General features: G+C 49.1%; 20 protein-coding genes across 20 annotated transcripts; 7 read left to right on the top strand and 13 right to left on the bottom strand.

The window, feature by feature from the left end:
- Positions 1 to 411: 411 nt before the first annotated feature.
- FTJAE_1179 (phosducin) lies at positions 412 to 1335 on the bottom strand (the record flags this gene model as incomplete). Its single annotated transcript, XM_037344769.1, has 2 exons — positions 412 to 660; positions 712 to 1335. 2 exons carry the CDS (start codon positions 1333 to 1335, stop codon positions 412 to 414), a joined length of 873 nt encoding a protein of 290 aa, XP_037211651.1.
- A 4876-nt stretch (positions 1336 to 6211) lies between these two features.
- On the bottom strand, positions 6212 to 7627 carry FTJAE_1178 (guanine nucleotide-binding subunit beta; the record flags this gene model as incomplete). The annotated part of the gene is made up of 5 exons (XM_037344758.1): positions 6212 to 6232; positions 6292 to 6411; positions 6482 to 6571; positions 6627 to 7345; positions 7498 to 7627. 5 exons carry the CDS (start codon positions 7625 to 7627, stop codon positions 6212 to 6214), a joined length of 1080 nt encoding a protein of 359 aa, XP_037211650.1.
- Positions 7628 to 13104: 5477 nt separating this feature from the next.
- On the top strand, positions 13105 to 16317 carry FTJAE_1177 (dimethylaniline monooxygenase; the record flags this gene model as incomplete). Its single annotated transcript, XM_037344747.1, has 5 exons — positions 13105 to 13138; positions 13216 to 13821; positions 13872 to 15018; positions 15365 to 15442; positions 15504 to 16317. 5 exons carry the CDS (start codon positions 13105 to 13107, stop codon positions 16315 to 16317), a joined length of 2679 nt encoding a protein of 892 aa, XP_037211649.1.
- Positions 16318 to 17473: 1156 nt separating this feature from the next.
- FTJAE_1176 (MAP kinase pathway-interacting Ubc2) lies at positions 17474 to 19116 on the bottom strand (the record flags this gene model as incomplete). The annotated part of the gene is made up of 3 exons (XM_037344736.1): positions 17474 to 18519; positions 18583 to 18744; positions 18843 to 19116. The coding sequence occupies 3 exons, from the start codon at positions 19114 to 19116 to the stop codon at positions 17474 to 17476; spliced, it is 1482 nt and encodes a 493-aa protein (XP_037211648.1).
- A 2017-nt stretch (positions 19117 to 21133) lies between these two features.
- On the bottom strand, positions 21134 to 23086 carry FTJAE_1175 (serine palmytoyltransferase subunit 2; the record flags this gene model as incomplete). Its single annotated transcript, XM_037344725.1, has 1 exon — positions 21134 to 23086. One exon carries the CDS (start codon positions 23084 to 23086, stop codon positions 21134 to 21136), a length of 1953 nt encoding a protein of 650 aa, XP_037211647.1.
- Positions 23087 to 27007: 3921 nt separating this feature from the next.
- FTJAE_1174 (acetoacetate ligase) lies at positions 27008 to 29251 on the top strand (the record flags this gene model as incomplete). The annotated part of the gene is made up of 3 exons (XM_037344714.1): positions 27008 to 27250; positions 27349 to 29084; positions 29140 to 29251. 3 exons carry the CDS (start codon positions 27008 to 27010, stop codon positions 29249 to 29251), a joined length of 2091 nt encoding a protein of 696 aa, XP_037211646.1.
- A 382-nt stretch (positions 29252 to 29633) lies between these two features.
- Positions 29634 to 31082, bottom strand: FTJAE_1173 (uncharacterized protein; the record flags this gene model as incomplete). The annotated part of the gene is made up of 1 exon (XM_037344703.1): positions 29634 to 31082. One exon carries the CDS (start codon positions 31080 to 31082, stop codon positions 29634 to 29636), a length of 1449 nt encoding a protein of 482 aa, XP_037211645.1.
- A 1548-nt stretch (positions 31083 to 32630) lies between these two features.
- FTJAE_1172 (uncharacterized protein) lies at positions 32631 to 32993 on the bottom strand (the record flags this gene model as incomplete). Its single annotated transcript, XM_037344692.1, has 1 exon — positions 32631 to 32993. One exon carries the CDS (start codon positions 32991 to 32993, stop codon positions 32631 to 32633), a length of 363 nt encoding a protein of 120 aa, XP_037211644.1.
- A 3951-nt stretch (positions 32994 to 36944) lies between these two features.
- Positions 36945 to 38584, top strand: FTJAE_1171 (carboxypeptidase D; the record flags this gene model as incomplete). Its single annotated transcript, XM_037344681.1, has 5 exons — positions 36945 to 37167; positions 37221 to 38099; positions 38151 to 38228; positions 38283 to 38471; positions 38520 to 38584. 5 exons carry the CDS (start codon positions 36945 to 36947, stop codon positions 38582 to 38584), a joined length of 1434 nt encoding a protein of 477 aa, XP_037211643.1.
- Positions 38585 to 38895: 311 nt separating this feature from the next.
- On the bottom strand, positions 38896 to 39926 carry FTJAE_1170 (n-acetylglucosaminyl-phosphatidylinositol de-n-acetylase; the record flags this gene model as incomplete). Its single annotated transcript, XM_037344670.1, has 3 exons — positions 38896 to 39433; positions 39505 to 39607; positions 39713 to 39926. 3 exons carry the CDS (start codon positions 39924 to 39926, stop codon positions 38896 to 38898), a joined length of 855 nt encoding a protein of 284 aa, XP_037211642.1.
- Positions 39927 to 40564: 638 nt separating this feature from the next.
- On the top strand, positions 40565 to 41235 carry FTJAE_1169 (uncharacterized protein; the record flags this gene model as incomplete). The annotated part of the gene is made up of 2 exons (XM_037344658.1): positions 40565 to 40880; positions 40934 to 41235. The coding sequence occupies 2 exons, from the start codon at positions 40565 to 40567 to the stop codon at positions 41233 to 41235; spliced, it is 618 nt and encodes a 205-aa protein (XP_037211641.1).
- A 7-nt stretch (positions 41236 to 41242) lies between these two features.
- On the bottom strand, positions 41243 to 42037 carry FTJAE_1168 (uncharacterized protein; the record flags this gene model as incomplete). Its single annotated transcript, XM_037344647.1, has 1 exon — positions 41243 to 42037. The coding sequence occupies one exon, from the start codon at positions 42035 to 42037 to the stop codon at positions 41243 to 41245; it is 795 nt and encodes a 264-aa protein (XP_037211640.1).
- Positions 42038 to 42514: 477 nt separating this feature from the next.
- Positions 42515 to 45401, bottom strand: FTJAE_1167 (CPA1 family monovalent cation:H+ antiporter; the record flags this gene model as incomplete). The annotated part of the gene is made up of 2 exons (XM_037344636.1): positions 42515 to 43264; positions 43314 to 45401. 2 exons carry the CDS (start codon positions 45399 to 45401, stop codon positions 42515 to 42517), a joined length of 2838 nt encoding a protein of 945 aa, XP_037211639.1.
- Positions 45402 to 48377: 2976 nt separating this feature from the next.
- Positions 48378 to 49184, bottom strand: FTJAE_1166 (uncharacterized protein; the record flags this gene model as incomplete). Its single annotated transcript, XM_037344625.1, has 1 exon — positions 48378 to 49184. The coding sequence occupies one exon, from the start codon at positions 49182 to 49184 to the stop codon at positions 48378 to 48380; it is 807 nt and encodes a 268-aa protein (XP_037211638.1).
- A 4333-nt stretch (positions 49185 to 53517) lies between these two features.
- FTJAE_1165 (uncharacterized protein) lies at positions 53518 to 54653 on the bottom strand (the record flags this gene model as incomplete). Its single annotated transcript, XM_037344614.1, has 4 exons — positions 53518 to 53583; positions 53640 to 54282; positions 54394 to 54550; positions 54602 to 54653. The coding sequence occupies 4 exons, from the start codon at positions 54651 to 54653 to the stop codon at positions 53518 to 53520; spliced, it is 918 nt and encodes a 305-aa protein (XP_037211637.1).
- Positions 54654 to 55368: 715 nt separating this feature from the next.
- On the top strand, positions 55369 to 56552 carry FTJAE_1164 (cytochrome family 51 (sterol 14-demethylase); the record flags this gene model as incomplete). Its single annotated transcript, XM_037344603.1, has 4 exons — positions 55369 to 55376; positions 55440 to 55752; positions 55804 to 56268; positions 56325 to 56552. 4 exons carry the CDS (start codon positions 55369 to 55371, stop codon positions 56550 to 56552), a joined length of 1014 nt encoding a protein of 337 aa, XP_037211636.1.
- An 840-nt stretch (positions 56553 to 57392) lies between these two features.
- FTJAE_1163 (cytochrome P450 monooxygenase family 51 (sterol 14-demethylase)) lies at positions 57393 to 58957 on the top strand (the record flags this gene model as incomplete). The annotated part of the gene is made up of 2 exons (XM_037344592.1): positions 57393 to 57587; positions 57641 to 58957. The coding sequence occupies 2 exons, from the start codon at positions 57393 to 57395 to the stop codon at positions 58955 to 58957; spliced, it is 1512 nt and encodes a 503-aa protein (XP_037211635.1).
- A 219-nt stretch (positions 58958 to 59176) lies between these two features.
- Positions 59177 to 62709, bottom strand: FTJAE_1162 (RING finger domain protein; the record flags this gene model as incomplete). The annotated part of the gene is made up of 5 exons (XM_037344581.1): positions 59177 to 59279; positions 59334 to 60316; positions 60867 to 60892; positions 61149 to 62073; positions 62122 to 62709. The coding sequence occupies 5 exons, from the start codon at positions 62707 to 62709 to the stop codon at positions 59177 to 59179; spliced, it is 2625 nt and encodes an 874-aa protein (XP_037211634.1).
- Positions 62710 to 64213: 1504 nt separating this feature from the next.
- On the top strand, positions 64214 to 65031 carry FTJAE_1161 (uncharacterized protein; the record flags this gene model as incomplete). Its single annotated transcript, XM_037344570.1, has 2 exons — positions 64214 to 64434; positions 64503 to 65031. The coding sequence occupies 2 exons, from the start codon at positions 64214 to 64216 to the stop codon at positions 65029 to 65031; spliced, it is 750 nt and encodes a 249-aa protein (XP_037211633.1).
- A 1677-nt stretch (positions 65032 to 66708) lies between these two features.
- FTJAE_1160 (YPC1-alkaline Ceramidase) lies at positions 66709 to 67626 on the bottom strand (the record flags this gene model as incomplete). The annotated part of the gene is made up of 3 exons (XM_037344559.1): positions 66709 to 67355; positions 67415 to 67488; positions 67547 to 67626. 3 exons carry the CDS (start codon positions 67624 to 67626, stop codon positions 66709 to 66711), a joined length of 801 nt encoding a protein of 266 aa, XP_037211632.1.
- Positions 67627 to 67955: the final 329 nt, after the last annotated feature.

The raw sequence follows: 67955 nt of genomic DNA, 5'->3' as shown, positions 1-67955 counted from the left end.
CTTTCTCCCATAAGGATTAACCTATCCCAAGTACCCCAATGTCTACATGTCCACATAAAGGTAGGAGGGTATCTCTATCTGTGTTGCAAAAGCCCAAATTCTATCCAAAAGCTCCAATATCATTGCATTATGCTCGTGCACTCTTCTCTCAGCTAAGTCAGCTAGGTCCAGTATTCTAGCTCATCCTCCTGCTGCATTCATATTCCTACGAAGAAACGTGATGCCAGTATAACATAAGAAATTTTGAGCGTGTCTTCCTCTCCGAGGTAGACCTGACGCCGTGGTTGGGTATCGTAATCAGAGACATCAACTTGGAGTTGTGTCCATGGGAATAATATAATGATTGTGTGTCGTAGACGTGGCCGCATTAAGGTGGTAAAGGTAATAATAAAGATGACATGACCCAGCACATTATAGAATAGTGTGTTTTTGTAGTAGTTGCTTTAACGATGAGGTACCAAAAGTCTCATCGTCAGGGATCATCTCAATTAGGCCTGTCAAGTTGGCGAACAGATCACCTTGGTTTCGATATCCGAGCATAGCGGGCACGGCAGCGTTGTCAAATTCGATCTCCTCGTAGTGGACCTTGACGAAGTGCACCTCGGGGTTGGTCTTGACAATGGGCATGAGTGCTGACTCGATAGTAGCAGAGACCTCACACTGGACGAGTTAGCAAGATGTTGGTTTAAGGACCGGTGGATCAAAGCATACCTCATGATCATACACAAACACGACAACAGTTGTTTCCCTTCCAACCTTCTCAATGGCGTCGAGGTATCCGAGGGCATCGACCTCATCTAGTCGGCCATAGATGCGTACACTGGGACTTGTTCGTCGATTTCTGACAGATCGGCTGGCCTCGCTCTCAAGCTCACGTCGTCGGCTCTCGCGCCACTCAGCAAGGAAGGCCTCCTCGTCGGCATCACTTGCGCTCTTCGCATCGTCATCGCTGCTCTCGGTATCGCTCTTGACGGGAGTGGGAGCTTCAATGCCGAAGATGCTGTTGCGGGCAGTGCGGACTCGGTGTCGCCACTTGTTCTTACGGGCAGCCTCGTAGTTCCGCGCATCGGCAATGACTCCCTTGACGCCAGTAGCGCGGCCGCTGTCGAAAGAGACAGGAGGGAGCTTAATCTCAGAGGCGCCAGCGCCGGTGAGGCGATCAACAGTAGGCATGCGCATTGCGTTATCGATCTGGGCGTTACGGAAAACGTCTTCTTCGGAAAGATCTTGGTGGTTCTTGAGATCGGGATCGTCACGGTCCTCAGGGTGGAGAGTTTCGCGATACGTATTCTTGGCGACCAGGTCGTTAAACTCTTCTTGAGCGGCAGTTGACATGACGGGCAGATTTGGAGGGAGGGGGGCAGGTTTAATATGTATGTGTCTCGCAAAAAAGTGTAGAGGTGAAGATGGTCAATGCCAGAGCAGCCAGGGCCGAACTTGGAAACACAAGTGTTGTATCGTTCTGGAAGATGTGGAGAAGGGGTTAAGGCACACAAAGGCGAAATCCGAGTTAGAGAAGACCACGCAAACAGGGAGTTTATCGATACAGGCAAGGATATCGCCAGGAACAGGGCGGTGAGATGAGCGAAAAGCTTGGATCCAAGGGTCAAATTGTCAAAAGGTGACGAGGCAATCCAAGTCCAAGGGGATGGGATCCTCTTTTTCCGAGCTTGGTTTGTTTCAGAATTCGAGTCTTTGGTGAAGGAATGTTTAAGGAGACATGCAATCGACAAGAAACAATAGAGGGACGCGGTCGAGCCACCTGATGATCTGTCCTGGAAACGGTGCAGAGGGCGCAAGACTCGGGCGGAGCAGGGATTGAGCGCTCGTTGCAGCCCGCCGAAATAGAAACGCCTTCACTCAGTTCGAATGGATATGGAAATGAGTATGACATTTCGGGCAGTTGGTGGATCGCGCACCAATCAGATTGTGGAATAGTAAGCTGAGTCTGGTGATGCTAATACCGACCATAACCTTAAGATATGCCTTAGAGCAGCCTCTAGAATTATATTAATGCAGATCTCTTGATAGCCACCTCCTCGATCAAGATAGACTCGGTAGAGCACATTCCCCAATGGGTTCTCTGAACGCCCATCAAGATTTCCTTTCATCATTGGGTCTCGAGGTCTTCTGATGCGACGACAATAAGACACAATGGCCACAGAATGGCTCTTCAAATGCAAGCCACGCAAGTAGTCAGGGGTGGGATAGCTCCAGATTAAGCAAGGGTCCAGGGTTCACAACGGCTTTTTCTTCACTTGGGGCAAAAGGCTACGTCCTCTGTGTTATTAATCGGCATGGCCGGATATGGATGCTACAGATGGATGGCAAATTGTCGATGATGTTGCATTCCGTTCCGGGACGGGTCACCTGGCCCGAGGAGTTAATGGGACTAAATTGCTGAAGAAGTTGCTGAAATGAGATTTGATGCGGCAAAGTCGCACCAGTGAGTGCCAGCAGTCAGATGGATGGGCTGTTCAGTTGCATTCAGGGGCAAATGCGACGAAAGGTAACGTACCAGTCAGTTTATGGCATGTGGGAGAGGAATGCGTGCGTTGCTTTGGTTGTTTTGACAATACGGTCTGATGGTAAATCAAGACGTGAAGAGACCACTCATGGTTGAGTCACCAGATCATGATCGTATCAAAACTTGACCTCATCTGATCTGAGCTTGAAGCGCATCAAACAAAGCGCCCAAGGCAACGGAACATCCATCCACATCCACGCTCAGTCACATCAAGCTCTGCGACAGTCCAGAAACGGACTCGGCAATGCCACGGGTTCCTGACATGAAGTTACAGGGTCCAACACCCAATCAATCTTAGATCTTCAGCCAATCATAAGCAGATACTGTAATCCACTCTGCCAGGTACGACATGGGTTTCATCTCCAGGCTGAGCAAAAGCCAACGCCAACATCAAAGATACTCGGAGAATTCCTTTCATCACAACATCATTCGCAAGCATTATCGAAATCAAGTCAAGCTCATCACGAGTTCCTGCCTCTTAGAGATCCGTGCACTGCCTCTCTTGTTACCTATGTACTCACTCCCCAACGTCGTAGCATAAGCATGACCCGGCTTCTTCATCTCCAGGTCCAATTGAGGCTATAGGGCCGCTAGCGTATTCCGCAGTTGTTTCACGATCTCGTTTCAAGCCAGGACATGGATCCAATTGGATAACTACGGTCAAGGAAATAACAGAAGCCGAGGATGGCGGCACGCGACTCTTGCTTCGACATGACGACTACGATCGTGGCGTCAACACGGAACGTCAAGGCAGGCGGTGACAAAGCTTGGACTTGTAAATAACGGTCAGGCTCTTTGTCTGCTTCAGTTGTGAATCACAACCTGAAGATGAATGAATGCATTGTTGTTTGTGTTGCCAAAACAATGCAAAGAGTCATAGCAACCAACAGCGGTGATTCCTCGCCTGATACTTTATGCCAAAGCATTGTTTACATCTCGAAGTGACTTTCGAATCTTGAAAGTCATTCATGCCTCGATCTTCGACAGTACGAATCTTGTGCTTGGACGCGTTGGTCTGACAGCTCAGATCGGTCAACCTCACTGACCCAGGCGTTGCAAGTCGCTGTTGTAAAATAAGCAAAAGTATTGATCCAGGTCCCCTTCTCTCAGCTCCTGATGGTCTTCTAGCGCGTTTCCAATCCTTCTAATGCACATCATCACAAGCAATGACCATACTACTCTTATTTCCCCAGACCCAGCCTCGTCAATAACATCATGGCATGGCCAAGGCTGACTGACTCATGCGAGGCACAATCAATGGCAGTTTGCTATCAGAACCTTATGCCATCGCTAGTTTATTCATATTATAGCTCGGCATTGGCTGCAGCTGTCACGAGAACTTCATATGTCATAAATTACAAGGTGTGTGCTGGCGGAGTCCTCTACACGGTCAAAGCCGTTGGATAATCTATGCTTCGGCTTCCCCGAAGCCTTCTAGAACGATAACCGTCTTACTCAGGGCCCTGTTTCTGATTGCACTTTGATCAATAGGTTTTAGCATTGATCAGTTCCTGACACATGTCACAACTATTATGCCCCGAATTGCAACAGTTCAGCTTCACTATACTGTTAGTCTCGCCCGTACCGCCAACAAGCCATGGCATAGTGTCGAATGCATTCATGGCATGCCTTCTTCCAAGTTCACCAACAGTGTATCACGGCGACCACGAGAACCCTCGGGCCATTGTAAGACACGGGCTTTGTGATACCATCCTTTGACAACACATCTCGTCTATATCCCGTGACGCATCGTCCTACGTGAAGTATCTATCTTGGTTGTCGTGTTCTTTTTCCTGGTTCTGAGTACGTCATGGCTGATTTCATCGTCTACTTGACCTTGTTTGTGCTCTCGTCAAGCATTGTGCTGGGATGGTCCCAGTCCTACTTGACTAAGGTATCGTAACTGGTGAAAGAGAAACAAGTGGCTCCTTCATTGCCGTGGATTTCGACAGACTGGCTATACTATCTGATCAATGTCCGCAAGTTTTTTCAGCTCCGTTATTCGTGTTCTTCGGTAGGTATATATGACAAGATTTGTGAAAGTCCATGTGTGTGTCTCCAACTTGGTTCTGTTATCTGAGAATAGCATCATCTTTCCACATGCGGGAACCATTTTCGCAGTCTTCCCTGAATTCCTAAGACTTTCCCAGTTTTATACCTGAAACGGTGGAAGTACTGATAGTCAACGAGTGCGCACCGTCCTTCACGTTATCTCAACCCTCACCAAACTGGATTGTCAAGGCACTTGGAGGAGACAGTAACACAATGACAAGAGCCATTCTCTGTGATATACTAAGTATTCTTTAACCTAATTCCCCGAGACGGACTTAACATGTGCTACCGGTCACCGAGACGAGCACCAAGCATCATTCGTTAGTAACAATGTGCCTATGACAGACAACGGGACCCTAGTTGCATCATTCATCCAATATCTTATGGAGTTCATTTAACGGGAGTCATCATCTAATGCCACAAACTCGTAGATCCCCAGTCTCGCTGTATCATCAGAAACCTGTAGGTAAAGCTCACTTGTCCCTTATATCATAAATCAATTTCCACACATTATGTCAAGCCTCCGGACAAGAAAAACGGGATAAGTGTGGAACGTTGACGTGCAACTTTATTGGAATGCCTATTTCGTCCCTTCTACAGCACCTATGTATCATCTATAGTAGCCGCATTACTTAACACACACGTCCGACAGCAAATACACCATGCGACTGGGGACACTTGTCTACTTTTTTAGTGATCGTGTTCACTAAGCTCTCTTAGCCAAAGCCTGCCCATTGGTTATGACTGTCGGAAACAACAGTGACGAGACAGCAATAGCGATACCGGCAGGTGTGCCATCAATATACCGTTGTCAGAACTTGCCATAACCCCGCTGGAAACCCTTTGCCATACAGATTCGATAAACAGTTTATTTGAATGTTCCTTGCTCGTCGAGACCAGTGATCCAGTCGGAGCTTTCAAGTTCGTGCTCAGCACCGAGACTCAGGCCTGAAATTGGCACGGCAATGGGAACATTGGCAAAGATTCGCGGTGGCAGGAGAAAAGGCGTATAGTTTTGGAACATCATGATGTATTATCTCGAGGTCTGAAATTTTTGCTCGGTATAGCCGTCAACTCCCATGGATTCCCCTCATATAAAATCGTCCCCCACGGCATTGCAGATCTTGGCTCCTTGAATTATTCGTTTGCAGTAGAAACGGCCCGGAACCGAAAGACATGTGCCGTCGAGTCGATACGCATACAAAGGGCAACTGAACAGAGGAAACCCATCCAATAATACAACCACCCATTACTAACAGCCCGCGTTGTGTCAGAAAAGGGGAACTATGGTGCAGAGAATTTTGCAGGTGCGAGAAAAAACAGGAAACGGGGAAAACAATAAATAGGGAATAATGAAAAGGAGGTATCGCATCAGCCAGTGTATTTTCTTCCCCAAGTCCACCACGAATAATCGAGTCCGGCTGGGGAAAGTCGTCGGTAGGGGTATGTGTTAAAGGTAAGGTGCGGTTCATCACGTCGTCCTGCATTCGCTAGTAGTCGCGATCAAGGTAGGCGTCCTTGGATTTCGGATTCGATGGGCAATATAATCGTTCGAACACAGATGGTATAGTCGCCGCGGCACGTACTGGCATTTGTGTATCCAGACAAAAGGTTCATAGTCGCAAAGAACAATTAGTAGGCCCAGATTTTAAGCTATTGTTGTTAGTCAATATGCTCTTGGTGTACGATCTTATTCGTTGACAGAAACTTACCAGAGAATCCCAAGATCCTGTGCACAAGCTTGTGCCATCGTTGCTTACACCCAAGCAGCTGACACGGTTCTCGTGGCCAACGAGAGAGCCAACCTTCTCGCCTCGAGTAATATCCCAAACCTAATAGATTTGTTAGCTCACGAGTTCCAGAGAAGATGAGCTTGTAATCACAAGCACAAGTATGCCTTACCTTGCACTCAAAGTCATCGTAACCAGCGAAAAGAAGGCGACCCGATACAGATGTAGCCACCGAGGTGATACCACAGAGAATGGACTCGGACTGCCAATTGCGTTAGTCGAAGTCAAAGAACCAATCTGCAAAAATCCACACTTACTCCGTAGAGGTTAAGTTCGCGATCAGCGCGGATATCGAAGAGACGGCAAGTAGCATCATCAGATCCGGTCACGAAAGAGTGTCCGTCAGGGAAGAATTGGATGGCGTTGATATCGGACTCATGGCCAGCAAAGGTCTGGACGGCCTTTCCAGCGCGAATATCCCAAAGCTTGGCGAAAGCATCACAAGCACCAGAGATGAAGGTGTTTTGGTTGGTAGGGTTAAGGCTGATGCTCATCACATCACCAAGATGGTCAGCAAACTCAGTAACCTTCTGGCCCGTCTCAATATCCCACTTCATACAGGTCATGTCACCAGAAGATGTTAGGATGCTGCGGTCATTGATGAATCGACAGCAAGAAAGATAACCAGCGTGACCAGAGAGCTCACGGGCAACACGGGTAGGGCCATCGCGTTGCTGGTTCAAGTTGTAAATGGAGCAGATGTTATCGAGACCACCGCAAGCCACGAAGTTACCACTGGGAGCATAGGCGCAAGTCATAACCCAGGAGGAGCGCAGGGGAATGGCGTGGACCTTGTTGGTGGTATAGGCGTCCCAAATGATGAGCTTGCCATCTTGAGAAGCAGAAACCAGGTGCCTCCTGTCGGTCGACCAGTGCATGGCGTAAATCTTAGCCAAGTGACCCTTCAGTGTTCGCTTGGCTTTCATAAGCTGGTTCTTAGGAATAGGCTCATGAGCCTGTTGTGCGACAGCGCGAACTAAACAATTGAGAGGGACCAAGTTAGCATTGATTCATAGATAAGAATGATATGCCGGCAAGACGCGTGTCGATAAATATCATTGTTGATAGTCATCGTTGTTTCGTTTCCCAGCGGATTTCGGGACCACTAGGCAATCGGGAAGCACGTACGAGTTGTGTCGGCGAGATCATCCTTCTTCCTCTTAATTCGGTCCTTCAGAGTTTCGGCTTCGCGACGAGCCTGCTGAATTCGCGACTGCATAGCCTCGGGGGAGACATCGTTGTTGCCTTGGGAGTTCATCGTGATCGACCAGTCAACTTTTGTTGTCGGATGGTTTTACGCGCGACGGGAGGTGAGATTGGACGATCACCGAGGGCCAAGGGGCGGTATCGATAGATGAATCGAGGTAAGCGGCGACGATACTCAGATTGAAGTCGAGCTCAGGTCGAGCAGCAGAAAAGAGCGACTTTCGAGGGGAGAAATTGACGATGGGCGAAAACAGGAGCTCGGCCGGCTGAGGTTGGTGGATGGATGGAAATGGGCGAAATGCAATGCAAATGCAAGTGGAGAGGGAAAAGGCCGGATGAGAGAGAGGAGCTGGAGGAGAGAGGAGTGAGGAGGATTCTTAGTGGTAGGGGCCTTTAGGGGGGAGGGAATGTGAGCTACAGACCCGACTACAGATGGGACTACCTGCAAGTAGGTACATACAGTACAAGCAGGTCCGGGCAGGGGGGCGTGTGCTTCCATTTGAGTGGGTAATCCCAACCTGGGTGAGAGTGGACGAGTGAGTGGGCGCGGGCTCGACTTGGCCAGTGGCAGCGGCAGAGGCAGCGGTAACAATAATAATGTCCGCAGGCAGATTAATGACCTAGGTAGGTACTTCAAGCAAGCTTCAATTGGCAAGGTAAATCGAACGTACCTTATTAAGGCACGGTTCGGTACGGATACAGATTACGGCAGAATGCTACCTTGAGATACTAACGTAGGTACTAACTAACTGCTAGAGTCAGCCCCAAGTAACCACTGAAGTATAGAAGGATGAAGGATAGCCCTCAACTGGGGCAACATCCAACTTGCTCCTCGTCTTGTTCTCAAGGTAGAGAGAGACATAGAAATTCGACCATGATCAGTTTGACTCAATCGTAACCGTCATCATCTTCACTACCCGCAATCCAATTCTTGACTACCTCATAGAGTTTACCAGCTGACCACAATACCAGTAGCTTTTCAGTATGTCTCAGTCGACTCCAGTTCATCCGTTTTCAGGTACACAAGATTCTGGGGATTTATCCACCAAACATCAAGTACCCCCGAGCCTACCAAAAAAAAGCCCAGCCATCAATTTACAGTGGGCGCTTTCTGCTGCACGAACCTGCAGCTAGAAAGAACCCTGCGGCCGTCGCCGTCGCCCCGACCCTTTTTGTCCACTCCATCCAATCCGACCTCCCTCTCCAGCTCAAGCTCAATTCATCCACTCACCCAAACACCATCAACTTTATGTACCGCACCACAGCTTCCACTATCTACATCATCATATTAACCAGATATTTTGATCAATCGACCGAACATACTCCCATAAAGAATTGCTCAGTCGGTGACCCTGCCACAGCAATGCTCCTATCTGGCCACACAACAATGAGACCCATTGGTCGTTTCCGTTGCCCTACAAGTTGCAAGCACAACGGCGATTCGAGATAAACCAGCCCCTGACCTCGTCCTCGTCCTAGCCATCGCCAACTGAGCCCACCTAAGCTTCCAACAGAAGCTCACCCCGTCCACTGAGCGGCCGAGACAGGTCGTCCTGGCAGCGAACAGGGCTAGAGCCTCGCCCCAGAGCGGAGGGTCTTAACCCGAGCTGGGTAGGTGGAGGACTCGAAGGCGCACCACCCAAGCCAGATTACTACCCAGAATGCGCCCACTGCATGCGTCCGCTTGCTAAAACTGCATCCACCAGAGCCACTGAGGTGATCTCCCGCCAAATTTGACCATCTTCGATAACCCAATGTTATCAATCCAAGTAACGAGGACCAGCAGTTATCATATTATTATCAGAAACAGACTGTATAATCTCTCAAGACACTCGGGCAAACTTGGACTCCAGGTCTCTTCCTCTTTCCCAAACCCTCAGCAAAGGCCCTGGCTTGCCGTCAATCTCTTGGCTAATGGACGATTTCTTGGATTCTGGAACTGTACCCTTCAGGGGAAGCAGCTCGTGTCTGCTTTCATTTTCATGGATGATTAGCAAATCACAGTTCATCTTGAGTACATAGTTACTAGCTACTGGTAGCTCGGGCCCATCTAAGACAAACCCAGAGCCCGCGCTACTTGTTGCCATCCAAGAGATGATCTTTCGCTTCGCTTCATAAGAAGCAGAAGCTAGTCCAAGAGTGCCAACTCCGTCCATGGCCATTTCCATACCTGTCCTGAGCTGGTTTCTGACCCACGAAATTTGGGCCTTGTCGACTCCACCAAGATAATTTAAATCCTCGTTGGCTAGTTTGCTCTCAGGCTCTATACCGAAGGACCTCCCCGGAAAGGAGTTTCAGTGCCTCTGTTGCTGGGGTTATAGTAAGCCACTACGCGAAAGGTCCTTGCATCGCACCTCAGGCTCCCATCTTACATACACACGGCTATCACGATTCACGATCCCACGTAACGGGAATGGGAAGAAACGATTTTTTGCCCTGTTGGGTTTTGCTAGGTGGCCAATGCCCTCCCCCCTTGGATGCTCCAAATCTTCGAATAGGCTTCCATTTTCTCACAGGGCTCTCAGGCATGTAAGTTGGGACCAGAATTCTGACATATGTCAGGTAAGTCCCCAATTGTTGAATATTTTCGGTGACGATCTCATTTGAGACAACATTGAGACAAGATACATTAGGACCCAAACTTCATCGATTCAAAGGAGATGGTTCCATGCTATCTTAATGCCTTGTGCACTTCTCATGTTGCTGTGTCTTCTCTATTCTGCAAATCAATACAAGTCATCCAATATTTCACCCAACTTGGAGCACTTTGCGTCGTTTTCGTGAGAAGGGAATTCCGTTGATTCAATATCCTGCATGGATCAAACAATGCTACGAGCAAACCGGGGAACCGATGGATCCGGAGCACCTTGTGGGCCCGAGCCTCTATTCGAGCTCAGATGAACCCTGGCTTCTCGCAGAACGCAAAGCAGGCCTGTCCAGCAGTGAACTGAAATTCGGACCCTGTTGGTATCAGAACAGTTGGTGTCACTTTTGGTCGCGTCCTGGCTGTCGATCAACCTTCTACTGAAGACGCTCAGATAAAAGAATGTCGCTGTTCACAGACAGTATTTATGTCTGGCGCTACTCAGGATCGAATTGTTGATAGAGCTACTCCTTTAGCCTGTGACACCAACGCCCACCCGCTCCTATATCCGTCGACTGCTCGTACGACTGCCATTCTGTGGCTCAAACTGGAGGTAAATGCAGGCAGCCGGCATCTGTCCAACATTCAAGTCCTAACACGGAGTTTACGCTCTTTCTTGTACATATCTCAGCCAAGTGTGTATGGGTGGTACAGTACCTGCAGCAAAGCAAACACATTTTCGACTGGGACTTTATGCATAGCGTAAGCCCATTAAAATATCGGAGCAAATGCGGATGCCAAAGTTTCACATACAATCCTATATGACATACGCATATACGGCAAGGCATCCAGACTCCAGTGCAACCAGATTCTGGGTTCATTCTCGAACGGCAGTTGCCCACCATCACAGTGACATTCTGTTTCTTATTACCGGAAATGTCTCTGGCGAAGTACAGTATGTATGCACTCGTGCCTTGTTCTGTCACTATTCGTCAAGCATGTTGGCACATCACCTCATGTATGTACCCTGTGGCTTGAGGATTCACATGGCTCTTAGCCTCTTGTCTAGTTTTTGCTGCTCGATCTGCTTGTTGCAGCGATCAGTGCAAAATATCAACGGCTTCAAGAGGCTCCAGCGCAATTTACTACGACCCCGAGATATCCACTTGCGTCCGTTACCGCGCTTGACAAGCCCCTGTAAGCCTGCATCTATGTACATATAAAGTGAGGTTAACCCCCCGTCCCTACCCATTCCTAGTCCGGCCAAGGATAATGAACGATGATGCCCCTTGATCAACTTTGCTCAGGGGTTTATTCGTTATTTAACTTTGGGATCTCTGTATCGAATGGGTCTGGTCCATCGATTTGCAGCAGTATTCTTCCGGTTAACATCCAGGCCCCATGTCTACTATGGTTAACATCATCACTAGCAATTTCGGCTCCATGTCCACGTACGGCCCAGAGCAGGGTTCCTGTTATGAGGTGCTGCCAGATGTCAGGCCAAGATTCGCAAAGACAGGCAACACCAATAATAAGTGAAGTCTTATATACCTGCTCCCTTCATCCATTTAGCCATCCCATTCGCGTCATTACAACCAGCCACTTTGGTAGTTCTCACCCAAGGTGGTTTGCCGCGACTTCAGCAGTCCTCTATCATCCTGTACTCGGCCATGAGTCGAGTAATTATCTGGAGCCAGCCGGCTTGGCATCCCTTACTATGACCAGCTACGGTGTACTCATCGGCAGGACATCTCTTACCGAAGCCACATTTGACGAGTTGGAGCTGGAGAGCTTCGAGCGTTGACCTCCCTACCTCCGTATCCTCCCCGGCGCACGACTCATGTCATACCTCCGCTTATTTCCTATTCAGACTCTCGTGCAGTGCAGCCATGGGTGGTGATTTTGATTGTCAATAATAGGCTCTGTTCTCTATGCAACATATGCTTTGTAGCTACCCAGAGATATATCATAATGCTACTCTCAATGAAACAACTACATACATCTGTATCAATAGACTATCTGTGATATAGCGTGGTCAAGTTGGATGTGTTGTTTTGCTCTCGCAGTCGCCAATTCTTTCTGTTGAGCTGGTGATATTGTGGCCATGACTCAAGAACCATGAACCCTGCAGCAACACCCTCAACTGGGTGAATATGTATGTGCTTTGACGCAGCCATAGGTGCAATGCAACACCAGCTATGGTTCTAGTTACTAAGCCAATACGGTTCGATTGAATATACATAGGGAACTCTGAGTTTGAGCTAGAATGTGTAGTCTTAGATGACTGACGGACAGCAGATCTGGTTTCAGTACGCGGCTCATCAGCAGCACGTACCAGTATTACTGAAGGCACTACCCTATACCAACGGATATTATCCATCATTAAGCAACAAGACTTACATGACGAGGAATCTCGTGAAAGAATAGGCGCGACTGATGATATCTTTCCTTGTTTTAATTACAGTGTACCATAGTATTTTAATACTTTGGAATCACTGTTTGTATTCTTTTGTGTTGGCGGATACTTATACCTAGCAGTGTGGGAAATTACCTATAGTGATTGAAAGTATGATCTTCTGATCCAACGCTAATACGCCGAATAATACAGCCAAACGAGTGTATAAAACAGTTCTCCGACTCTTTGCAGCGTTAGACGCCTAGAGTCCTTGAAATTATGACAGTTAAGAAATGCTTACCTCTGGTAATTTGGACGCCACGAACCTGCAGCATCTTGCATATCTGGCTGTGTATGTAATACGAACAACCATGCAATGCAACAAATGGCACAGCGGCGTAAGCTGACTCACATATCTTGCCATGTCTCGGACTTGAGAACGAGCTGAGCATATGAAAAAGAGCCTCGACCCCAAAAGGTAACGATATTTCCCTGATCTGACTGCCTCGTTCTTATATAATAGCCCTGAATCGACCAGAGCATGTTGAACATGGAGATCCTTGACGTGGTAGTTGTTGGAGCAGGTAAGAGAGCGGCATTCATATCGATTGAGATATCAAAGGATCAGCAAAAAAACAGCAAGCAAGCTTACTTATATCAGGTTGGGCTGGGCTGGCTGCGGCCAAGACTCGCCATCAGTTACACCCTGAAGAATCTTTGGCGGTCTTCGACTCAGCTGCTACACTTGGTGGAACCTGGGCGAAACATCGCCTCTATACAGGCCTGAAAACCAACAACATGCTGGGTACTTACCAGTACCCTGATTTTCCCATGGACACGGAAACTTATGGTGTCAAGCCTGGTCAGCACATTCCTGGCCAGATAGTACACAGATACCTGGAGACCTATGCTCGACACTTTGATGTATATGACAAGATCCGATTTGAGCACAAAGTAGAGACAGCAGAACACCAAGATAACGGCGGTTGGATCCTAACGGTAAAGGACATCAAAGCTGGTGATAGTATCAAGATCCAAGCCAGAAGACTGGTTCTCGCGACAGGTCTCACTTCAGAACCCTTTCTACCAATCTTCCAGGGCCAAGAGGACTTTGGAGCTCCCATATTTCATGCAAAAGAGCTGCGCAACCATGAGGATACATACGGAACGGCCAAATCAGTGACAGTATTTGGAGGGACAAAGTCGGCTTGGGATATGGTATATTTACATGCCACCAAAGGTATTCGAGTGAACTGGGTTATTCGAGGTTGGTAATCCTCAGAGGTCACAGTGGAGTGACTTTACTGACTCCTACAGAATCTGGCCATGGCCCTTCTTGGAATGCTCCTCCTTATGTCACGCCTCTCAAGAAGTGGCTCGAGAAACTCGCCCATGTAAGAATGTTGACATGGTTCAGTCCGTGCAGCTGGGGTGCAGCAGATGGTTACGTGAAGACTCGCAACTTCTACCACGGAACATTCATTGGAAGAGCTATTGTCGACAAGTTCTGGAGTATCCTTGGCAACGACGTTATCACGCTCAACAAATACGACTCTCACTCTGAGACGGCCAAGCTCAAACCCTGGTCCAATGCCATGTTTGTGGCGACGAGTATAGGCATTCTCAACTACGAGAAGGACTTTTTCGAGGTTATCAAGGAAGGGTTGGTCAAGATACATATTGCTGATGTTGAACGGTTGAGTAAGCAGATAGTGCACTTGTCTGATGGCACGGCATTGCATACGGATGTGCTGTGCTGTGCAACGGGCTGGAAACATGTTCCTCCTATCAGATTCCTCCCCGAAGGTATCACTGAGGATATTGGGATGCCTCATACGCCGTCACCGAATTCGTTCCCTTACGCTTCAATACTCGATCAGGTCGATAAGGAGATCTTCGACAAGTTTCCTCGTCTCAAGGACCAGCCCATACAGAAAGTGCAAAATAGCAAGTATCATGCACTACTAGAGGACAAAGGTCTCTCTAGTAATGACGATATCACGCCATCGACAGAGCTGACACCCTACACGCTATATCACTTCATTATCCCTCCTTCAAGTCAGTTCCTCAAGACCCGAGATATTGCTTTCGTGGGAATGGTAGTCAACTTCAGCCACCCCATGGTTTCCCATGTCCAATCGCTCTGGATGAATGCTTTCTTCGATGAAATGATTCCATCTCTGCCTCGAAATCCCTCACCAGAGTTTGTGTCTCGATTCCAGCATAAGGCAGTGCTTCATAGTCGGTTCGGAAAATGGAGATACCCAAGTGGTTTTGGCCACAGCTTTCCAGACTTTGTGTTTGATGCTGTTCCGTATCTGGACCTGCTGCTCAAGGATTTGGGTTTACCGATATACAGGAAGAATGGTGCATTTTCTGAGATGACGGATCCATATGGGCCAGAGGATTACACGACAGTCGTCGATGAGTGGAAGGCAAAGCAAGTTGAGCCAGAAGCTCCATGGTATCAATGGATACACGCGCTCGCTTATTGAAGGATGCCACAACAATACTAGATTAGTCTAGCTTCTGGGATGGTAGGGATGGCTGACTTGAACCTGTAGAGTTATTTCTGTGAATGGAATTCATTGCTTGATTATGCTGACTCCTTGATGCTTCCTGTGATTAGGCAGCAGCACGTTCTTAGTTAGTCACTCACTCGACTTGTATGGCTAAGGCAAGGTAGAGTCGTCCATTTCCTCATCATAGAAAGTCCAACCTCTTGCTCAGTATCTTGACTCAAACCGTGAATCTTCTATAGGAGATCAGAGCCTTGACAGAAAACATGCCTGACACTATTGATTTGACAGGCTCATCACCATCTATGCCACGTCTAATAAGAAGTTCAACTCGAGCACTCTCTTCAACTACAGCATCTCCAAGAAAATGTCAGACAGCAGAAGCTTCCTCTCGCACACCAAAGATAGAGCCTATATCATCTTTATCAAGCCTTGGCCTCTCAGAAGAAGAACACGATGCCCTCGTCTCTAAACGCAACTGGCTGACCTCTCACTCCATTCCTATTCCCCAAGATGCGTTCGAAACTCAGATCTCAATTCCAAAGGGATATTATACATTATTAGCAACATTTGTCTTTGCTCAGTCAGAGGCTGGGACTGCAGTCTGCATCTCGCCCGATGGCGTCCTCCTCACCTGTGCACACTGCGTTGCAGAAGAGCCCTCTGAGCTCACAGCATATACGTCGTACATCCTCCTATCATCACATGGGAACGTTGTTTCAGCGAAAGTGGTAGCTTGGGATCTAATACGTGATCTCGCTTTACTTCAGATCGACAAAGCCGAGCGTTTACGCCGACCGTTTCCCTGTGCCCGTCTCGCGACCTCGCCTCCAAAGTTCAACACTGAGCTACTATGCATCGGCCATCCGGGCTCCGAAGACCTCGAGGCTGAGCATAGTGGTGTAAAGACAGACTACGACACGCTCGTTCTCACCGAGGGGACTTTCCGTGGTCTAGATAAGAATCAGGATCCGCAGGACAACAGCGACATCGGCGCTCTTAAGCATAGCTGCTGGACGTACTGGGGACACAGCGGTGCAGGATTATTTGATCGGAAGACGGGGGCGTTAGTAGGTGTCCATTCGAGCTGGGACGACAAGACAGGCATGAGGAGGGGAGTGCCATTAGAAGCAGTGGTTGCCTTCGTCAAAGAGGTTGAAGCGAGCAAGAGGGAAGACTTTGCAGAGAATTGGCGACGGTATGTGTGGCGGGAGCCAGAGCCCACCACTATGCTCAGAGATTGATATTGGAATAAGAAATGCGCTTAGAAGAGGTAGACTACCATGAAAGAAAGACATGCTCGTTGTCTATCAACTTCAACTTTAACTTGGGAAAGATTACTCTGTGTCTACTCCACACAAGAGTCTGTCTGTTGTCACAAAGCTCTAACATCATGTCCAACTCTCATCAACCGCCAGCATATGCTCTTATGCAAGGCAATGTCCACAAGATCCGACTCTCAGAGATCCTGGCTCCTTTAGCCCTAACACTGTTTGTACATTGACCTGACCTGAACTTAACATGACCCGATCCAACCCGTGCTTCTCGCACATCATTATCAACCCTTCCTCCATGTTCTGTTCTGTACCGCGCTGTGCTGTGCTGTGTTGCGCTGAAATTAAGATGCAAGCCCCAAAAATAGAACGACGATGGACATTCCCGCCGCTTGTTGCAGTATAACACCAACGTTAGTCGACTTTTCAAACGCCGTAACCCGCAATGTCCCCATGATGAATTTGATGAAAAACAAATGCTGCATGCGCATGGATGCCCGTGGCTTGATCGATCACTCCCACAGCAACGTACGTCCTGCCTCAATGAGCAAGTATCCCTTTGACAAAAGCAAATATGTAGGTAGCTTCGAGTGGAACCGGCCGAGGAACCGAGTTGCTCTAAGCTCTCCTCTCCCTCCGGTCGGAAATCTTGAGTTGCCCAGCCCTGCAACTCTCTGAACCCTGGTCTTCAAACAAGCCTCCCCTCTTAGTGTCCGAATCTGTCAATAATGTGATTCAGCCCAAGACAAACGCGGGAAGGCCAGAGCAGTGTCTGGCGTTTTGCCCCATAATGGCCCATGGCTGGTGTTTCAGGTTCACCACCTCAGCTCAGAAACGCTGACCCACTGAAACAAACATCACCAAACGTCATGCAGACACCTCTATCCGTACAGGTTTGACTTTGCCGACTCTTGCCTTGTCCCACTTCCAAGAAACGCATCTAGACCTTGGTCCAGCATCGTACGGCCTTGTAGGTGGTGGTTTGTGCCGCCCCTGCATATCTGACGTACAGTATGCGTCTCGTGCTCACCACTCCGATGGGCTCGGGTTTCGGTAGGCGCCGTCCGATGCTCTGTGTTTGAATCGTTAAGAAACTCCACCACGAAGCACCGATCCCGAGTAGAGTTTAGATGATGCCTCCTGGGGGATCGTAGCCTGTTGGAGCTCCTCTTGAGGTGCTGCCCAGCCCTGCGCTTCCTGGCTCTCCATCTAAAGGTGCTGTTGTTGTCTTTCGTAGCATAAACATGGGTTTCTTGCCTTCCTTGTCCAGTTGCTTAAACAGAATCAATGGCTTCTCCTCAAGACCCAGACAACGTTCCTGATCGCCGTACACAATATAGAGGGCATACTGGTCCCATGGAGCGTTGATCTGGTACTTTTTTAGTGCAGCAGGAAGAACCTTGTAGCAAGGATCTTCCATACTGACACGGAAAGACTTGAAGATCTCGACTGAAGCATTGCTCTGACTGGGTGTATCAGGTACAGGTGTTTCTCGTCGGCGGGGCGGCCCTTGTGGTGCCTTTTCGCGGGAGGCATAGACTGCGTTGGCGTGACCTTCGTCGTTGAAGGTGGTTCGTGTGGAGGGTGTCGGTGCTTCACTGCGGTAGGATCGAGAGGCGAGGGTCGTAGCGGACATGTGGGTCTGAGGAGATGTCGGGGAGGGTATGTTGGGTGAGGGATACGAAGGGGAGGACGAGCCCTGGCCACCTCCGTTCATAGCTGCAAGATGGGAAGACGATAGGACAGCTCGTTCTGCAGCACTTGCGGGGTCTAATGCAGTCTCCGCTATTGACCTTTCGTGCGTAGATTGAGTGGGTGATGCATTCTTTGGTGTAGCTCCGATAAGAATCTTGCGGGTAGAATATTGTCGCTTGACTGAGCTTCCAGATTGACTCGAGCCTGGAGGTGGTGTTGGTGCGGGGGGCGATATGGTTGTTTCGTAGCCGTAGGCCTGCTGGCTGTTACCACTCAGGTTGGGCAATGGTTGCTGCGCATCCTTGACCAAGCGCAAGGCCGGGAGCATATCCTCTCGCAATCGCCTGAAATCTTCTGTCATTCGTCGCAGATCCTGTTCGAGTAGGTTCATGCGTTCATCGCGGAGACGGAATTGTTCGACGAGATGTTTGATGTCCTTGATAGTTGCGGTAGCATATTGCGCTTCGGCGTCGGCGGCTGCAGGGGTTACAGGTTAGAATCAGGCCAGTCCACCCAAGAGGGGAAACGGAGGCAACGTACATAGGGGTAGGTAATGGTCGCTCTCAATAGGGACATCTTGAGCCTTTTTGACATCATATACGCTTTTGAGGATCGTTAGGCGATGTCCCACGCTAGCAATGCCCATGCTCTTGAGATCGTCATGTTGTAACGCCACTAGAGCCTCGCCAACAATCTCGTTTTCTGCAGGTAATCAAATGTTAGCTATCCCAAAATCCCTCCAATGTCTGCGGCACCATCCGTCGAGGAGATGAGATGGCATGCTTTGGGTCAAGACGCACCTATGAAGCGATCGGCATACTGTTGAAGACCAATGGTGCCAATAAAATCAGCACATTCCTCAACAGTCCATTCGGTAATGATGGTTTCTGGGAGACGGTCGGCGCTGCTGCGGTGGCCGTATGTAGTAGGAGTATGCTCTGCGGAGGTCGAGAGCTCGGAGTCTATGGGGGAATGCTCAGAGTTGGTGATAGGAGAGTGGTCGCCCATGCTTCGCTCGTATTCGTCGTCGGCGTCGGACTCGGCGTAAGCTGTGCCACCATCGAAGCTCATCATCCTGAAGACTATGAAAGAACAGTCGCCAACAACGGAGGCGGGGGCTGAGACGAAAGACTATTTCGGGCGACCGTGATGGTGGTGGTGATGCCGCAAACAGACAGATGCGCTTGATCGGGCACCGTCGGATAGAAAGAAAGAAGACGAGCGTTGGCGAAGGACAGTCGGTCGAATGCTTCCAAGTCTTTCATTCAAATCGTAGTCGGAGCGTCGTAAAAAGCGAAGCAATGCTCAGGAGTAGGAGGTGACAGACGTCAGGGTCGAGGAAGTGGGCGCAGCCTGGAGGACGATTGGATTGGATTGGAGTGGATTGAATGCAAGAACAAATCGAGTAGACGAATAGACTAGAAGATAGAATGGGCTGAGGAAAGGCAATGTCGAAGTGGGAAAAAAACGAGCCGATCCCAAGAGAATAAGTAGACACAAGCCGAGACGCCTCGAGGAGGACAAATGCCGTAGAAACGTTAATAGAAAAGAGCCTAGAAAATAAAAAGAGTCGGAGGTAGCCAGAGGAGAAGAAGGCGGCTGGTGGTGATGATGATGACGGGGTGTTTGTGTCTTGGTCTAAGGTCTTGTCTTGTCTTGCTCGGTCTTGGTCCTGGCCCAGTCCCAGTCCCAGCAGGTCTTGCTTGTGCTCTCGCTCGCTCGTGGAAGCGCTTGGGGGTGGAAAAGGGAAGAGGAGGTCCTCCACTCCGAGTCACCTACGGCCTATTGAAATGGCAGCTGTCTCAAGGTACCTAGTACCTGAGCTAGCAGGCCGTGGTAGGCCCTTCCGAGCCCTATACGGATGTACTCCGTACCTATCTCATGACTTGGCCGTTCGCTTGGTGGACCTCGCTGTCGGCCTGGGAGGGACTTTGAATACTGGCCCTCCACTGAGAACACGGCTTGACTCCCGTCCCGCTCCACTGACAGCATCCCCCGGTAGGTACCCCGGCCAGAGCCCCTCACCACTAAATAAGTATCAAGCCTGGCCTGGCTGCCGCTGCTGCAGCCCGTTAACCAGCCCAACCATTCTAATATTCGACCCTCCTCATGCACGTCTCGAAGCAGCCATTGGATGGTTTCTATACCATTTCAGTAAACAAACAATCCAGAGTCAATGCCGCTCTTGGACAACTTCTCTGTCTTGAGTTGCAGTGCGCGTTTAGGAAAGTCTTGGGCGTTGACACAAAACATAATCTAAACCCTGGCAAGTCACTCATTGAAATGTATTGAGCTCCTGGTCCACTCAATTAACCTCAGTTTGTCTCTCCTTCAAACACCATTGGACCTTCAACACCAGGGAAACCATTCAACATGGAAGTTTACGGATGCGAGGCTCACTCAAGCCACATCTCGAGTGACAGTCCGAGGTATTCCAAGGAAACGTCGTGCGTTTGAGACCGAGCCTCCAGCATTCCCGTTCAACAGTGAGGGAATTGACCTTGTAATGATGCTATAGACCCCTTGGAGATTAGCAAACTTCCGAAGCAAGGCATTTGATAACGAATATAGCTTTCATAAAAGTTGAGAAAACATGCCATGGCTGCCCATGAGTATATGCAACGGTTTATCAATGTTCACCGAGGAATGCGAATTGAGATCTTCATGTATACGTTTCTTTGATTAGTAGAAGCAAATCTATGCTGCTTCAGATCTATATCTGTCGACTAACAATTACTCTATATGCTATACACCATCCAAGCCTTGAGACTTAGGTTAGTAGAGTGAGTCTTGCTCATGATTCCCATTCCCAACATGGCCCATTACCTCAACACGCCTTCAACTCCATTATTCCGTTCCAAAAAAAGAAAAAAAGGCCCCCCTCTTGCATGAGAATTTGGGGGCAAAATGGCAACAGCCGCATGGCTAGCCGCCAAGAAGAACAGGGCATTAAACGTCGTGCAACGTCGCGTTCCTTCACAGGACGTATCTATGAAAAGCGTCAAACACCACTCAGACAACCTCCGAGTACATGAGTGATTATAAGGATATATCAAACACCAGAAACAAATTTGATTAAGAGGCCGGGATATTAGCGTAGGGGAATCTTTGAATCCTGGACACCGTGTTGTACAACATCTTCCAGGTTCCAACGGGGGGCCTGAAGGGGGATCCTGTTTTCCTTTCTCCATTCCTTTTCGTTCTTGGGGTTGACGCCCTCGGGAAGATGTTCCAGTCCGCCTGCCACACCGGTCGAGAACTTGATCTGCAGGATGTCACCGACTTCGTCGCAGGCAGCCAACAGACGGTCAAGATCCTCCTTGTTGTGGGCAGCAGAAACACAGAAACGGGCGCGAGAGCTGATGAGTGGGGTTGCAGGATATCCAACAACGACGACGGAAATCTTTCGTCGAAGCATCTCGTGACTGAATGCAGGGAGCTTGGCGGGGTGGTAGAGCATGACAGGAATGATAGGAGAGTCATCGTGACCATAGACAATGAGGCCAAGACGCTTAAGTCCGAGACGAAGGTAACGAGAGTTGAAGGCAATGCGCTGAAGACGCTCCTCACCCTGGCCAGGACACAGCTCTCCAGTAATGAGTTTCAGGGAAGCCAAAATTTGCATGAGCACACAAGGAGCAGGAGTTTCGCCAAATTGAGTAGCAGCGTTGGAGCTCTTGAGCTTGTCGATGATATGTTTCTCGGCTGCGATGTAACCACCGTTGGCACCAAAAGATTTTGTCAGAGTTCCCATGAGAATATCAACTTCGGAGGGGTCAATGCCGAAGTAGTCGCAAACACCACGACCGCGGGGGCCAAGAGCACCGACAGAGTGAGCCTCATCAACGAAAAGATAGAACTTGTACTTGTTCTTCAGAGCAAGAATACCGGGAAGATCACACATGGTACCCTCCATAGAGTAGAGACCTTCGACGACGACCAGAATCTTCTTCCAAGGACGGTGGGTGCGGGGTTGACCTTGGGAAATAGCTTCGCGAACAACACGTTCCAGATCAGCCATATCATTGTGCTTGAAGCTCTGAATAACGGCACCAGACAGACGAGCACCAACACGGATGGAGGCGTGGTTGAGTTCATCGGAAATGATCAGACAACCCTTGGAGACAAGGGCGGGGAAAGAGCTTGAGTTTGTGACGTAACCCATAGAGAAAACCATAGAAGCGGGCTTGCCAACAAATTCGGCAACCTCACGCTCCACCTCAAGAGCAAGATCGGAAGTACCGGCAGCACCACGGGGACTGCAGAAGCTGATTCCGTATTGCTTGACGCAGGCCTCCACAGCATCGGCACAAGGACCTTCAGACTGGGCAAAACCAAGATAGTTGTACGAACTCATGTTGAGAGTCTCAGTGTAGGTGCCGGTATATTGATAGGTACGGTTGAAGTCGTCGGACTTGCGGTCCATCAGTGTGATGAAGCGTCCGGGGACGCCAGTGGTAGGGCGAGCGAAGCAATCATCCAGGCGCATCTTGAGACGTCGGACATAGAAATTGTCGAAATCGCTGTTGAGAGCTGCATAGCCGTTGCTGGCCTTGAGGGCGCGATAGTGCTTGGGGTTTCCGAAACGCTTGCCAAAGAAGTCGCGAATATGACCAAGAACGATCAGGATGAGGTAGCTGATGTAAGTGGTAAGAATGAAATAGTAAGGAGGCTCATCCTCGACAGGGGCCTGGAGAGGCTCTCCATGAGACTGGCTGGTGTATCGATGACTTGAGTGGAGGAGAGGGCCAAACTGAGCATCGGCACGCTTCTGACGGTCGATCTCCTCGGCCGACTTAGGCTGGAAGAGAGTGGTCGTTGAGGCATCGATGCTGTTGGGATCGCCAGGGCTCGCGGTTGAGAGAGAGATGGTAGGCAGACCGGGAGAAGGAGAGAATCCATTAGCAGCGGCTTGGTTCTGCTGCACAGCGGCGAGGGCTTGCTGGGCACCAGTGGACTTGGGGCTGCTGGAGAAGAAGTTGGTGATACGGTTGCCTTTTGAGGTAGAGGGGCGCCTCTCACCCGACTTGACGGGTTGAGACATGGAGGGTGAGGATGAGAAAGGATTAAGCCGACGGGGCATGTCTCCTGGCACAGGTGCGTTGGATTGTTGAAGGCGCGAACGTAAGGGAGGCTAGATCGCGAATCGTCGAAGGAGGGTAGAGCACCCAATTGTAATCAGGACAGAAGGCCGAGAGTCTAAGAGCCAGGAGCGAGTGTCAGTGGATGTGGTAAACCTAACAATCGAATTGAGACAGTTCGCTGTAAAGCATATTCTGCCAGATAGGAGGTTTGTTGTGATGAACCCAATTGCCGTTCAGGGCGAATGAGGATATGCGAAGCAGGAAAGAAAATAAGACCAACGTGCACCGCGATCGAGAACAAGCTGCAACACAAGCAATGGAGACAAAGATGTTGAGTTGAGCTGGGGCTGATACACGGTACAACAGATGTTGATGAGGAAGAATTATGAAATTGATAAAAAGAGGTGACCATTGGGTTTAAAGTTGAATTGGAGCGCTGTGTAGCAGGTAGACTAGACTACTGCGCGGAGGTAGTGGTGCGTGGTCCAGGAGGCCAGGGGGGCGCAGGAGGTGGCGTCGAATCAAACTTGGAAAGTGAAGATCCGCCGACTGCAAATTGCCTGTGGGCCTTGACACTCGAGTAGCGGGGCCAGCCGTGGTCCAGCCAAGAATCGCTTAAGAAACACCAGGTACAGATGATTATGGGACGAACCGATGAATGATTTTGATGATGATTGATGAAGAGAGAATGATACCGATTCTTCAGTAATGTAAAAATATCACTTACCCAATCACTGTCCATCAACAGAGAAATTGCTATGCCGCTGTTCCAATTTCAATTACCGGGACAAGCGTGGCCGTTCCAAGGAAGAAGAGAGAGAGAGATCGATCCAAGCTCAAATCGATCAGGCGGCAACGCAAGGGCGTATGATCGAGCACTGGTCGTCGATGACTTGATACGGCGGTCAAGCGGGATCGATACTGCTAAAGAGTACCGATTGAGAACAACAGGTCGAATTGATCAAATTGATGCTCGAGAGGTTATTAATCAGCCTTGGGTTTCGCTGATGGATGAATGCTTGCGTATTGAAATAAATAGTGTTGTTAGTCGGCGGACTCTCTCGATCACTCGGCCGAAGCCTGTCTGCCAGTGGACGACAAAGCACAACAACGAACTGACAAGCAGCAAGAGTGATAATGAAAGAGAAGAGAGAGCTGACAGATGCCGGGAGTAACTGGTTATTATTCGACCCGATCTACAGCACACCACGAGAACAGAAGCGAGAATAAAACTGAACAGCGGAGTCAGCGGCATTGAAAAACAATGAAAAGTCCAGGTTTTCCGCTCCACGGGAAACAGCGGGTACCAGCACCAACTAGTTAGTACTGGGTACCTGAGTTTGAGGTGATGGTTCTAAGCGACGGGTGATACCATTTACCTACCTACCTAGGTACTTGACGGAATGTAGTCAGAGCCGAGAACAAGTTTAAACTTGCATCTCTTGACATGTACCTGAGCCGCTGACTGTGTCACTGCATGCGATGTACGATGTACGAGAAACGCACACTGAACAGTCTCCGTAGATCACAGCACAGCACAGCACAGCACAGCACAGCAAGCAAGCACCCGCGGAATGGACCGGACACAAGGATAATAGGGAATTCAAGGGGTCAGCCGGCGGGGACTTGCATTGTATTGCCTTGTCTTCTCGTCTCGTCTCGTTGTTCGCCTTTTTGTTTCCAGGCCTCGCTTCCTTGACAGGCGTTGATGACAAGGTCTTCAAAAGGCCTGAGAGTTCAAAAGCGAGGCGTGTATTCTCTATGACGACGCCGTGTTCCCCTCAAAGGCTGACCATGCCTGTTCAACTGAGCTCCTGACCTCGAATCCTATCCAGATGCAGACACAAAACTAATATCAGAACATATCTCTGGCTGCCTCTCCTTAATCGAAGTCCCTGTAAAAAGGATCCAATGGTTCTGTTTTCAAGACGAACCCCTGGGCTCCGACGTCTCCGGCCTGCGAATGGGAAGACACGGGAGACTTTAAGAGAAAAACGCCACTTTTTCCCTTCTAGCTCGGCTCGCACCAAATCTCTGTCGCTTGCCTTCTGTAGCGAATGGTAGACTTTCAAAAGCCTGAAGGGTGGCCCCGGGAAGAAAGAAAACTTCTAAAGGTGGATCTAGATGTCAGAAATATAGAATCCAAGGTCTGCTAGATATATACGTAGACCGATCCAAGCCTTTTTGTCACCTACGATAGAGGTCTTTAGTTTTCTTACCCCCTCTTGGGTGCCGCGGCTCACCACCATCAGATCGTGCTGGTCTTACACAGCATTGGTCATGATGAAACCCAAAGGAAGTTGGATGCCATCATCCAGGGGCATGATGTACACAAGCTCTCAAAATCTCCGCCGCACCCGGCGACGATGATGACATTATTCTTCAAGCTCCCTCGTTTGGGAAGAGTCGCGTGGCATACTCCGTATCAAGTCTTTGAATGGGTTTCTAACTTTCAGACCGGTCGCCTCGATAGTCGACTTGTATCCGTATTTCATCCTTGATAACTGTTCGTGAATCATATGGAGACCTGGGCTAGGATTTCTCCCCCAGGACAAGCTACTGCAGCCGAGTGCACACACTTGCAGCCAACGATGCTGTGCTTAGCTGTGTATGTACGGATGACATGAGTCTCGATGGGTTGCATTACTTTTTAGCGCTTGTTGTTGCACACCGACATCAATGGCCAGATAAAAGATGCTGCAAAGCCCTGCATACCATCCATCTAAGTTGACAAAGATGAACAAGGATCCTCCAATGCCAAAAGACCTTCACCGCCAGCTGTTTTTCAGCCCAAAGCTGCAACTAATGCACACGGTCCGTGGGGATCATTTCGTAATATTCGGATTGTCTTGTCGCATTCTCGAGTTGAAGAGACTCGAGATATCAAGTATCGTACTGCGGCTTCCCATCTTTTCATGGTCTGCTGCCTTCTGGTTACTCAGCCGTTGAGCTTCAGGCATACCATGCGAAGTCAACATTCTTGAAACAGAAGCTGAGTAGACTGTCGAGGCCTGATCATCTCGGATTCAAGGCGGTTCGGGACGATCGACTATGCCGAGTTCTCCCTACTACTGTCTGTTAGCTACAGTCCGGCAGCTAAGCTTAGACCGTACCGAGGCAACCAACAATGCAATACACTAATCTCGCCAAACTGCTATACAACGTGATTTTGATTCAGCTTTGCCTTGTGCTTTGACAATCACGTTATGTTGCGTATCCGTTAATTACTTTTGAGTCACCGTTGACTCTTCTTCTGACTTCTGAAGAGACCGCAATGTGCTCTCCTTTTATTTGAAGGGATGGCATCTCGTTTAGCTCGACATGACAGTGGTCATTTACGAACAAAAAGTGACAACTCACAGCTCATGACATACTAGGTAATTTCGCAAGTCTCCTGAGCAACCACAATACCATTCAAAGTTATCAGAGCCCATCAATGCTTGTCATGATGGAAAAACCCCTTGGATCCTCAACTTGAGACAAGCCACACATCATGACCTCAGCCTCCCCCACCACAGCCACTTCGGGGTAGGGTAAGAGACGGGACTCGATATGGCGGGGAGCCGAGAACGGGAGGGGACGGCTTTCAGCGGTTGGGCCATTAGAGAAAGATTCCGAGCTGTGCTGGAAACACGGAATCCCAAGTCCGTAGCGTTGGGATAAGAATACAGTCTTCTCAACAATTGAACAGCATCTCTCTTGCTTCATCTTGGCTCCCATAAACCACTCAATCTCTTTCTTGACTGTGTCTGTTGCTTCTTATACGCCCTCGTCTCATTGGCATCTCAACTCCTCGGAATCGTCACTATTCCTCAACAATCGTCTTTCCGAGGACTTGATCGACCTTTCATCCTCCCTTCTTTTTCGTTCCAATGCCCGTCATGTCAATTGACAAGCTTACACCTTCTGCCGCGGCACCTCCTTCTGATGACAATGTCCTCTGGAGGCATTCAGATCCAAAGTCCACTCACATGTGGAAGTTTCTCGAGCACGTGAACAAGAAGCATGGTTTGAGTCTTGATGGTTATCCAGCACTATACAAGTGGTCTATCGACGAAGTTGCTCAGTTCTGGGAGGAAGTTTGGCATTTTGCTGGGGTTACGGCTTCAAAGCCCTTTGAAGAGGTATGAAGCCAAGTTATGAGAAGGGCGTCTCAAGTGAGAGGCTCACCAGGCTCAAGATGAGCTCAACAACTCCAGAACTCAACTAAACACCTCTGCAGGTCCTTCCTAAAAATGCTTCCATGTATCCACGACCAGACTTCTTCTCGGGCTCACGTCTCAACTTCGCCGAGAACCTCCTCTTTCCCGCAACATCTCCACTTCCCGAGCCCACTGCTCCAGCCGTTATCACTGTTACCGAGTTGCCAAACTCCACAGTGACTACTTCATGGGCTGAGTTGCGTGAGGCAGTCCGTCGTTGTTCTAATGCCTTGCGTGCAGCTGGTGTTAAGTCTAATGATGTTGTTGCGGGCTTCGTCTCAAACCATGTTGAAGCGCTGGTTGCTATGCTTGCCGCCGCCTCAGTCGGCGCCATTTGGACTGGTATAAGTCCTGATAACGGTGTCTCAGCTGTGCTGGACCGTCTGAACCAGATTGCGCCCAAGGTGTTGTTTGCCGATAATGGTACAGTCTACAACGGCAAGGAGTGGTCTAGCGTAGCGAAGACGACCGAGATTGTTGCTGCGCTGAAGGACAAGGGGCTCGAGAGAGTAGTTGTGATTAACAACATTAGCTCTGGTGGACTTGGTCTCGAGGAGCTTGAGAAGCATGGCGTGTTGGCTGTTGATTACGCCAAGATGCTCGAGTCTGCTTCTGAAGACCCCCTGAAGTTCGAGCAGCTTCCTCCAGCTCACCCCCTCTACGTTCTCTACTCCAGTGGTACAACTGGCCTCCCCAAGGCCATTGTTCATACAGCTTTAGGCACGCTTCTGCAGCACAAGAAGGAGCATCTTCTTCACTGCTCACTCGACTCCTCATCTCGAATGCTCTACTATACAACTACCTCCTGGATGATGTGGCACTGGAGCATCGGAGCTCTTGCCGTTGGCTCTACCATCGTTGTCTACTCTGGCTCCCCTTTCCGCCCCCATGGTCACCTGTCGCTCCCACGTCTCCTCTCTGACCTCAAGGTCACTCACTTCGGTACCTCTGCTGCCTATCTGACTGCATTGGAGGCCAATAACGTCTACCCTGTCCGTGACGAGTCAATTGATCTTTCAAATCTGCAGGCTATTTACTCCACTGCTTCACCTCTCCCTCCATCGACCTTCAAGTTTGTCTATGAAGCCTTCCCCAAGCATATCAACCTCGGCTCGATTACCGGCGGAACAGACATCATCTCACTATTCGGAGCACCTTGCCCACTACTCCCTGTTCGCGTTGGAGAGATCCAGTGCGCTGGCCTTGGTATGGCTATCCGCGCTGTGGACTCTGTCACAGGCGAGCCCATCAAGGCCGACGAGCCAGGTGATCTTGTCTGCATCAAGCCCTTCCTTTGTCAACCCCTGACCTTTTTCGGTCCTAGCGGTGAGGCCAAGTATCAATCGGCTTACTTTGAGAGGTTCGAAAACATCTGCGGCGTTGAGGGAGCAGTATGGCACCATGGAGATTTTGTCAAGATTCCTGACCCTGCAACCGGCAGTCTCGTCATGCTTGGACGATCAGATGGTGTGCTAAAGCCATCAGGAGTGAGATTCGGCTCAGCCGAGATCTACAATATTCTCACACGCTTCTTCGCCTCTGAAGTCGAGGATGCAGTTTGCGTTGGACGTAGACGGGAGACAGACTCTGACGAGACTGTATGTCTCTTTGTGGTGATGGTACCTGGACATGAATTCAGCGATGACCTGCGCCTAAGGATCAAGTCCAAGATCAAGTCTGAGCTGAGCCCTAGACATGTGCCTGGCGTCGTGGAGGAGTGCGGAGGCGGCGTCCCCAAGACTGGAAATGGAAAGAAGTAAGCCTACCCCTTATGAACATCCGTAGGATGTGTTATGTTAATATCCACGCAGGATTGAGGTCGCAGTGAAACAGATCCTTTCTGGTATGAATGTCAAGACCAATGCCAGTGTTGCAAACCCTGAAGCACTAGATTGGTTCAAGAAGTGGGCAGAGACTCACTAGAGAAGTCCAAATAGTTTGGGGAGTTATGTCTTCGGCCGGAACTAGATAAAACATTGTCTATGGGATATAGGAAGGCTACATGGGTTAGATACGATGGCGTCGATAACAAAGTGACTGGCTGATTTCTGGTTTCGCAAGTCCACCTCCCTACTGCTTAATCTCGTGAAAAGTCGGAGCTCAACAACATGTGAATATTGCTGGGCGGTCTAAAAAACATTGTAGTATCTAAGCACAACGACAGAGCCAAGTTGACAAGAAATCGTTTCTCATTACTAATGCTATTTCCAGATCTATGGTATATCCCCCATGCATTGCGCGCATATCCCTTAAAACTCCGCCCATGACGCATAAAGACACTACGTAGTTTCTTCTGACCTCAAATTCAAAAGTGCACGCTTCGCTTCTTCTGAACCTTCTTCCGCTTCTCTTCGTCCTTTCGACTGCTGAAGAAGCCACTGACACTTGCTGCCGCCGGTCCAGCGTAGGGACCCTGCAGTAGACCACTCAGACCATGACGTTTCTTTCCATTCTCACTGGGGCCTGGCTGAGGTTGTGAAGGAGGAGGAGCAAAGCTTGGCTGAGGAGCGCCATAAGGTGTCGGTCCAACACTGTTAGGTCTCTGGGGCAGGTTGTTTGGGGGGTTCAACGCGCCTGACGCAAACTGCGGTCTTGGAGGTAAGGGTGGTGATGGGTGACCTGGGCTCGTGGGACTCTGGAAGTCTTGCCCAGCCATGCCGTATTCTCGACGGAGTCTTTCTGTTTCTTGTTCGACCTCAGCATCTCTCTTCCGACGCTCTTGCTCCTCAGTCTCAAGCATCTTCTGAATTCTCTTGCGTTCCTCCTCTTCTTGCGCTTCACGCTCACGCCTTTTGCGTTCTTCTTCTGTGACCATTGCTTGTAAACGCCGTGTTTCGGCCTCAACCTCAGCTTCTCGCTGGGCTTGGTTGCTTGATTGTTGTGGGGATGCTTGTGCGCGAGGAGGTGACGATGGGCGGTTGTTATTGAGAGCACCTGCCATTGTTGGGTCTGCCGAGGAACTTGCTGCTGGGCGAGAGTTCTGGCGACGGCGGCCATTAGATGAGGTTTGTAAGTGGAAAGGATCCTGGCTAGGGTTCAGATATAGGTCCTTGATGGCTTCAGCGCTCATAAGAAGAGCAATCTCAAGACCCCTTCTATCCTCGATCTCAACGCGGGCCATGTTGGGTTCATAGATGGTCAAAGTCGAGTCATGCTTGGCGCGGAAAAATGCCACCGTGATATCGGGTTCCTTGCTCTTCTTCCCACCCACATTTCGTCCAGTCATATAGCATGTCATGTCCTTGCTCAAACGACCATCACGTTTCCAGCGAAACACAACCTTGGGAACCAACTCGGCCAGAGATGGACGATCCTCCTGGTCAATCTGGCTAGCACTCGGTAGCTTAAAGGATCTCTCGGGAAGCTCAAATTCCCAAGCACCTGTCTTTCCCCAACTTCCCGGTTGTTGCTTGACGGGTATAGCCTGATCGGGGTTGTACAGCGAAACCGCAAAAGTATCTGGGATGATAGGTGTCTTGGGCGGCGGGTTTCCGTTTTGCGCGCGGATTTCAGCGGCAGATAGAGTGGGCGCTACCCAGTCAGGCTTGACGTCGACCTCTGCGTATATCACAGATGTGTTCTGAGAGTCGAATATGCCGAGCGCATATTGGCCATTGGCTTCGGAAGGCGACGGTCGCTTGATGAGGTACTCGGGCGCAGGATCTGATCCATTGTGTGTGAAGTAGAGAATGTTGTTGAGTGGATTCTCTGAAGAGGTCTTGAAGCGATATGTTGGGAGGTTTTCGTCCAGCATCTTGCCAACTGTATTGGTGGTTGTCTAGAGCTCGATGCGATTGTTGACTTGGTGTCGCAGAGCTAACACGTGGGATGACGTCGTAACCCGTCAGGTGTAACACAAGAAGTACAAGAGGGTGTAAGTCGTAAGAAGTGAGTCGCTTGTGATTCAGGAATGGCCCAAGAAGGAGTTTGAGGAAGAGAGATAGTTATACGAAGTTGCAAGGAAAAGTCCGACAGACAAGACAATTGCGCGGCAGGCTGAGACTTGGGAGGCGGGGCTGCCTTGAAGCAGCTACCTACAGCTTGTGACTGATCGGGAAGTGGTCACAAGGACTTTAAAGACTTGGCTGATGAATGGGTATAAGAACAATCAGATTGCAAGTAATGATCTTAGATTTAAGGGAATGAATTATTCGCGAATAGCCCAGAGACAAAGAACATTCCTGTGCTTAACTTATTTATTTACTTACTAACTTATCTTCCAAGTACTTGCTAATCGAAACTACGAGTGCTCGGTCTCGCATTAGTGACGTCCCAAATCCGCCCAACGCCACAACCGATACTCAAAGAGGCTGTGCAGATTCTTTACCTTGCTTTAGTGTCGCTCAAGTGTTACTATTCTCGTCCTGCTCCCTGTCAAGTTTATATATCGGATTGCGACTGTCCGAGGGCTGGCCTTAAAGATCGGCTTCCAATGGCGATTCTACCAATGGATGATGCTGAGAGTATTAAGCATGTTCATCCATCTGTAAACGCGCGTCCAATGAGAAGCAGATCGTTTGAGCCTCGTCCTTTGCGTCAGCTTGGACCTGATATTTCATTCCATTGCGTATGCAAGTATCACATTATTGAATACACAGGGTATGATTTGTTATTGTAGAGAACCGATACTCTCTACTCTCTACTATCCTCTCTTTGTATAACAGGCTGTGAAAGCGCCGTAAGATGCCTCAAATTCCAGATGCTGTCCACGCCGGCTGTGCTGCAGCCTTCAAACAGTCCCAAATGCATACATCGTCCCTGAACGCCTTGTATCCAATGCAAATTTAATGCCATGTCCTTTTTGATGCGCCTTCTTCTGAAATTCATGCCATAGTCCACCTTTGATGTTGTAAGTATGTTCGGCCTCTTCCTCTCCCCTCGATTGCAAAGGTCCCCTGGTTATGCGTAACTATCATCGCGCTTCCCCAGGCTCCCTCATGCCAGACCAACAACACGAAGTCTAAACTTGACCTGGTAGGAGTATACAGTACTTATGTGCAAGGCCCTAACTTCGAGCCCGCGGCCACACAACACTTCCATCGGACCTATGGGTTGCATTGTGAATGAACCCGTGTGTGCTGAGCGGTGTGTTTGAAGCTGATGGTTCGCAACGCTATGCATAGTCTTCTTGCGCTTATTCGTGTATTCGTATCGTGTCATATCGATCTTGCAAGTTGTCTTCAATCATTGTCGTTTTGCCAAAGCTGTCGCAAGTGAAACGGTTACCGCCTTACTTTCGGTTAAAGCGTCAACTTGCCGACGCCAAACCCTCCCCATATCCATGATCCGGCTATGGTAAGCGCTATGCAGGAGGAGGTACACGACTTTCTGCATTTTCTTCTTCGTCTGCTGCGGGGGGTCCCCGGCGCCTTCGTTGTCTTCGACGCTGACTTTGGAGTCGTGGTCGACAGCATGGGTACCAACAGCAAACGAAGCATGCGACAACCAGGCCAATGGCGAGACCGATCAGAAAGCCACGCATGATTTTTTCCCCATTGGAGCCTCCCTTGGCGATGCTCATGAACTTATCGCGAAACAGGTCATCCGCAAATGAATCTGAAGGATACACACTTCCCGTAGTGCCTGAAGTCGAAGACTGATCGCTCTCTGGCGATGAGGAATGGTCGCCGCGGGGTATAAGAGCCCATAGTGGTGAGACGGGCATGATGCCGAGATCGGGATCTCACAAAGCCAATATGGAAGTAAGCAAGTGAATTGGACGAGAATTAAGCTTAAAATTCTCTTGATATGCTTGGCCGATCACAGAAATGAGAGTAAGTTGTGACACCTGAGAGATCGAGAAAGTGGCAGTTGTCGCTCATATGTCCGGGTGATCCGAGAGTTGAACCGGAGCGGCAACTACGGAGGAACGGTGTTGGGGGATCGACGATAGACAACCGGAACAGTATTTTGTCGCAGTATTGTTGAGAAATAAGATAAAGTCGAAGCCAAAGACCAGATAACAGATCGAATAAAGATGCCGAGAAGATGATCGCAGTAGTTGGTGAATCGAGTCGTCAGAGATGAATCTTGTCAAACCGCCAATAACTCAATGTGATGCAACGTGGAGATGAAGATGAAAGCAACGAACAGTGATCAGCAGCTTCTCAAAGTGTATCCGTTATCATGAGCAAGAGATCACATTCCGCGGGACGAAAGGGTTGGAAGCGAAGAAACCGGTGTTTGATTTGTCTCCGGCAGAATCAACTTGTAACAAGGCCAAGATTTAGAAAATCTGGAGGTTGAAGAAAAGTCGTGGAGACTTTGGGTACTGTACGTGTGCCTGGGCCTGGGGGTTGGGATTGAGGAAACAGCAGCTTCAATCTTCGCTAGAATGCTCAAACAAATCGGCATGGCCCCTCTTTCTCCAAAGAATCCAGGCAATCCACGCAGGGAAAAGACAATATCCCTGACAATTTGAGTGGAAAGCGCAAGGAGTAGGGGGCTTCCCGTCCGGGGTGCACCTTCCGTTTGGGCTTTGGGGTGAGTTTGTGGTTTGCTCACTTCCACTTTCCACTTGCACTTGCGCTGTGATTAATGGGCTTCTCCCCGAGGGTGCTGCTCTCCCTTGGCCCTGACTCTGACTCCCTTTCAGCTCAGGTCTCTCTTCAATGTGCTCTGTCTTACATGGACTATTCTGTTCTTTCTTTTCTCAGCTGCCTAGTCCATCCTCTTCACTTCTTATCAGGATGAGCGCCAAGACGTTGCGGGTTTAAATACTAGCCCATTCTTTTCAATGCTCAAAATCCACAAGAACGTCAGTGCCAAGAGATGATTAGCAGACTGCATTTTCAGCCCCAAGATGTGACCGTGAATGTATTCAAGAGCCAAACAATCATATGATGTTCCTGACCAAACTCAAAGAAGTCTCTTCACAACTGGTGTGATCATGTATTACACAAACCCTTCTCATTGGAGACGTCGGTTTATTTATCCTTGTCTTGCCAAAAGTTAACCTTGTAACCCCAGTCACTTTCACTGCGGACCCCAACACGTCATGCCAATAGCGGACTTCCAGTCGCTGCTGGTTGGCCGGCCCGGCCTTCAACGCTCCCCCGCAGGCCCGAAACCGCGGGGTGGCTGAAAAGGTCGGGGGAGATATCCCGCAGCCTACATCCATACCAAGGTGAGGAAAATGACTCGGCCGCATAAATAATATCCGACCTTGTCCATCTTTGACATTGGAGAATCTTGGGGTCTTGAGGCATCAGTCGCAGATTTATGGACATCATCTCTTTCTAATTGGGCACATCGAAACAATCCATACAAGAGACCAGTCTCGACACGTCGGCTAAATATCCTTGGCTCTCTGATTGTCGAGAAGCTTATCTTATGCTTATTTCTAGACACTCGAATTCGGATGTACGATCCGTCCTCGCCGCAAGACTCTGACACGGTCTGAGAGAAATGGGAACGCAGGAGAGTTGATACATATGAGCTAGCCTCCGTCCTAAACGAGAGACTTGGCTGTTTTTGGCACCTCAGCTAGAGGTCATCGTTTTCTTGCTCCTTAAGAATAAGCTGAGTCTTCTCATTATGAGGAACGTAATTAATATTGCATCCCTGGATCCTTTCACAAACAATTCTTTTTACTGCTTCATGGAATAAATTTCCATTTTACATCCATTCGATAGCTGATTTTAAGAAGAACCGAGATTTCCCAGGCACGTATTGAGACCATGGTAACGAATTAGATACTTGGTGTATCCACTTCACACATTGAACCCGTGTGAAAGGGCAGCCCAATAACGCAAACTAGAGCGTAGGTAACCATCAATCCAGATAAACGTTGATTCTATTCTTTGTTTTCTCTTGGATGAGAAGCTATGAACCCTTTCTGTGGGTATACATTGCTGAAAACCGATATACACAAAGCCACCACCTATTGACGTCCAACATTAGGAACCGATGCAGCACGCAATTGTTTCAATTCCTGTCTTTTGATGCACAGTTGTACCATGGAAGGTTGAAGAATGAGAATTTCACTGTGATTCTGTCCTGCTGATGAAATCCTCTGACAATCTTCTGCTGGCGTTGTCTCCTTGTTGCCAAAAGGAATGGGCCGCAGGGAGCATAATAGGTTGAAGCTAAGTCGAAGGGTGTCCAGAAACAGCCCCAGAATATGAAACGATGATCTTTGTCAATGGTCAGGATGAACGAATAGAAGCGAGGTGTTTGTGAGGCCACAAGCAAAAGCCTGCGTCCCAAGTGGTGTTTATGATGGGGCCAAGGCGTTGTCGTGCAACTGAGCTTTCAGTGCGTACATTTTGGCTTCTTGACTTCTTGTCGAGCCATTTCTCTGATGCAGCATTCGCTCGGCGATTTCTTTGTGGCTCGCATGCTCGTCTGGAGTGTAGCACTCAGCCGAAGTCTCGTGTGTTCTCACAGGTTCCATGTCACGAAGAGCGATTGACATGACATTTCGCCGCTTGTGCGCTGTAGCTGGGCGTACATAGGCGAGATCACCGGAAAACATTTTGGCTTAATGGGAGTTCATAGGATAGCACAAATGGGATGGAAATACGAGAGATGTGGTTCATTGTTGTAGGAGAGGGGAAATAGCGTCTAGCTGAGGAGCTGACCTATTGTCAACTGCTTTGGGATATGCGTCTATAGAGACTCGACACTTGGGCCACCAAACATCAATATCGCCGCCATGATTCTTTGTTGATAAAGGAGTTGAATAAGCAATGCACTGCTGAACTAAATCTCATTAATTCTCCTAGTATGCCCTACTGTGTATCACAAATGGTGCATCGTAGCCATATATGTACACATCGTATTGTTTTTCACGTGAAGAGCAATTTGCAGTGTCAAAGTCGAACAACATAATCAAGATATACGTCAAGTTACAGTTGATCAATGTTAGCTAGAAAACATTTTATCAGACCTTATCTGTTGAGCCTACAAACTGCCGCTTGTTGTAGCCTCACAGGTTGCTTGTTGTATCGTTCCACCCGCTCGGATCGCTCTTCACGTTGAGTCAATGTTGACCAGAACGTGTCCCGGTACGTATGGTTCTGATTTGTTTTGGTTGAAGGGAGAAATGCTCGGTCTTGAAGTAATAAAGACATTCTCTAGGTAGGACTCTGCGGCTAGAATATCCCTTTCAGTAGATCCCCTGTCGATCAGACCTATTAAGGAATTGTTATTGATAGACAGGACAAGGGCAATGTTTCCCCAACGTACGATCACAGCCAATGTTTGAGTTACATTCGCGTTCCTCCAGATCCTTTATGGCTACGGACAATTTAAATCCGCCGTATGTCCACAGACCAAGTAACAAAAAGCGATGCACCGAAATCTGAAGCAACGGAGCTTCCATGCTTGGGCACATCCGTCCAAGCGCGCATCCTTTTTAGGTGCACGTCACAACAGATTTGGAACATTGCAATCAATCGGAGAAACAGTCTAGCCTGATAAAACCAAACACTTGAACCATCAATGCCCGTTTTATTGTAGAACCCAAGTCAGAATGTAGATCCTGACAACGGCGAGTAACCAGGATCTCGTCCCACAATGGCAGGATGCTTGACTTTATAAATAGGTAGATAAACACCTGCCTCTGTTTGTTCCTGGTTGGGCTACGGCAGCGTCATCCTACAACATCGTTAAAATGCGCTTCTCGTCTATCTCGACAGCTCTTCTAGGCCTCATCGGATCGGTCAGTGCTTTCGGTGGTATTGCTCCTGATAGTAGACAATTCAGAACCTTGGAGCGCCATGGGCTCACAGTCTTCAAACATGCCGCTACCAATTCGAAGCTTGAGTATGTGACCAATTCAGGAATCTGCGAGACGACGCCTGGTGTCGGCCAATACTCCGGGTACTTGTCTGTTGGTAAGTTGATCATGCTTGATGTCCTAAGGCCCTTTCTGATATAAATTCTACAGGGAAAAACCATAGTATGTGGTTTTGGTTCTTCGAGGCTCGTCACAACGCTGAGAAGGCCCCCCTCGCTATCTGGCTCAACGGTGGTCCTGGATGTTCCTCAATGATAGGCCTCTTCACGGAGCATGGGCCTTGTCACTTTGTCAATAACGACACTGAGCCATCCCTCAACCCTCATTCCTGGAACGAGTACGCGAACATGCTCTACATCGATCAGCCAATCGGTACTGGCTTCAGTGTTGGAACCGAAGATGTCAACTCTACAGCACAGGCTGCCCCTTATATCTGGAAATTCATGCAAGTCTTCCTGGATAGATTTCCCAAATACAAATCCAGAGAATTTGGTCTCTTTACACAATCCTACGGTGGACACTACGGCCCTGAATTCGCCGACTACTTCCTCAAGAAGAATGACCAAATCGAGAAGGGTGATGCTGAAGGCCACAAGATCGATATGGTAGCGCTGGGCATCAACAACGGCTGGATCGATCCGAAGCGGCAGTTCAAATCCTATGCAACATACGCCAACCGCAACCCCTACAAACAGATTCTTAACAATAAACTTCTCACTCGTTTCATCGACGCCTATGATAAGTACTGTCTGCCCGTCATCAACAACTGCACCCAACTCGAGGGTCAAGATGATGAATGTGCAGAGGCTGATGATGCATGCAACACCCAAATGTACACCAACCTCGAGATTGCAGGCAGAACCGACTTCAACGTCTACGATGTGCGTATCGGCAGGGATGATGTTGACCCGCCAGAGACGTTCCTCGAGTATCTCACACGGGCCGAGGTTATGGATGCGATTGGAGCCAACACCCGTTTCGCCGAGTGCAGTGACACAGTTTATGCAAACATGGCGACGACGGGAGATGGTCAGTGCCCCTGCGACGGCAAAGCTAAGGATTAATGCTGACATGGTACAGGTGCGCGTTCATATGTCGGGCCTTTGGCAGACGTTGTGAAGCGTGGCATCAACACGCTTCTGTGGGCTGGAGATACTGGTAAGTGGGAAGCTGGTGACACAAATGGAACAGAAACTGATTTACATCTCACAGATTGGATCTGCAACTGGGAGGGTGTCCTTTGGGCATCTTATGCGCTCGAGTGGCCCGGCCAGAAGAAGTTTGTAGCAGCGCCATTCAGCAATTACACGGTCAACGGCACAGCCCATGGCCGATACAAGACGGTGGAGAATCTGTCCTTCCTCAAGGTTTGGGAGGCCGGACATTCAGTACCATATTATCGTGAGTACCCCTGATATTGCCCAAGATTACCGGCTGACAAAAGAATAGAACCAAAGACTGCACTGCAAGTGTTCAAGCAAGTTATGCAGAAGAAGCCGATCAAGGCAACCTAATGAGATAAGAACTCCGCAGGAATCATGTTTTCTTCAAGGCGTTGAGGTAGACGGAACCCTAGAACCACTAGGTCATGGTATTCGTAATGCATAATATCATTTCAATGTTTCATGCTTGTACCACCAGACCCCAACCATTGAGCGTTCTGCACTCTAGACATCCTGCCTTGTTCTCGTATATTCATGTTTACATGTAAGTAAGATACAAAAGTAAATCGTACGCCAAGGTCGTACAGACAAATAGCGAATATGTAAAATACGTTCCAAACTCCCCGTGCCATGCGGTTCCTTTGCTTTACTTTTGGTTTTCGTTACTGTGGCTTAACCTTTTCAAGACGTAGATCATTGATGACCATATACCGGCTGAGAGTGATCCAGCCATAGCGGAACCAGACCATCTGGCTTCTGTGCGCTTGTGTCATGGCGCTCCAAGCAGTGCCATAGGCACCACGACCAACGAGCTGGTTCATGAATACCAGACTTTCGGGCCGCTCCTTATCCTGATCCTTGACACCAATGGATGAGAGTAGCGTGGGAACAAAGTCCATGAAGGCGGAGTACTTGCGCACAATGCCTACGGTGGAAAGGGTATACAGATCGACGGGGCTCGGCCACTCGGACGCGGTGGTAAGGGCCTGGATGAAGGATCTGGCACCTAGGTAGAGAGAGATATGGTTGGGATGAGAAGACACGCCATTGCTGTCAAATGTAATGAGGATGTCAATGTTGGCAGTGGGCTTCATATTGTTCTTACGCTCCTGACCAAATTTGGGCGCAAACGTGCTTCCCAGCAGACGAGCGATCAGGTTCTTGTCCCACATTCTCGTCATGGAGTCGGGAAAGTCGGTGCTATAAGTGAGGTATCAGTTAGTCCTTTGAGCCGCAAATGCCAGTGACAGTGGCCAAGGTATTCAACATACGGGTTGTCGACCACAAAAACGTCGTCCTCGCTCTGCAGTCCCAGCGCCAGGCCGCTCTTGACCAGCTCCTTCTTGCGAACTTCTCCTAATCCGTCGGCATCTCCTATAACACGCCAAAGTCACCATCAGCCAAAACTGCTTTCAACCAATTTGTGTAGTCGCATCACGATGCGACTGCAAAGCACGGATCGCTGTAGTCGGCTCATACCAGTGCTTAGGCATAGAATCTTGACGTGGTTTCCGTTCTCGGGTCGTGTGAGGGCGAGGACGGTCGGGGAGAAGAACATGGCTTCGTCGTCGGGATGCGCAATCAAGAGACAAACTCGCTTGTTCTTGATGGTCGATTGGGCAGTGCTGGCTGTGAACATGTAGATGCCTGGCACCACGACGGCGAGGCCGGCGAAGATGTGAAGAACGTTCATATCGGCGGTCGCTTCGAATACGGTGCTATGGTTACTTTTGCGACAGGATTGCTAGAGAACTGCGACTTCGGCTATTGGGTGTCGGATGGATGTGGATGATGATCGCTACAGCAGCGCAAGGTCTATATGAGCTGTGAGCGGGTACTGGAAGCTACACCAAGGTCAATTGAGTTGTTGAGAGCAAAGACTTGGCCCCTATCGGAAGCTGGTCGTGACCCGGGTCATAAACGAGTTGTGATGGCTGAGACAAAAGTGGCACGAGACGCGAGAAATAACAAGTGAAACTTGGTCATGGAGGGGCAGGAGCTCACGAGGCCGCAGATGCCAATCGCTAGGGCAACCCCCCATAGACCTGAGCTTAACGGTTCACCGCCTCACTAGACTGTCCCGATGCCTTAGCTACTTAGTTAGCTGAATGGAAGCTCAAGCTCGGGCAGAGAGCCCCTCAATTTACAGAAGGTTGGGTAGTGGCGTTGAGCACGGCAGGGCCCGAAGCTTCCATTCCGTCGTCATGCGCTAGGCCCATTGGGGCAACCTGTTGACGTTGACGTTAACCTCAGGTGAACCTCAACTTTGAACTTTACTCAAAATTGCTCAAGACCTTCATCTTACGACGCAACCACCATCAACTCCCGATCATGGCCCGTCAACGGAAAGAAAAGTCTGTTAAGGACATTAAACTTGAGCATCCCGATCGATCTGGTCCCACTAAGGAAACGCTTGTCGATTTCGCAAAGGGCCGTGACCTCTTTGCAGAAGCTGATCGAAGACAACGCGAGCTCAACGGCGAAGGTCCCCTCTTGTCCCCTCGAACAGAACGTATCTTTGAGACAATACTATGGACTGGAGTCATTGCAACCGTGCATTTCACATTTGATGTCCTAGTACAGCGACAATATGCGATGGAAGTTGATTGGTTCGCTATTGTCCAAAGGACTTTTACAACCTGGCTTTGTAAGATGTCTGCGATCTGTACCAATTTGTCTACTTACATGATGTTTCTTTAGTGTTCATCGGCCTCTTTTACGTCTTGCATCCGCATTACTCCCATAAGTCATTCTTTCCGCTTGTTCCGCAACAATACCAAGAGACTGTTCGTCAGGCCATATTCTTTGTCGCGAGCACCGTAGGCGGCTGTTACCTCATCCACATCAGCAACAACTACGGATACATAGCAGTCATGAAACAAGCTCCTCCTGTGGGCTGCTTGTGGGTATGGGCCGTCGTCGAGATGGACATCCTTTGGGCGTTTCCGAGTTTATGCATTGCCGTCGCTTATGCCTACAAGAATGGATACGGTTTCCGATAAACAAAGTCTATTCTTCTGTTGAATTGTTGGGCTTAATCGCATCTCCCAACTCAGATGTTGTGGCGGAACCGCCAACCTCAGCCGGCTCGTTTGACTCGTTGCTCTTGACTGCGAGATCTGTCAAGGTCCCGGCCCTCGAGAGGCCGGATCGATCACGATGTGTCAACCGGCTCACCAGGTCTTCTAATCGATGGATCCTATCCCTCTGACTCTCAACTAACGACTCGAGTTTGCGCGAGCTCTCATCCATCTTCATCTCTCGCCATTTCGTCCTAGATTCCAGATCTCGTAATCGAGATGAGATCATGCTCATTTGCATGAATTGCACTCTCGCAGTCAGACCTTCTCGCTGTCTTACTAGCTCCAACGCTTTCGTCCTCACTGGTAGCCATGCCATGGCCACTGTTGTACGCCCGTTCCAATTCCTCGGCATGAGTGTCCATGACTGCCCTTGGTCACCAACACTCGCCTTAGCCTCCGTCTCAGCGACAATATCGAGAAGACGCTGCTCCAGATTCAATAGATCTTCCATAACAAAGTTGTACATCTGATATTCGGGTTGCTGTGTATGGAAACCTTCATGTTGGGCATTTATGGCTGCTACGAGATCCGCCAGCCAAGTAGATTCAGTTTTGTACCACGACAAAGATGTTTTGACACGGAAATACTCATCGTCGCTATTTCGAAGGAATGTCAGACGAGCATAGAATGCTGCAGCAATGGCGACGACAAAGGTCAGCATGCCCGCAACGTTGGCGGTTGTGGAGAGGGGCGTGTCTTGCTGGCCATCATTGGAGTCCATTGAGCCTTACAAGTCAGACAGAGGGTTGAGGGCGAGTGTAAAAGTTCTGGTATATGTTACGGAGAAAGGAATTCCGGCAAGTACATTTTGAACACCGTCAGTCAATTACATGGAGTGTTGAGTAAAGCTTAAAGATCCAGTTAGCTAAGAGCTGAAACCCCTGAGCAGCCATAATGTCATTCACGTGATACGACACGTGATATCGAATGATACTTCTTGTTGCAATTACAAACTTCATAAAGCAACGGAGTTAATGATGAATACGGAGGACATTGGAGAGGAATCAGGCTCAATAGAAGACATGGGTAACCGGTGATTTCATGTATCTAGGTCAGAGTATGACATGATTCCTATATAATGCGCTATGTGATGCACCATGCAATTAACACCTCCTTATCATCAGTAGAATCATACTGGATATCGTTATCTATGCGAAAAAGAAAATGCAAATAAACCCGCTCTAAATGGAATCATCCACTACCTCGGAGTTCTTCCCCTGCTGGGTCGTGTCGAATCAGCAAATGTGATGCCTCGTCGACTAGGCGGCACTCTCTCTGTGCCCTCATCGTCATCACTGTCGTCGCCTCCGTTGCCTACACCCAGAGCAGCCTCTCTCCTTCTCCTCTCAGCGGGTGTCTCTCCGGTCTCTTCTTCGCGTTCATCATCCTCCTGAGCTGATAGAACAGCGAGACGGCGCTTGCGCTCCACGGCTGTCTCACCCTGCTCTTCAGACGGCTTGGATGGGCTCGAAGGGCCTGCACGCCGAGAGGGAGACGCAGCTGGAGCCTCCGTTGCCTTCGCCTTCCCGCTAGAGTGATGCTCGGCAGCCTTGGCAGCCATGATTGCAGTTTCGGGTGGCAGGTCCTGCTTGGCAACCTTCTTGACGGCTTGCGAGGCAGATGATTGCTCTACGACCTCCCTCCTTGTTCGTGAATCCAGCTTCTGTACTTCACGGATAAAGTCCTCCTTAGTCATGCGTTGACCAACACCGCCAATTGTGAATCGAATGGCCTTGTCATCGGCTGCTTGGTTCTCGGCAATAGACTTCTTCCTAGTCTGTTCATTTGAGCTGTTTCCTCCGAATACACCTCCAAAATTGGTCCAGCCAGGTTTGGCTGCTGTCTTCTCAGCGGGTGTGGTGCTAGGACCAGCTTCTGGGTTCTCGCCCTTGGTTGTGGGCAGCTCATAGGTTTTAACGACTTCACCGTCCTCGTCTTCAACAATAATCTATGTTTTGTTAGTTAATCTCCTGACATAATCCTAGGAATGCACGTACCGTGTTTCCAAATTGGTAGGCTCTGGCAGGTTCATGTCGTCGATCTTGTCCCTTTTCCTTGCGCTTTTCCAATTCAGTGTTGTAGACTTCGCCCACCTTCTTTTTGAAACCAGAGATAGTCCATAGCTTGTCGTGGCCAGGCTTAATGGCTGTGATGGGCACATGGTCTTCGTCTTGTCTGTGAGATTCGGGAGCGGGCTCGACATCAAGAACGTCCCCGTCCTTGTTCTCAAATATCAAATCATGGCCCTCCTCGTATATCTCCACAGGCTTTGGGGGTGTCTTCTGGCCGCTACTGCCGGCAGGGCTATCTTCTACCTTCTCAATCTTGTCGTTATCCTTCTCCTTGGAGCTATCATCAGCTGCCAAAGTTGATTCGGTGTTGCCTTGTGAGGGAGATTCCTCTTGCTCGTACTGTTCCGTAGGGGATAAGGGCGTAGATGATTGTCGCTGGGGGAAGATTGCAGACTGAGCAATTGGTCCTCCGGGGCCATTGTCATCCCAGTTCTTATGCTTGCGCTTTCGCGACACAACCGATGATGAGCGGCTGCCACCTTGGTCTCGCTGTCTGCGCAAAAGATGACTATAAGGCCCACTAGGAGGAACCAGAGCGTCGGGAGGGAGCTGAGGTCCCTTCTCTTCGTCGATGGACGCCTCGGAGAAGGATCTAGCTTGAGATCTGGATTGAGAAGAGATTCGGGGGAGTCGGTTCATCCAAGACGGTCCATCTTCGGGAGCGGCTGTGTAAGACATGGTCAAACTCAAGGTGTTAATACGTTTTCCAAGGGTAAAGACGGCAATTGAGGAGCCATGGACAAGAATCGACGTGACTACCATGAAGCAAACTATCGGCCACACGAGATATATGAGCTCATAATGTTCAGTATTCTCGGGTGGCATCTCCGCCAAAGGTACCGGCTCGCCATGCTCCAATTCAGCTCGTGCCAAGATCGCAACGAAGATGGCGCCCACGCCAATTGGGCCGAAATGACCGGCGAACAATGCCTCACGCCACGTTTTGACGTCCGGTATGAAGGGTTTGAGGGCCAGCATGATAGGGATACGGCGGAAGAAAAGGACAAAAACGGCAATGACCACAAGACGCCAAGCCATCATGCCAAATCGACCATCGTTGAACTGCGACCACGGAATAATGGTTCCAAAGTAGACGAAATAAGTCAAGTTAAGCAAAAGATCGATAACGTTGGACACATGAGACTCCTCAGTCTTCTCACCGAACCAACCGTCGTTGGAGAAACCAACTCCTGCTGCGAAACCGACGAGCAAATCGTCCATGCCCAGGATACTACCAGAGCCGGCACACCAGAGCGCAACAACGAAGTAGAAGACCAGGAAACTCTCTCGATCGATGAGATCGCGCTTTTCGGCAAATTTGATACCATGGCGAGCGATGTAACCAATGACAAAACCATAGATGGCGCCGAAGATGCACTCGTAGAGGAGAACATACACAACGAAATGGAAGCTCACATCCTCTGCATCTCGCTTGTACTGAATAAGGTACAAAGACAGATAAATGAAGGGAAATGCCATTCCGTCGTTGCATCCAGACTCGGCGGACAACAAATCTCGAAGATGCTTAGGGACTCGCTTTGCAAACTTACCCTTTCCTACCACAGACGATGCCAGGACAGGATCAGTAGCAGTAACACATGCAGCCACAACAAGACTATCGAGCCAATCCAATGCAGGGATCATCCAGAAGATGAACAAACTGACAATAAGCCAGCCGAACGTCATTACTGGGACCAAAAGAAAGACAACAGACTTCCAATGGCGCTCCATGTAGAACTTGGGCAATTCGACACCGACAGCGAAACATTGGACAACAAGAACAATTCGGGAGAACTCGACGGTAACGATATCGGTCGAACCCCATTCCTGGGGATTGATCAAATTGGCTGCATGAGGACCAAAGATTACACCACAAAGTGTAGCGACTGTGGCTTCACCGATGTACATGCGCTCCTTGATAAAGGACGAACAGAGCATGAAAAGGGAAGTGAAGCCGCCGAGGATAATGTACACCAAGTGCGGCTTGGTGATGTCAAGGTGACTCCACGCCATGTTGGGCTATAGGAATAAGAATACAAGAGGTTCGGTCATTCGATTAGCCTTAACAGCGCTCAATACTTTGTAGTGTCGCGATCTCGGAAGCGATCAAAGCAACGTTATCGCAAGGGGGAGGAAATCGGGCGGCGACGCCGCGATCAATTGTTGTTTGACAACTCGTATGCGAGAAGCGCAACGTCCACGAGAAGGAGTAGATAGGTAGTAAAAGAGTAACGAGAGGGTAAGGCCGTCAACAGGAACAGTTGGCCTAGTGTCAATTGTTGTTGTAGGGAAGGAAGAAAAGAAAAAGAATTTCTCAACGGCCGCCCGAGATCAACACGCAAGAACGAACCGTTTGATCCCCGTCAATCGGCGCCGGGCTCAAAAATGGCACAGGCCTTGAACAGTGTCGTCACAGGGCAACAATGCCTGTAAAGCCGGGATGGTACGCCACTCGGCGCCACAAAGGTCTAGACGTGATGAGACTTATCGATGTTAATCTGGAGAGAAGATAAGGTATTATCAACAGAATACAGCTATGAAGAATGACGATAGAAGTTCAAATGCTCCAACGGCTTTCACTGGAGGTTTTTTTAACCTCATCGGCTGGAGATTTGTGTCTCCGGAGGGGGTGTCTTCTAGCGCAAAGAACGAGGTTCATCGACGAGCAAGGGGATCGTCACCATCAACAGCCATCCATCCATCTCACGACGTAGCACACATAGCTAGTGAGCGAACCACAAGGTCAAGGTCAAGGAACAGGGGGCCCCAGTCGGATCAAGTGCCGCCAAGAGCCTCTCAGTGGGGGCTCGCGGGGCCATTTGATGCGCTGCTGCTTTTATCCAGAATCTTCGCGGCACCCAAGCCGGACAAGACGGCAATATACCAAGGCTCGAGGGGTCTATCGTGTTGTTCTATTCGATATTACTTCGAGACTGCTGTTGTAAAACAAGCCCCAAGTTGTCCTCATAAAGGCTCAACCTATGTTTGACCCTCTGAATCGAGACCCAAATACTCTGTACAGTCTCACGATAACGGCCCAGATCACATCTCAATAAGCCCTGTCTTACTCGTCAGCTTGTCCTGTCCTCCATGCATCTCCCTTGTCCAACGCCGTGACTTTATTTCAATAACAATGGTCTGGTTCCACCTCTCGCCTCAACATCTTTCTCTAATACGCTATTTTGTGCTTGTATGCTCACCCACACCTATACGCACTTGTCTTGTATCAAATTTCGATGAGAATGGCATCCGAAGCCTAACGACGCCTAATCAATAGTCTCACAAAAGCAACCAGGCCGTATCATATCATGATAAGGTGCCAATAAACGAGTATGCCACTAGCCGTTGATTGCTTGAATAGACTCCAGCTGCCTGCCCGAGATGATAAAAGCAGCGTTCACATACTGGTACTATGACCCCGGCAGTTCCGTGCGAGATAGAACCCTGTCCTTCGGTCTCCAACACGAATTGACATTCTCACTCCGAAGAAAAATGAACATAGAAGAACAAGATTGCGGGCAATGGATATGACCACCTGAAGACCCTCCAGCCAATACCTGTATTTCTTGGCACTATAGCATTCCCTCAATGACGACTTTTGCAGCGCTAACCTCGGTTTTATCATCTTGAGCCATTTGTTTATCGTCTTGAGTGATAGATTGATCCGCAACATGATCATCGTACTGATGAACATTAACGTCGAGCTGCATCGTCACCCCACGAAAACGTGCCCATCCAAGGCGCTTCTCTCGCTGCATAGGGCGACCGAAGGAGAAACGACCCGGCTCTTGTTTCCTCTCTTGATTTGTGCATCTGTTCCACTAAAATTCGTGTGAACCCCAGTCCCCAGGCTCCTAGGCTTGTTGTTTTTGGCACATGGTTTGAGGTCTGTCAAATCAAGGTTATTTTTTACCGCTCCTGCGGCCATAACCGCAGACAACCTTATTTCCCTGTCAAGCTGCGAGATCGATTTTATGCTTATTATTTGTCACGAAACGCCCGAGCTGCCAATGGCTGATAAACGCGGCGTTGGAAACGGTCTAGCTGGGGCTCTCGGGGGTCTAGATCAGGAGCATTTGGCCCAGGCCCTTCAACTTCTACAGGCAGAATCGCTCAGGCAAGACTCCATCCAATGTCACTGTGAATCTGCAAGATCAAATTGAATGCATTGACAGTCGCCTTGGTTTGTTGACGTCAGTGAGAACGATAGAAAAACACGCTACCCTGTTTCCAGCAAAGCCTCAAGCTCTTTTCACCTTGAATCTGGGTTTCTTAACTCCACAGAAATAACCGCAAGGTTAATACACCGCTCATTCTAAAAAGAGATCTGCGAACCTCCTGTACGACTCGTGAGGGCATCGTGTCTCACACACAACGTCTTGCACGTTGTGAAGAGAGCACCAAACTTGAAGAAACGTCAATTGACGTTGCATTCTCAAGTCTTGGATATCTCTTGGAGATCTGAAGGACCCTGGATTTTGGTGCAGCCAAGAAGCCCAGAGATGCACCCCAGGCTCGCCAGTCACTCGGCGCCAAGGGCCAAGCTCTCATGTGAAGTCGCCAAGAGGTAAAAACACACCAGGTGGTGCAAATGCACAAGAACATGATTTGACGATAGCTTCATTTTTATCACAATCAAGTATTCCATCTTTCGTGTTACAGAGTTTTGTGAACACGAACTCGCTGAGCGCCACGCGATTGTGTTACTCGATCACAATGAGCAATTATGCGATAGGCTTGGAAGGCGAACCACTCGGCATCACATACCACATACACTCAAATCACATGCATCTAAGGACAGTATTATCAAATTCGATCTTGAAGGGTATTCTGTTATTTTCCGGCTATCTAGATGCATAACGACGTGAGCTTCTCTCACTTCCGCCGACTTCTATCTCAAGTTGCTACAGAAATTCACCAACTCCCTCAGTCAAACAAGTACAGTGATCCTACACCCCTCAGAATTGAAATGAATAACCAGCCAACTCTCTAGTTGACGATCATGTACATAATAGCAGACATGGCCAAAGACGCACACATGAACCCGAAGCTAGGGGCATGAACAGAACCACCAGCCGTTGTGGGCGTTGGAGTCGATTCCTCGCTGGCAGACGCCGCTGTTTGGCTAGCAGCACTCGGCTTTGTCACCGAGGTCATCATGCTAGGAGGAGCAGGCATGGGAAGAGAGCCAGTTGGCTGGTCTGTGTCGATTGCAAGAACAGTGCTCTTGGTGGCAAGGTCTTCGTCCACTGAAGACAGGGGTGGTCCATCTAGACTATCGTCTGACTTGTCGCCTCGAGTAGTGTGGCCAGTCTCAATTAAGATATTCTTCAAGACCTTGGTAGAAGAAGCAGAGGTCGTGGTTGTGGTTGGGGGCTGAGTCTTCTCAGGCTCGGGCTCCTGTTTGGGTTGAGTCTGAGGCTGAGTCTGTGGTGCAGACTCGGGTTCCGACTGAGGCTCATCAACATCTCGACAGAGAACAGCGACAAGATTGCCCTTTTGGCCGCGGCTTAGAAGTGATTCTGAGCTGGCTGAGACGTCACCACATGATGCTTGGATGAAGCCCTGGGCTTGTTGAACTGAGTCCTTACAAGCAGCACTGCACGCCTTGCCATCGGTGAAGTCTTTGGGGGTGCATTGGGAGAGTGGTGTATCGTAGGCTTGAACACAGGTCTCTGGGAATGACTTGTCACTGATAGACTCAAAGTCCGACAGCTTGAGAGATCCTGCGGAGGCGGAACCAGCCATGAGAAGGAAAGACAGCTGGAGCCATCGTCTTGTAGATTGTCCAGTCATTGTGGAAGAAGTTTGTTGTCTTAGGTTCAACAGTAAGAGTTGTCGCTTTTTGGAAAAGAAATGCTTCGACGATAGAGGTTTCGAGAGTACACGTTCAATTATATGATTGAATGACTGTGGCTTGGCTCAAGCACGAAGCATTGATATCATTCGATCAATAAACTGGCAACTCAGTTGAAACGCGCTAGGGGGCTGACAACCAGGCTGACGGGACCAACACACTGAAGGATTTGGTCTCGGACGACGAATTGAAGCTGATCGTGGGCAGGGAAGATTTATGCGTTGTGTTTTAGTGAAACTACCCTTGGGAAGATCGCTTCAGCGGCAAGATTGAGTATCAGCCTCGAACAGATGGGATGTTTGGGGATGATCAAATAGATTAGTTGTTTGTAAGAGATGGATCGATGTTTAATGCTTCTGAGAATGGGAGGAATTTGATCGGCGTTTCGTGATGAAGTGTTTGTGGAAACGGGAAATGAAGATGTCGTAGGTGATGGTTGTCTCGATGTTGAGATGCGCGACAAGTGAATTAATGAGGGTGTAATGCAGACGATGATGATGATTGATGAAAAGACAAAGAGTGCGCTCGAATAAGTAAAAGTAGTAAAGATGAAAGAGAGTCCAAGTATTGTTTGTGTCTTGATGGAGTCAAGCGTTGAGTGTACAATACAGCACAGCACAGTCTTGCAAGTGTAAGGCGAGGGAGCACAGCTTTCCTCTAGTTTCACAACTGAAACGAGTGTTGATAAATGTTTGCTCCTCTGTGGAAAATTGGAACAAAGGAAGAAATACCGAAGAATGGGGAGAAGGGTAAATATTTAATAAAAAATGAAGGGGATGCACAAAATATCGAGCAGATAGTATGGGGAAAGGGCTGAAAGGCAAGGATGGAGAGAGAGACAGGACGATCAGGGAGAGGAACTATAGACTACTATGGAGCATGTTTTTACAGAAGGGGATATCTAATGCACATCACTAGCTCAGAGTCTGGTCAAGACGGCGCATCACAATACAAAAGCACCGACATCGTGAGAAGAGGGCCAAGCCATTGGATGGGCTCCGCAATGATCAACAGGGGCGTCTCTTGTCAAAGCCTGAGCCTGACGTCACACGAGCCGTGAGATGCTGAAGTTACTGTGTTTGCTCTTGAAACGACAAGACTTAGAACGGGTAGAGTACAGCATTCCTTGTGCCATCTGAACGGCGTGTTTGTCCTCGTATTCTTCTTCGAGCCCTCGGTCTAGACGAGACTGGATGAATTCACAGAAGACAGAGAGAGACTTTGTTCAAGAGACAGACACTTCAGAGTTCACACGTCAGACTTGTTTCAGAACCGTTTGTTTCGGTTTCATTCGTGCCGACGCACAGACGAATCAAAGCCTCGAGCGGGGACGCCAAGTTGATGAGGAAAAAGGAAGAGAGAGGCTGCTCGAGTCAGATTTAATTCTAGTCTAGTGTGCATTGAAGGTTCCTCGATTATCGCTATAGTTGAAGCCGTTTATCGACAATATTTGAGCAAATATTATCGAATAGTCCTACTGAGGAGGCATTATCGAGTCCTCATCCCAATACTTGGACCCTTGCTCAACCCCTGCAGTAATATTCGCCCTCAGAAATTGCATCCTCTGGCGGATCGAAAAGTGGAAATGCCGTCCCAACGGCGACATGGTACAATCAGAATGTGGCGCTGGAAACTTCCGACAAAGTACTCTCTCTTCACCATCTCAGTCAGCTTACGAACAAAATACGAGAATATTTGCATCCAACAGAGAATTCTGAGCATTCGTAGTTTGTTTGTGCTTTTTTCAGAGTCCTCGGAAACCGTTCGGCAGTCACATAGATCAACGCTTAGATCATCTCCCTCTAGCCCGTTTGCTCACAAGATCGACTGCACTATTCCGCCAAGGGCACGACCCTTTGAATCAAGTCGCCCATTTGAGTAAAGACACGACATATCAGGCAATGCACTCCCTTTCTGCCTCGGCAGGTCAAGGGGGAGTTTATTCCGGCTTGGTCCAGGGGTCGTTGTCCTTTTTCTTTCTCCTTCTCGAGAGCTTGTGATATGTATCGTCATGCAACGGCTTTTGAAGCGTCCGGTCTGGATGAGTACCCAAGCTCATCCACTTGGACGCGAGTTCCAGGGGTTGTTTGCTGCCACTAACACACATGTTGCCAGTTACGGGTAACACCAGAGCTTCAAAAGAATACTAGCCAATGAGGACGCTGAATAGCATCGTCCCTTCAAGCCCCATTCGCGATCTAGACCTAATAAATCTAGACTGGTTCACAAACTTCATCGTGTGCGAACTAGTTGAGGACAACGGCTTTGTCTATTCATGTTTCGAAGTCTGTCACTTGCCCCCTTCAGAGTGCGCCTCTTGAACTTTCTTGGACAGTCGGACTCCTTTTGGACGAGCCGAGTTGTCTCGCTGGTCATTTGACATTGACAGGGTAGTGATGGACTCGAGTTCAGCTACCCTCGGGAAGATGCTACCAAATCACGGCTTCGACGTCATTGACGTGTGATATTACAAGGTGCTCCCAATATTCATCGATGAGACAGAACTTATACAGTGGGATCATCTCATATTTCACCCTGTCATCTCCTCAGATCCGCCAAGTTGGCTCGGAACTGGAGTCTAATCTCGCCAAAGAGAGATCGACACTTCACTTTCGTCACCGCGATAAGAGGGAGAGAGAGGGACTCAGAAAACTGCCCCTCGAAATTCGAGCTTTGGGATGAGTTCAATGCACTTCGCTTCGCAATATTGGCTAATAAGCGGCAGTTTATCTTGTGATGGTAGGAATGGAATGTTATGAAGCAACAAGGCCTGGTCAATAAGTAGGCGCAGCAGGAGGTTCGAGTAATATATTTAATATTGAAGGGTCGCTTCCATGTCAAAGCGCTGTTGGTGATATCTCTGTGCGTCTGCAGCGCTTTGAAGTTCGGACTGTTGGCTGGCAGACTTTGCAGGTTGGGGTCACATACGAGAACTCTAGACGCCAGTAGGTTATGGCTATGCACCAGTCAATTATGTAAAGAAAGAAAAAACAGTTTCGATGAAGAGTCCGTATTTTCTCTGCTATTGGACTGTTATGTCTAAGTCGATGAGGCATATCTTTAGAAACCGTGCATGTGGTTACTATTCTAAGGACTTGCAGCACATTTACAAAATACTTGTACTGTGAACTTTCAACTGATTGGGGATACCAACGATTTGCCTGCGGATGATTGTTTGTTACTCTATGTAAGCTTTCGTGGCAATTTAATCTGTGTTTCTGGTGAAGGTTTTCGCGGGAGCTTGCTGTTGAAGTCGCCGAAAACTCATGATAATTGGCCGTGTGCTATCAGTTGTGGCAATCGCCCTGTGAGAAGCCGTCGCGAGTCAACACAATGACATGATCCATAAGAATCACGGGAACCCCGGCACGCAATTGTGGATGTAATGGCACAATAGCTCTGTATAACCACAGCCCAAGCCCAATTTCAACCTTGACTTTTCATCATCATTTATTCTTCTCGAGTTCAAGACATGTACATATTTACAAACCACCAAAACCTTGCCAAATCAGCTTTGGAGGCTAAAATACTTCTCTTACCCTGAAGCCTCGACGAAACTCTTCTTGTTAACGCATGGGTATATGCCAAAGTTGCAACAGCTATTTACAAGAACAGGATCGATAGCTCAGTGGTAGAGCGAGGGATTGCAGATCCCTAGGCCGCGTGTTCGAACCACGCTCGGTCCTCTCTTTTGCCGACCCGACGACCCCACGATTTGGCGTCGTGTCCTTTTTTGTGCCTCAACGCCACGTCTGCATCTAAGACATATATGCACAACCAACATCGCCAGAATCAGAATTAAGCCAGGGATCGATAGCTCAGCGGTAGAGCGAGGGATTGCAGATCCCTAGGCCGCGTGTTCGATCCACGCTCGGTCCTGACCTTTTGTTGTCTGATGAGGATGACTCCATCTTTTTGCCTTGGCCGATGACTCTGCTTCAGGTGCCCACGACATGCATGTTCGCCAAGAATCGCCTCAGTTGCATTGGGTGACCAGTGGCCAGTCTGGCAGAGTTACCTGTAATTGACCAGAGTCCTCACTGACATCTCTTGCCATTAACCAGACAACACGCAGCAACAAGAAGGGCTTCTCCCTACTGTGCATTATGTATCATCACTAAACACTTCATCACTCTATGGTTCTGATTATCTAATATATGCGGATTTCTTAAACTTAAGCATGCTGGAATGGCCACTACTAGCCGGAACATTATATATCAACTCCTTTAATAGATATCTTTGTCTAGTGTAAGCTATGGAGGCTTCTCTAGTCTATAGGATATTAACAAGATCACTTGAAATTTGATGAACGTTAACGCCAAAGTCTGAAGGGGAAGTCTGTCATCCATGTTAGTTCCCACTTAATTCGTAAAGAGACATGCAGAACTTCTTACCCGAAGGTACAGAATACCGTCCTCAATGACAGTCTCGTTGTAGGACCTCTTAGTCTTGTCTACAACGCGGACATGAACAGCATGCTTGTCCATGGCCTCAAGGAGTCCCTCCTGAAGCATATCATCCTCACCGAACTTGTCATACTCAAGCTGCGAGACCAAGCCTTCAAGATAGGAGAAATGAGACCTTCCAAAGTTTTGCTCCCAACCGCTATCAGCACTAGCCTTGCCCTTGAGCTTTCCGAAGTTGGCCTCAAAGTTAGGGACGATGGTGATCTCCTGACCGAGGATCTTGTTCAGCTTATCCTGAATCTGCTGAACGTTGGGGTCATAGTCCTCTCTGATGGAGGCCCTAGCAACAAAGCTCATGGGCCGAACAGTTGAAGGAGCTTCGTTCAAGGCCTTGGTGATGTTGTTGCTGTCAGCAGCATAATTGGTGTTGGTACCCAGGTTGCCCTCGGTAAAGAGAATGATGAGTTCACCCTCGGGACCAACCTTGGTTCCACAATAAGAGACGGTGTTCTTCTCATCAAAGTCCATGGTCAGGACATGGCCGGAGCAGATCTCGTTAATCTCATCCTTAGTTCCATCTCCATTTCGGTCAATGAAGTACTTCAATTGATCTTCAACACCCTCAACATAGCTAAGAAGAAGAGAGGACAGTTAGTAAGTTGTGAACGATGGCCACTTATTGTATAAAGACATGCTTCTTGCTGCTAACGACTAGGGAGGACGGCTTAAAAGAGAAACGAACCTGACAATGAGATCACCCAAGGAGGTGTGGCCCCAGGAACCCTCCTCGGCATAAGGATAGAGGGCTTTAGGGTCAATGTTGATAGTCCAAGGCTGGCCAAGAATCTCCGAGAGCTTCTTTTCGTGATCTGCCTTGGTGTTTTCCCAGCTGTCTCGGACTGGAACCTTGTTAGTGATACCGTCGCGACTGGTCTATAAAAGAGACCTACTATTCTTGCGAACAGCAAGGGGCATTTTCTCAGCAGGCGGAAGTCGAGACATGATGATAGAAGAATGAGATCTTAGTTGTGAGTTGATAGACTGGTTTAGAGACTTTGTTGATACTCAGGATCTTAGTCTTGCGGTGCGAGACTGGCTTTTATGCTTGATTTTGGCATCTGAACCCCTGACGACCTGCCATATCAGCCTAGTCCCAGAGTCTCAACCGGCAACTGACGTGCCGTTATTATCTGAAGCTAGACTGCGTATACAGTAGTCAAGCTGCAAGCGTGTAACACTTGACAACGCCAACCATTGCCATGACAAGGCTTCAATCCAGCCTGTGGCCAATAGCACGTGCTGGAGTCAAGGGCAAACATGCATTTCGCAGTAGTTGACCAAGTTACCCATAGCCACATGGCGTTTTCCCCATGCCTGTAGCTGCCTAGATTGAGGACCCTGCGTGTAGCTGCCTAAGCCCTATTGGAAGGCTGTAGAGAGGAATGTGGGAGAGAAATTGCGGTGATGGTCGGTTTTTAATCTGCCTTACAACGCCAAAACGCCCAGCTGAAAACATAGCGCTGCTTAGCGTGTAATACCCCGACCCAGCGTGAGCCCGCATTCCCCTTTGCAGAAAGAGGAGTATCAACTTCAGGGGTTGCACTTCACCCGATGGCGGGTAAATAATAATGGAGATATGAGTTCATTATCTCTTGCTTCATCGTGAATTTTCCTCATCTCAAGATCCAACTCTCCATCGCATATCGTAGCATCAATCATGTCTCTGTAAGTTGAACTCCACCGCCTTTGTCTCTCATTGGCTGGTTTACTGATTCACGCAACTATCAGCCCACTGAAGGCCAAAGTCTCGATCCGCGATAATTGGGAAAAGCACGAATGCCGTGCTCAAGAGTCTATGAAAAAGCTGAAAGACGTGCTCGGTCTTGAAGTTCACTGTGAACCTCAATGGCAGATTCTCGTGTCCGAGCTGGAGAGCTTTTGGGAAGATAAGGGCGAGCTGGTTTCGTCGGTGGCATCCTTCATTCATGTTTGGTTTGAAGCACTCACCGATTTGCTTGACGATGAATCTCATGAAGCCTGGACGGACACTCTCCTTACCAAAGTCAGAGAGCTGACTTCGAGGTTGAACTTGACAGTTGAGGTATGTTGCTCGTAGTTGATTTGGGTTCGGAGCTGACATGGTATATCGCAGGTGTCAGAGAATCAACGACCATCAACCAAGTGGTCTAATGCACAACTTGGATTCATTCTGTACATCCCCAAAGATCTAACTCACCAGGCAGCTCAGTATTTCGGTCTCTTTAAGGAACAGCTTCTTGAATGCTTCGAAGAAAATCGACCGTCCAAGACGTTGCCCATACACTCCACCACGGGTGATGAGTGGGCAGATGTTGGAGCAGAAGATCGAGAAGAAGAGCCTGCTAAACCTCCGCCAACAGGCAGCAAAACACCAGCCATTGATTATCTCCCAGACCCAAACACTTTGCCGAAGCCTAGTGCACTTTTCCAGCAAGCTCCCTATCACCTCTTCGTGTACACCTCGTTATCAAGCAGGAGCCAGAAGATTGAAATTGAATGCAGCCACAGCCAGACTTTGGAAGTGATGGCCGAGTACCTGAAGAAATGGACAATGACCATCGTCAATCGTACAGATAAGGTCAGTATCTCTTGCGTCTATAGCATTGTGACAAGGACATATCTAACACATCCGAGCCTCCTGCGGTGGAGATCACACTCAACCACGCCGCCTCTGGCTTTGGACTCGAGTGTGACAAGCTCACCCTGCATTGTGAGAACAGATATGGACCTATCTACAACATATCTGCTGCTGCAATTTTGAATTTGGTCGAGGGAGTGTTTGGGTATGAAAGAGTCTATGGCGATTCCACCTCATGGCACTACCGACGAGACACACCGTTCAAGAAGCGAGAAAGGATGTGAAGTCTATCAGTCGTATGTTCTTAGGCAGCCATATGCTTTTAGATATAGCATAGAAAGATCATAGAATCGAATAGTAAAAAGAAAAACATACAACACCGAGGATTCGCTGGTCGTCACCGACCCAACTACTAATTCAGCACTTATCAGTTTATCGAACGGAGAGCGGACGGGATCCCGAGTTGTCTGATAGCTATGGTCGTATGTGCTGAGCTTTGGAGTTGCTAGACACTATAAGGAAAATGGTTGTTGGCCACGACGCATGTCTCGATCAGGGGGCTACCAACTCAGCTCCGACAACGCAAGGCACAAAGGACACAAAATACCATTACTACCAAAAGAGCCTGGATTTTGCAGGTCGAGTGGAATCTCTCTCTACATATCGACTATTCCTCGGAATAAAATGTGACGTAGAGTTGCTTCAGAAGGTCAAGTACGAATACGAATGCGACAACCATCCAACGTATTCGGCATCACTATAACCTTTCTTTGCGGTGAAAACGAGAGATATCAACTCCAAGAACATATAACAAACCCACTTCAGTGATTATTCGGGCTTACGATCGAAGAAGAACCATTGGTTGAGACTGAGACCGCGAATCCTTCTGAGTATCAGGATGTGATAACCGAGAGAACACCCCAAGGCTTTGACCTGCGGCGAAGCTTGGCTCGCATTAATGGCATAATCAAAGACAGTCCGGGCTGAGAGATAGGAATCGCAATAGAGCTGGTGGTATCGTCTTCCCCGAAGAGATCTGGTTCTCGTTTTGTCCATATAAACTCACAGATTCCCTCAACTTCACAACTCATCCAACAAACCGCAACCATCTCTTCTCTTTCCAAATGTTTTCACTCCTCTACTACCCTCTATGGGCCTTTACTTCCTGCCTCGCTATCATCACTCTCAATGTCTTATACCAAAAGCTCCCTCGAAATGCCAACGAGCCTCCATTAGTGTTCCACTGGCTTCCGTTCTTTGGTAATGCTGTCGCTTATGGACTCGACCCTTACGGCTTCTTTGTGAAATGCCGAGAAAAGGTTAAACCCACGTCTTACTTATGGCTTAATGCTGATACTGATTTCTTCCCTAGCACGGCGATGTCTTCACCTTTATCCTCTTCGGTCGAAAAATCGTTGCCTGTCTTGGTGTTGATGGCAATGACTTTGTTCTCAACAGTCGAATTCAAGACGCCAACGCCGAAGAGATCTACAGTCCATTGACAACGCCTGTCTTTGGTAGCGATGTCGTATACGATTGTCCAAACTCGAAGCTCATGGAGCAAAAGAAGTTTGTCAAGTTTGGCCTTACCCAGAAGGCTCTTGAGTCCCATGTTCAGTTGATTGAGCGAGAGGTTTTGGAGTACATCCAAGCTGTGCCATCGTTTTCTGGAAAGTCTGGCACAGTTGATGTATCCAAGGCAATGGCTGAGATCACCATCTTCACTGCCGCCCGTTCTCTTCAAGGTGAAGAAGTTCGACGGAAGCTTACCGCTGAGTTTGCAGCTCTGTATCATGACCTCGATCTAGGCTTTACTCCTGTCAACTTCCTGTTCCCCTGGCTACCTCTGCCTCGCAACCGACGTCGAGACGCTGCCCATACAAAGATGAGAGAGATCTACATGGACATCATCAACGAACGAAGAAGAGGCGGAGGAGACTTGGAAAAAGGAACCGATATGATCGCCAACTTGATGAGTTGTGCCTACAAGAACGGGCAGCCAATTCCAGACAAGGAGATCGCACACATGATGATCACTCTTCTCATGGCCGGACAACACTCTTCGTCATCTGCTAGTTCATGGATCGTACTGCATCTGGCTTCATCCCCTGATATCGCTGAGGAACTCTACCAAGAGCAAGTCATCAACTTGAGTGCTGGCGGCGCTCTCCCACCCCTGCAGTACTCAGACCTCGACAAGCTCCCACTTCTCCAGAATGTCGTCAAAGAAACACTCCGAGTTCATTCCTCTATCCACTCTATTCTGCGAAAGGTTAAGAGACCCATGCAAGCACCTGGATCACCTTACACCGTCACCACCGACAAGGTTCTCCTCGCTTCACCAACTGTTACAGCGTTGAGTGAAGAACACTTCCCGGACGCACAAAGATGGAATCCTCATCGGTGGGATAACAAGCCCCAGGAGGAGGCCGTGACGGTTGAGGTCGTCGACTACGGCTACGGTGCTGTCTCTAAAGGAACAAAGAGCCCATACTTGCCCTTTGGCGCTGGCCGGCATCGATGTATCGGAGAGAAGTTTGCTTATGTTAACTTGGGCGTTATTGTCGCGACGTTGGTGCGTAACTTCAGGCTGTCGACTCTTGATGGCAAGCCTGGTGTTCCAGCAACCGACTACACTTCTCTCNNTAAGTGGCAATGTGGAGAGAAGAGTACTAGTTCCTACGAATAAGGGAGTCCAATAGACAACTTTTGGTGAGTGTATCACAGATCGATATCATATCCGAAATGGACAACATAATAATAGCTACTGTTTCTATTGTAGAAGCTAAACAAAAAGAGGAGCATGCGCACGGCTTCGTTTTCATGTTCTTCAATGAATCGTCACCCTTAGGTATCACCTAGCAACCATGGTATATAAAAAAGATGCCCTATTTGCACAATTCCATCTCTACTGTTGCGCACCGCCTTGTCCGTTGGCACCGCCGGCACCGGCACCGGGACCACCAGCGCCTCCGAAGGGGTTGCCACCACCGCCCATCATGTTTCGGGCCCTAAAGATTGAGTCAATGACTATGAAAGTGACGTGGGCCAAATGGGAAACTTACATCTCTCCGATCTGAGGGTCGGACATGAGGCTGTTCAGGTCAGGCATGCCACCACCAGTTGAGTAGCGGTCAGCCATCTCGCGTAGACGAGGGTTGCTCATGAGGTTGTTCATAAGGTCAGGGTTGCTCATGAGCTTCTGGGCCATGTTGGCGAACATTGGGTTGCTCATGATGCTACCAAGATCGGGCATACCACCGCCCTGGCCACCGGCACCACCACCGCCGAACATGCTGGCAAGGTTACCGAGATCGGGCATGCCACCAGCACCGAGATCACCGCCGGCGCTAGGAGAAGCACGGGGAAGAGAGTCCTCCTCAGCCTCCATCTCTTGAACACGGCGCTTGGCCGTCTCGTAGCCCTTCTTCATAGCGTCAGAGCCACCGTTACCCTCATGCTGAATACCGCGGTCGTAGGCCTCCATAGCACCACGAGCGTCGCCTAGGGCGAAGCGAGCAAGACCAAGTCGGGACCAGGCCTTAGTATAAGCGGGGTCGATGGCTACGGCAGCCTCGGCGTCAGAGCGGGCGGAAGCGTGGTCCTTGTTGGCCGAGTGGGCAGCGGCACGGTTGGAGAGGTAGACAGCGTTGTTGGCGTTGATAGCCAGAGCCTGGGTGTAGAAGTCGATGGCAGCACGGTAGTCCTTCTGGGCCATGGCAGCATTTCCCTTTGACTTCAGGGCCTCGGCCTCCTTCTTCTGCTCGTCGGTGAGCTCGACAGGCGCGGGTGTAGGAGCGGCAGCGGCGGGCTTGTCGGCGCGGGCCTTCTCGAATACAGAGTAGATCTGGAGGAGGTTCTGAGATCCGATGGCGGCTTGGACAGCGGAGGTATCGGAGGGATCGACCTTGAAGGATTCGGCGATACAGTTGATAGCCACATCGATGGAGTCCTTGTCGTCGGCGGTGAGAGTGCCGTCATTTGTGGAAGCGGAGAGGAAATCGCAGATAGCGAGCGCCAGGCGCTGCTTGGAGTTGTGAGAAGACGCCTGTAGGAGAGTATTAGCCACATGTCAAGAGAGTCATGACGAGTATGCAGTGCAGCCGTGGTTGATACTGCGGGGGATTGAGCTGACCATAGCGAATGGAGAGAACCTGAAGGACAGGTTGAGAAGGGAGTGGAAAGTAAATAGATAGGAGGCAGAAGATGCAAGTCTAACAGAAAGATCCAATGGAAATAAGAAGAGGATATGATTCGGTGAGACAAGACGAGAGAGAGGTCAACGTAGATCTCAGAAGTGCAGGGCAGGCAAAAAAAGGGCCCCGCGGTTGAGGCGTCGTGGAGTTTGGGCTGGAAGGTTCCACGTGGGGCATGGGCCTGGGAGCAGCCGAATCTGTGCTGTAGCTGCGGGGGAACGACACCCCGACAGTCAATCTTAGCGATGGATATAAGTAAAGTGTGCCAAAGATCTATGATATTCGTACCTTAATCAGATAATTATACTTTGGCTTCTGATGCCCACTGGAAGAGCGTTTCCTATAGCATAGTTTCACTCGAGGTTTGTCATTCGTCGAATCAGTACCGGCCAATGAACATACCATCAAGATATAAACTTCCTGTGAATCTGGATGCATCCGTAGCTTCAAGAGTTGAATGGTTTGTGTATTCTGGTGTATCTCTGTAGTATCTCGCTATAGCAATGCCCCTTCACTCCCGAAGCGAAAGCCCCTGGCCTGGCTATACAAATCCATAACGCCGGTTAATGCAATCATTATGACAGCGTCCATCCCCCTCTCTCCAGAGCGGGCATTACCCATCTCGAGTTTCTCATTTCCCAGCTCGTCGTCGGGCTCTGTCAACATTCTTGACCTTCCTATTACCTATAGCAGCTACCTTACGGTACTTGGTATACAGCCTAAGAAAGTCTTTGAGTACAACGTAGAGGCACCCGCCGACGAGACTTCGCCCCCATTGTTGTTGGAGCAGTCCTGGACGCATAGTGCTTCCCCGTGGAAAGGAAGATGCAGCAGTCCATTGCTTAGGTAGGGCTAGGCGTAAAAGCTCACCCATGGCAAACGACACACCAGGAAGGATCAGTGCGCTTACTATGGCATTAGATACTCCGGATAGAATCGTTCCTAGACCCGGTCGGCGGGCGGGCGGCGCTTGGGGGGCTTCGTGCTGGTTTTGTCGAGCAGCTTGATCTCCATTTCCTGCATCGGGTACAACAGCTGGGACGGCATCTGCACCCTGGGCCGGTTCTTCAGGAACACGGGCTGGGTTGTGAGGCTCATCTACTGCCCCTTGAACCTCCTCACCTGTCGGACGCGGCGCAGGTACATCGTCGACAGGTCCCTGTGGAGCCATTTCGTTTTGTCCTGCAGGCCTAACATCAAAGCCTTCTTGGTCATCTCGATCAACCTCCTCGATGACCAGTTCGATAACAACTCCTCCGCCCTGCTCACCATCCGCGTCTTGACCGCCGGCGCCAGCATCATCCTGGCCATCCTCGTCGATGTCATCGCCTTCGAGAGCTTCAATGAGCCCATTGAGAAAACCCACAACACCGCCCTCTCCGTTCCGTTGTTCGGGTTGTCGCTCGTTGGCAGGAGGCTGATCTCGTCGGGGTTCGACTGGGGGGAGCCCCATGATCTGTCGATTGAGGTTGACTTCATAAGGGAAGACAAATTCGCGCCAGAGGTTGAGGTAGGCAGACCGCACGTACGGAAACACTGCCATCGCGAGTTGGGGTGATGGAGGCCAGGTCAGGAAAGTATCGTCATGCATGACTTGATAAACGCCATACTTTTGATTTGTTAGTAGTTCCCAATACTTGCTAGAACTCTAACTTACCAGTGAAGCTGTAGAGAGAAAGATCTTGTTGCCAAACCATGGCATCAGCTGTCCGACCAGCAGAGCCGGTCCCACGTTGGTTAAAACCAGTGCATTGCCTAGTCTTTCACCCCCAGACATCAAAATTCGGGACGCCTCTCCGTGAACCCAGATCTCATGACCAAGAACATAGTCGACGAGAGCCTCGCGGCCTGAGAAAGCCCACATAGCGAATGCGCCATACATCTGGAGACTGAACTGCACTCCGAGTGTAACTGACGAGAGCAACATGAAAGGGCTCGCGCGAGTGAACTTGTTTGCGACGGCATCCGTCATAACAACGATAGGATCCCACAGTCCTTCCAGCTGAATACGATCCTTACATACTGGACATTGGAGAGGTTTGTTGGAGCGTTCACAATCCGTTACCCATGAAAGCATGCAGTCCTGGTGGGCTTCGAGGGTGCATCCGCAGGGGTCGACCCATGATCCCGGGGGATCTGAGGGATCTTCGTCGGTCAAGCAGATGAAGCATCGTCGGGGTGCATCGGCCGGTTTCGTTGGAGGCAGAGCGGCTATGCCGGGTGTATCTTGGGTTTCTGACGGCATGGTTGAATAGCAACCTCGGGTCGCGTGCCGATCGGGTAGAACGGTGGTTGTAATAGTGAAAGCGGTTTCGATAAGAGCGGGTTCTATTGCATTTTATTGGCGATGTTTTGCGAAAGTAAAGTCGGTTCTAGGAATGAATGAGGGAACAAAAGAAAGCCTTGTCTTGTGCTGATGATGTTTGAAAGTGGCACGGCAGTGGACGCGGCGGGCTGACCTATTCTAGCTGGAGTGGAGCCTGACATCACCAATAACTCCCGCTCGCCTCGGAATCATGCTTGGAGACTGGGCGATCTCGGGAATAACCAATCAACGTAGAAGTCTCTTTTCACAACTCATGCTCCTTGATATTGGATAGCAGTACCTAGGTAGTTTGTCTTTACCAAATCAAACCTATAAGCTTGCATATTTCCCAGATGTGCCTTATTATTAAGCTGATCAACCAGCTAAGGTCACGAAGAAAAGGAGACAAAATCATCAAAACTCTTTATCTCATGGGAAACAACCTCGATATCACAAGAAGATTATTAGACTTAGAGATACAACAAGGCTAATGGGAGATTGTGCTCATATTAGAAATACTAGGATCTAAATATGTCTTGATGACAAGACTTCGCAAACCTCGAGGGGGCCATGCCTTGCAAATGACCAGTCCTGGTGAGCGCCACGCGAGCCCTCGTTGAACGAATATGCCCGATATCAGCTTCATCAGGTCTCCAGTCTGATAAGTCGATTAGCTTGGGACAATGCGATCATATCCAGCACCCACTACTAGTCTTGTAGCAGTACTCGTCATGCTTGTTATCAGCAGCATGCATCTCTAGGTGGTTGGGAGCGACAGCCTTCAGTGTGGCACACTCCCGTTTGTTCAGATGGACGCCATGTTGACAAAAGATCTTCTCTGACTCACTTATAGCTCACAGCTGGGTCCAGGTTTGCTGGTGTACCATAACAGATAATAGAACGCCCTTTGTGGAACATAGTACACTTGAACAATTTGCAGGCCAACACTTGACCAGGCAAGGAGCTTTATCCAATACCCCTGCCGTCATTAAACTTTTTAATTTCCGAGTTCCTGGACCTTCAACGGGAGCTAGGGATGTCTGATGAGTCGGTAGAAACGCATATTAAGTTCGTGGAGAAACATCGTGGCGCACTTTAACATTCACCCTCATGACAGCCTCCACTGTACCAACATAGTATCTTGTGTTCAATCTGCTGTGAACAGATGATAATTATCAGGTGAATATAGCATTAATCCATATGTTGTGTTGTACAATACTCCAAGTGCCAATGTCATCCTTCGATGCGGCAGTATGAGCAAGTTTCGATACCAGGAAAGCGCAAGGTTGTGAAGCGGGCTTTTTGACCGAAAAACAACACAGCCTGTCCACTGATTGTCACCGTATTACTCGTAATGCACCTTGAACGCCGACCCAAGCCCATTTAAAGAATGCTCCCCGCCTCCCTCGATGTTTGAGGAGTGGTGTCGCCAGAACTCGCAACCATGGCGCCTACGCACAAGACACCTTTCGCATTGATCCTCGCAGAGTTGGCCATTTCGACCACGGCAGTAACTCTCTTTGGTATCATGTATCCAGTAGAATTTAGATCACGACTATGGGAGAACGGTGGCGAACAAGGATGGAACTCCAACCCCAACAAGCGGATATACTATTACGCCAACCATCAGGAGCCACCTGAAGTGCCTCTGATTTGGAGTCAAAGGTACGATATCCAACATCTTGACACTAAAGCACGTTGATAGGAAAGGTACTGATATTGGATATCTCCAGACTCTACACCTCGAACCTGGCCATCGCCATTCTTGGGTTGGTCGTCTTCTTCGCTCGCACCGCCATGTCACATCTTCGATACCTCCCCCGCTACGTAAATAACATCTACGATGCGATCCTTCTCGCGCTCTGGGCTGTGAGCATTGCGGGCCAAACGTCGAGCGACTTTACCGATCCTGAACACCCAAGTCCACGTCCTTGGTACCTAACCAGAGGGTGTTCTGCGGCTTGGGACCGAACCCAAGGGTATTGCCAAATCGCACAGGCAAGCTTCGCCATGTCAGTCATAGCTGCGATACTATATGGTGCGAGGTTGATACGAGAGGCTATGTTGGTAGCATATGAAAGAGGGCAGCGTCACCGGTCGAGGCGGCCTGCCCAGGATGTTCAAGAGGTGGAATCAATGGCGGGTGTATATATGGATGAAGAAGGGGAATCCGAGGCTGAGTCTACAACAAAAGAGGACTGGCAGAGTATGGCTTTGAGTCCGGTTCTAGCATTCTTTCCGTCTTCAGACAATCGTTGGTAGAGATAGATCTGCTGGCCCAGTTGGAAACAGGCCACCAGCTGATGTTTGAGATAGCACATTCACAATACAAGCATAATACATCAACGTCAAGACTTCAGACTGCAATTTGTGATCGTCATTTAGTTCCGAGACTTGCACTTTATTAGTGCCGACAAGAAGTAATGAGTGGATACATCGTTAACCACCATCCGAGTCCCCATTCCCCATGTCTCATCCATCAGGGTTCCCGTCGAAGGCGTTGAAGAAGAGTTTATTTGTGCTTGATTGGTATACGTTAGTCCTCGGACCGTTGAGACAAGACATGCACCAGACCAGGGAGAACTTACAGGGCAGCCGGCGCAGGTGCAGCTAGAGCCGCAGCCGCAAGAGCCAGAAGAAGCGCATCCACAGCCAGACATGATGATGGTTGTTTTGGAGGTTGGTGTTGAAGATTGTGTGTGTGTTTTTTGTTTGCTTGTGAGTTTGTGGCGTGAAGTTGAGATGTGGAGAGATGATTGAGGAGAAGGAAAATAGCGGGTGGATAAGAGGGGAGGTTCTTTTAAAAGAAGGCAGAGGGCAGGCAGGCTGATTCACTGACAGTCAGAGCACGGCGGGTCAAAATCAGTGGTTCGCGCAGTTTCACACCAACCTGAGTTTCCCTTTGGCCGCCTGAAACGGCTCCCCAATGGCTCGATTTCCCAAGCTTGACCGTTCTCATCGGCAGATCTTCCCAACTGAGTGTAACTACTTGGTGCACCTCGCTAGGAGGCGTCGAATGACGTGGGGAGTCAGGATCATGGTACTTGATGATTGGTGCAGTCTAACGTTTCCTTTCCTTTCCTACGTCGGGAGATCAATGGAAAGGAATTCACCGAGTTCCGATGGTGTTCCGATGGAGAACTGCGCTTCTAGATCATTAATGATTCAGTATTATAGTCTAAGTTGTTCGTTGATTGTTGACTAGGTACCTTAAGTCTGGGGCTTGAAGGAACGTGTGTAGATAAGTTCGGTTCATGAGTGCCTGGCCTTAACCAAGTTTGTAGATCTCAACTCACATTAAGCACCTCCAGGCTCTGTTATAAACGTCGGTTCTTACACATATATATATCCAATTCATTGACTCCAACATGCCAGACATTTTCGCTTTTCCTTGCGCTGTCTATCTGTATTTTAGGCCTAGGCTGTCCCAGGTCAGCGGGGTATGGAGGGGTAACTGTCTCAGGGTCCAAAAGTGACGTCTGAATGTCTGATATTCGCCTCAGTTACACAAACCCAAGATATTGTATCATTATCCTGCGCATTCTTGCTCAAGATCTGATCCTTGTCAACGCCAGATCGATTATCATTTGAAGATATTGATACCTGCTCATCTCGATGCCACCGGGTGTGAAATAGGAAACGACAGCTCGTAGGCTGTAAGCATTTCTCACGTAACCGGCCAGCAATTGCAATCCATATTAGCTCAATAGCTCTTTGATCCTTAAACGTGCAGAGGTTGCCCGAGCCTCATAGAGATATACCACACCAGGGGAGGCAAAACCTAGGACCTTTGGCCTAAGTGATAAAAAGAACTGGGTAATTTCGCACAAGTTTAGGATACATTTTGCTGAGTTTATTTTGATACCTTATAACAAGAACCAATGTTTGCTCCCTGAGGCTTACAGCCCTATCCAACGCCATGCGCCTTTGCTTATCCAATCATTCTTTCTTTTCCCGACTCACTTCCTCACGAACCTCTCTCACCACATTCATGAATTGGCTCGCACCAAGAGCAGTCAAAATATGCCACCAGCCGTGGAACTCAAGAAGCCAAGCCCAAGGCAGTCCAATGCGCTGTCGAAAGTTCCTTAACTCAGCGCAGAATTCAAGATCGAGGTTCCAGATGAAATATCCAAACAGGCAGGTGAACGTTGCAGTCCATACTCGGATAGACCAATCGCGTACATTCTCTTCGGAAAATGTTGGCTTGGCCCAGTGGAATAGGTAGCGAACACGCACGCCGATGACGATGAGCGAAACCCAGAAGCCGATGACCTGATAAATGATCTTGGCAGATCTGACGTAGAATACCGAGAAGGAAATGAAGAAAATTGCCAGGACGATCGAGATGTAGCGGATGTTCTGAGGAGACTGTCGTAAGATGACGAGGGAACGCAGCATCGACCAAGACAGCAACAGCATTGACAGTTCATCGACAAATTCCAACGTCTGGCGAAGAGTCGCATGGAAAAGAAATGAACCAAAGCCAAGAACCAAGAGCGAGACAGACATAAAGTCCCATTTCGGATCAAACAGTCCACGGCTGCGACTGCGCGAGCCATACATGGACCGAAGAGCCAAGTAGACTACAAAAGGTCAGCTGTGGCCAAGATTTCGGATGTTGCGGCGTCACACAAGAACTTACCGTACGTAACGTTTGTCAAGGCATTGATAAATTCGGCCAGGTAAAATGTCACAGCATAATCTTCCTCACAAAAGCTACAATCATCAAGTCAGTGACCCATCGATATCGTTGACAGCTAGGGTGACATCGTACTTGGCCCTGCTAGTAGGGGGACTCCAAACTCCATCCAGCGAGTGAGGATCGCCGTCGAAACGAAGGTTATGATGTCCCATCTTGACTATAGTTATCTCGTCGAAAATAATAAAGACTAAAGTTAGTTCTCCTCGTTGATTTCTTCTTCTTCTTCTTCTTCTTCTTCTTCTTCTTCTTCTTCTTCTTCGCTTTGGTCGAGGCGTGAAGGAATGAAGATGCCAGTGGTCGTTGGCTCGGGGATAATCACGTGGCAGTATTCCTTGCTTTTTCTCATCGGTGACCCGCGGCCCATGATGAATCACTGACGAAAAAAAAGAAGGCCTGTAATTATTTTCTGGTTTTCTATGAAAGCGACCAAAAACGACCGTTTCAACGAATCATGAACAGTCTATCGTGCTGCCATTTTTCG

The sequence above is a fragment of the Fusarium tjaetaba genome (genome assembly GCF_013396195.1).
Source record: "Fusarium tjaetaba strain NRRL 66243 chromosome Unknown NRRL66243_c0000024, whole genome shotgun sequence".
Classification (NCBI taxonomy): Eukaryota; Fungi; Ascomycota; class Sordariomycetes; order Hypocreales; family Nectriaceae; genus Fusarium; species Fusarium tjaetaba.
Note: the sequence above shows the minus strand (reverse complement) of the source record. Positions and strands in the feature narration are given on the sequence as shown.